The sequence below is a fragment of the Enhydra lutris genome, unplaced genomic scaffold, assembly GCF_002288905.1.
Source record: "Enhydra lutris kenyoni isolate GAN:26980312 unplaced genomic scaffold, ASM228890v2 scaffoldscaffold6, whole genome shotgun sequence".
Lineage (NCBI taxonomy): Eukaryota > Metazoa > Chordata > Mammalia > Carnivora > Mustelidae > Enhydra > Enhydra lutris.
The window spans coordinates 30,133,843-30,204,775 of record NW_019154090.1 but is presented as its reverse complement, the minus strand read 5'-3'; the positions used below and the strand labels follow the sequence as shown (position 1 = coordinate 30,204,775).

The 70,933-nt window shown below is 50.5% G+C and overlaps 1 protein-coding gene across 4 annotated transcripts; it reads right to left on the bottom strand.

Annotated features, from left to right (window-relative positions):
• Positions 1 to 18,014: 18,014 nt before the first annotated feature.
• LOC111141466 (spermine oxidase) lies at positions 18,015 to 63,515 on the bottom strand. 4 transcript variants are annotated; one of them, XM_022494043.1, is made up of 9 exons: positions 63,407 to 63,515; positions 59,046 to 59,159; positions 30,814 to 31,047; positions 26,920 to 27,146; positions 22,699 to 22,872; positions 21,779 to 22,538; positions 20,926 to 21,086; positions 18,942 to 19,031; positions 18,033 to 18,491 (listed from the first exon to the last, which is right to left on the bottom strand). In XM_022494043.1, exons 3-9 carry the CDS (start codon positions 31,019 to 31,021, stop codon positions 18,354 to 18,356), a joined length of 1,758 nt encoding a protein of 585 aa, XP_022349751.1. In that variant the 5' UTR covers positions 31,022 to 31,047; positions 59,046 to 59,159; positions 63,407 to 63,515; the 3' UTR covers positions 18,033 to 18,353. The 4 variants fall into 4 exon arrangements, with proteins under 4 accessions (XP_022349753.1, XP_022349752.1, XP_022349751.1 ...); XM_022494044.1 differs by lacking the exon at positions 18,942 to 19,031 and having other exon boundaries at positions 18,027 to 18,491; XM_022494046.1 differs by lacking the exons at positions 59,046 to 59,159; positions 63,407 to 63,515 and adding an exon at positions 48,712 to 48,891 and having other exon boundaries at positions 18,055 to 18,491; positions 18,942 to 19,027; positions 20,998 to 21,086.
• Between the last annotated feature and the right edge of the window lie 7,418 nt (positions 63,516 to 70,933).

Genomic DNA, 70,933 nt, shown 5'->3' with positions numbered 1-70,933 from the left:
AGGGTGTCTGGAGTAGGAAAGTTCTAAAACTGCAAGAGCCAGTTGCTGGGGCCAACATGGACCAGTATTTTGAACCAGAAGTTTCCATCCTGTACTGAGGAAGTCATCTGTTTGGACGGTCACCACAATTTTAGACCTCTCATCCCATTTTATAAGGTAAAAAGATAGCCAAGAGCAGACATTTCCTACTGTGGGTCTGCAACAGGTTCTAGACTTTCAGGAATTGCATCCCCCCAAGGCACAGGAAGGGCAGTTTAAGGCAGGTGCTGGGAATATAATGCACACCCCCAAAAGGGCCCACTTTATAGCACATTGGCCACCCTAAAGCTGGGGACACTGAGGGACAGTCCTTGCTATCTTCTCACAGAGGTGGGGGCCATCCCTCAAATCAGGGATCAGCAAAGAAGCTCACCCCCTTGTCGGAGAATTGAACATTGGGCTGCTGGGCAGGGGTTCCAGTAGCAAGGGAGGGTCTCTGAGCAGGTGACTGTGGGCTCCCACATGCCAGGGCAGTTGAGCCCACAGGAAGTCAACAGTGCAGACAAAGGAGCAGGTTGGGGAGGGAACATTCATAAGGGGGACTTTAGGGGGTCCTCCTTGCCCTGGATAACCCTGGTGTGCAGGCAGGTGGAACCAGCAGCTTGCCCAGTACGTCCAGTTGGCACAAGGATTAATCTGCAAAATGTATCTGATGTTCAAGCCTCAGCCCCCATCTCCTGGGCACAGGGGCCCTCTGCACACAGCTGTCTCCTCCTGTACCCCTACACCAAGCCTCCAGGAGATCAGAGAGAGCTACAGAGCCCCCAGAGAAGCTGTGCCACAGGGACCCTCCAGGGACCCAGTTCTAATCATCAATAAAGCACTGAGTTGCTGACCATGGTGTCAGGACACGCCAAAGTGTCGTAGAGTGGCCCAGAGCAAAGCAGGGAAAGCAAGAGCCCTTCTGGAGGAGGAATCCTCTTACAAGTGATTTGGGGACATCTGGAAGAAGTACATTCTCCACACTATCTCCTGAGTCCTCGGGCGCCCCAGTCCACACATCTGATTAGAGATACTGCCTCTGAGGTACACACAGAAAATGAAGTTGTTGTCTCCAGGAAGTCCTATGAAATGTCAGGCTGACTGGGAGAGTGGGAAGACTCTCTCAGCACTCATCAAAATGGGAATAATTGTTCCTTTACAATCTTCAAGGAATGGGGTGAGGCCTTGAGGGAGTTTGTGAGTGGGAAGGGGATGGCCCCGTGAGATGGGACAGGGACAGAATGAGCCTCCAACTACACTGGCATTTGCCTAAGCCCTTTGCCCCTCACCATCCTTAGAAAGCCTCCTTCCTGCTTCCCGCTCCAGGCCCTAGCCCAGTCTGCCCGCCCTCGTCTTGAGCTGGGCTCTTGCCACCCATCTTGCCTTGCTTCCCACACTCTTTCAGGGACCTCTGTCCCCAGCAGCCCCCAGAGCTGCTTTTGCAAGTCACCTGGGACATCTCATTTCCTCGATCTCCTCCCCTCGGTCTCTGCCACAGTCCACGCTGGTGGCTGCAATGTTCTTCTCCCTGCCCGAGCCACGCCCCTGGGATCTCTTCTGGTCCCCGACCACTCTCTCTCTCTCTCTCTGCCCTTATATGTCCCCCAAGGTTTTCCTCTCCATTTCCTCAACTGTCCACACAATCTTATCCACTCCAAATCATCTCAATGACCACTTGTACATAAATGGCTCCCTAGGGTTTGTCTGTAACTCCAGATGTGTGTTCACCCTCCCCTTGGATGCTTCCCAAGCCCACTGGCCTCCTGCAAGGCCGTCTTCTCGACTCCATGTGGGCACGACAAGGCCACTGGTGCTGAGGCCGTAAGCTCCTGGAATCTCTGAGCCTGCCACCTTCTCCCTTCCTTCATCTTCCCAAGATCTCCCCAGATCCCCTGCTCAAAAACAAGCCCCAGGTGTCCCTTGGCCTCACTAGTAGCTCACACAAGATCATCCCGGTCTAGAGGCCACTGATAGAATTCCTACCTCTGTATGGGGAGAGGGCTCCCTGTCCCCAGAGCTGCTCAGGGCTGGGTGTGAGTGCTCATTAAATCCTGGATTGATGGAGTTGGCCCACTGACCCTTCCCTGGGACACTGCCCCACTGCCCACCCAATGCTCAACATCACTATCTTTGCAAGACCCTCACCCCCAATGGTGCCACCAGCCCTCACAAGGCTAGAGCCTATGCCCTCCCCCAGCCAGAGAGCCAGCTGTGCCCAGGACTTCTATGGAACACCTGCTCTTTGTGCCTTCCAGCCCACCCAACCCTCCACCTGGAGCCCCAGCCCAACCCTTAGTCCCTCCTGCTCCAGGCGCTGACAGGTCCCGGCAAAAGTTTTGAGACCTCAGTCGCCCTCCCCTCGGTGACCTGTCAGAGCCCCAGCTCCTCAGTGCCCTCCTGACCCTGTTTCTATTTCCATCCTGTTACAGCCCCAGGGACTTACATGTTCACCGGCCACTTGGGAAGAATTTCCTTTTTTTTTTTTTCTCGACTTCTTGTGGCTCCAGAGAAGCACAAAACCAGATGCTCGTCAAGGCTAAACCGGTCCCGCAGGCTCTGCTCAGAGTTGCTCTCTGGGGAGCCCTGCCGACCCAGGTGGTGCCGGAGGTGGGGCCTTCCGGCAGGGGGGCTGCCCTGGACTCTCCCACCATTTGGAGCTGGCTCTCTGCCCTTCCCCCAGCCACCCCTTAGCAAGAGCAGGGAAACAAAAGGAATGCTGCGCCCCCAACCCCAGCCTACATTCTCAAATTACTCTGGTCGGGAAGAACAAAGCAAGAATCGCTGGAGGCATTTAGAATCAAGGAGAAATCCAGGAACTGGGGCCACAGCAGCCTGAGCTCAAAGAGCAGGGGGCCAGAGGGAGACCATTCCATGTGTGTTTAGCTCTTTCTGTGCTGCCCAGAACTGAAGAAGGGGTCCCCATTCCCAATCCTGAGAGTGACCCAGACTGGCCCCACTTATCTCTTGAGCCAAGCTACATGGGTCACTGGTCAGCCTATGGACTGGCTAATTAGGAGGCCAAGCCCGATCAGTTGGGCAGGCAGATGGAGGTGAGTCAGATCACATGGTACAAAACACACCAGCTTGGGGACCAGTGTCCACAGCTGGGAGTGATGCTCCCAGTTCGGGCAGGGGCAGACAGCCATGGACAACTCCAGCATGCTGTAAGGGTTCAGAATGCAACTACAAGGAATACAGATGCTGATGGACCGCTGCTTAAACCCAGGTCATTATTTTTCTCACTTGATAAGTTACAAGGTGGGAGGTTGCTAGCATTTTCCCTTTCAGGCCTTTGCATTCTAATCTCTGGTGTGTTGACCTGTATACTCTTTGCTGCCTAATGCATGATCAATGTTTCCATAATCTACATTCTTATTCAAAATGATGAGGGAGAGGGGTGAAGGAGAAAGGTCTGCTTTCATCAAGGTAAGAAAAGCTTTCCCAGAACCCCTCCCTCAGCACACCTTCACTGGGTCTTGTGGGCCAGACCTACCAGGGACACTGCTAACCTCCAAGGCCGGGTGTTCAACCCACCACCTGATTTTGTACAACCCACAAACTAAGAATGAATTTTACATTTTTAAATGGTTGGGGTAGGTTCGGGGTGGGCGGGGAGGAAATCCAAAGAATATGTCATGATGGGAAAATTACATGGAGGTTTCCTCTTGGTTCACAAAGCCCAGATTTTACTGTCTTGCCCTCTATAGGAAAAGTTTGTCAATCCTTGCTTTAGGGCAATAAGGATCACTGCCTTTCATTGGGCACACTGCTATCCTGAACAAAATCGGGATTCTGGCAGTAGGAAGAAAGAAGGAATGGCTATGGAGCGGGCAGCTCGCAGTGCCTACTCCCTATGCCAGGCAACACATTTCCAGCCTGTATCCTGTTACCTAATCTGCAAGAGCAGAAATGAAGAGTTCCCCCTCTAACTAGGAACCTGACACAAAGGGCTTTTTCTGGAAGCCCTCAGCCCTGAGGACATCTTCCCAGACTGACCAAATGTGTAGGATTTTGAAAGAGACCTATGAAAAGGAAAGGGGGGTAGCAGGAAATATCACCACCGGCTGTGTCTCAGAAGGCTCAAGGAGATATTATTTGCTCTATGAACTTGTGCCCAGCCAAGGTGTGCAGTCCTTGATAGTACAAGTCTAGAAAATGGGTCTGGTCAGAATTCCACAGTGACCAGTCTCCTATAAGCAGACAAAGACAGCCTAACTCACTAGATGTCAGGCACAGAAGCCCATGACCAATGTACTAATTTTTTAATTTTTATTTATTTATTTGACAGAGATCACAAGTAGACATATAGGCAGACAGAGAGAGAGGGGGAAGCAGACTCCCCGCTGAGCAGAGAGCCCGATGCGGGGCTCGATCCCAAGACCCTGGGATGATGACCTGAGCTGAAGGCAGAGGATTTTAACCCACTGAGCCACCCAGGCACCCCAATGTACTAATTTTTAATGGAAATACAGCCTAACTATATATACAAGCCAATAACTTCATGATGACAAATGAACTTGATGGGAAGCCAAACTGCGGTCTGAAAGTCCCTTAGTGAGTTCAGAGGCTGAATAGAGACGTTAATAGGAAGAGGTGTTGATTGAGACCACCGGCATAGGGCTCCATCCCTAGTCCACATCTTCACCTCCTTGCACATCCTACCTCTGTTCCCATGATATGTCCACTCATCTAAATGACTCAGACTCCAGTCCCAGTCTTCTGTCATTCTCTACACCTTTAAGTTCACTTTACTTGTCTCCAATCTCATCTGTTATGGACCCATTTCAGACTGGAACCCTCAGAAACCAATCTTGAGAGCTTTTATGTCTCAGCTCTCAGGGAACAACTTAGAGTCATCCTAAGGCAAGCCTATAAGCATCAAATGCCTGGACCTCTTGCAGATTAGGCAGCTGGTGTTCCTCCAGCCCCAGAGGTGAACTGCACAGGTGGGGCCCAGGTGCCCTCTGATGCCTTTCAACCAGCTAGTCCCCACCAGCCAATAACAAATAATGGTCGCTGAGCAGTGCATGTGTTTGATAATATTTACTGAGCATCTACTTATGTGCTCGGCAGATGGGGAGGCATCAGTGTACAAAAGAAAAAAATCTCTACCTCCACAGAGTCCTCATTTCAGAAGAGACAGGAGTGATGGGTGGTAAACAACATAAAAAAAATAGTAGATGGTGGCAAGCCAAGGAAACATAACAGGGAAAGGGAACAGAAGTGTTGGGGGTGGGGAGGAGAATGCACTTCGAGGTCAAGTACCCAGGGAGGTCCTCAGGGAGAAGGTGATGTAGGACAAAGCCCTGAAGATGGTAAAGGGGTGAGCCGTGCAGATCTCTGGGAGGCAGAGGGAGGAGCAGCTTCCAAAGTCCCAACTGAGGAGGAGACCTGGTGTGTTTGAAGGTTAGCAAGGAGGACCAAGTAGGCAGAGCCTTCAGGCAAAGGAGGGGAGTAGGCACTGAAGACGCCAGCCGCAGGAGGTGATGGGGGCCCAAGTACACAGGGCAGTGTACATCACCCCAGGAACCTGGCTTTCCAGGTGGGACAAAGGGAGTCAGGTGGGGCCTTCAGCAGGCTGGAGCAAAGAAGAGACAGGATCAGACTTAGGGTGAACAGGGTCACTCTGGCTGTGTGTTGGGCTAATAAAGAGAAAGAGGGACTAGAGCAGAAGCAGGAGGCTAGTTAGAGAAGAGGGGTGACTGCAGCCGTCCAGGCGAGAGATGGTGGCGTTTGGGCCACTGGCCACGGGGAGGGAGAGGAGTGGTGAGAAGAGGTAGAGTCCAGGAGTTTCTGCGGATGGCGTTTCCACATGCCATCCCCACACTCAGCATTCCCAGGCTACCATCTAGACCTGCCTGTCTTGTTAGGAGCCCCTAACAACTCAGGAAAGCTTTTTCTTTTCCCTGTCCCTCTTCCATCTCCCCGTATATACAGACACGTCCTAAAGTTCTATTCTTATTTTTTTTTCCTTTTCTTGTCGCCATCCATGGGAATGCCCATATCCCAAAGCCACATTTCCAACCCCAGCACTACCTCCATACACAAATTCTGTGGTCATCCATGCACAAATTTTCTCCTCACTTTACTACTGAAACTCATACACACAGTTGGTGTAAGAAAGAATTTTTAAATCAAGAACAGACTTCCGACTTAAAATGCCATCCTGTCAAGCCCTTTATAAGACCGCTTCCCCCTTAAAACACCACCAAAGACCTAAAAAGAGGACATAAATTCAAAACAGGTCTGAAAAATAAGGGTATCAGCCAACCACTTCGAAACAGTCGGAACTCCAGGGCTGAGGAAATTCAGTGGAGGAAAAGAGACTCTGGGGCCCTTTCCAGAGATTTCCCTTCTGCAACAGAGGCACCACTGGCTGGTAAGAAAAAGCTCTACCTTCTTCACTGCATATGTCCCTGCTCCCCACTCATAACCCCAAGAAGAGCCCACCCAATTATCTAACCTCCAGTCCCTGCTCCATGGCCCAAGGACTGCTCTCTGAGTAGCTGAGGACACAGTAATGATGTCCCATCCTCCTGATTCCTGCAGGAACTTTCTACCCTCAGCAAAGACTTCATGTGCACTGGACTGTCCAGGCTCATGGGTCTGGGAGCAGAAGAGACCTGAGAGCAGAATAGGATGGTATAGTTTCTCAGATGTTCCCTTTGATGGAAAAAGAGTGGCCAGTAGCTCTGAATTTTTAGAACAAAGTTCTTCCTCTTTAGCTGAGAACTGGGCAGTTGGGGGTAGATCTTTCCTCAGACTGGTAAAACAGAACTAAAAGAATGCCCATTGGCTTCTGTTGTCATGCCATGTAATGTCTCCTCCAGGGAACTGAACCCCTTGGCCCATTCCTGCCAGGCCCCTTGGCAGGACTGAACCTCCCTTGGACCCTGGGTGGCTTCCCCATCTATGGCCCTATTGCTCTTCCTATCGCCGGTGCCTAGAAATATCCCTCATGGGGGCTGAGTGACTCCCCCAAAGAGAGACATATCAGTCAGCTATTGCCACGATAAGGTTGCAAAACAAGCCAGCCCTAAATTCACAGGTTTTGAGAGCCAAGTGTTTGTTTTTCTTGCTTGTGTGTCTGTCCACACGTCCTAGGTTCGGTTCCAGGCTTCCATGGGCTCCTCCATAACCTCCGGGAAACATCAGCTATCGGGGGCGCGTTCTTCTCATGACAAATGGCAAACACACAAGAAGCAAAACACAGCTGTACAAGCATATTTCAAACTTCTGCTCATATCACATCATGTCTGTTCACATTCCATTGACCAAAACAAGTCAGAGGGCCAAGCCTAACATGACTGGGGCAGGAAACAAAACTGCTCCTTGAGGGAAAGGAGAGTGATCGAATATTTGCTGATTAATCTTCCAATCCATTGCACGTAGTTGGGTTAGGACATCAACCTATGAATGTACGGGGGACCCAATCCAGCCCACAGTAACCTATTCTGTGGCAGGAGATGCAAGGTCATCTAGAAAAGCCACGGGTCACAGGGAGAAGGGAAGAACCAAGATCACTTTCGTCATCATCTACCACAAGTGGCAACACCAATCTGGTTCTTGACCTGAGCTAGAACAAAGGCTGATCCAGACTGGAACACCCCCTCCTCTGGCCTAGAACAGGGACCCCACCCCACCATCCCTAGCCCTGGGTTTCCTGGTCCGTCACTGGGGCCCAGCTCACAGTTTTTGGTGAGCTGCAAATGATACCCTGTTGTACATGGGCTTTGAAGAACAGAGAGAGTGATAAAGAGAGACCATGATTTTCTAACCTAAATAGGGTATCATTCAGGCCTAAACGCAAGAGGCAGATACTTTCAAGCTTCTTTGAAAACAGTACCTTTTGAAAAAGCCCAGTCAACGTAAACACAATGAAAAAGAACACATCTGAAACAAAGTGGGGCTGAGGGGGTATGACTAAAGTCACAGAGAACACTGTGAACAGTTTTTAAGCAGTAAATGTTTAAACCATCATGAAAAGGCCAATTTTCTAAGAAACTATAAATTGCCAAAATTGCATCTCCCCTCAAAAAGTAGAAAATGTTCACGGAAAGTCGACCATAGAAGAAATCAAAACATCAGTCAAAAATCTACTTCAAAAAAAAAAACCAAGTCCAACCAGTTTTGCAAGTAAGCTCTTTAAAACTCCAGGAAACAGGTAATTAATATTCTATACAGACTTTTGCAATGGCTATAGTAAAAAGATGCAAAGCTACCCAAATTATTTTAAAAGCCCAAGAGAGGAAGAAGGAAAAAGAGCCCGGGAAAGCCCAAGACAAAAAAATCTTAGGTCACTTGTGAACATAGATACAAAAGCCTAAATAAATATTTGCATGTGAAATCCAGCAACAAATTAAGGTAATACTATATCATGACCAGTGCGATAGATTGTATTATAATTATGAAAACATCCGCTGCCCCAACTTGCTGGGCACTTTTCCACAGGATTATATACCTAGTCACTGGCATCAAGCTTAGTCACTGATGGGATTGGACCAAGGAAAAGTGAATAGAAGTAATATATGTCACTCTTGAGTAGAAATGTTAAGATGCTCCAGTATCTGTCTTTTCCATCTACCATGAGATGCTCCATCAACGTGGGTCCTAGAATTAAGAAGACATGAAATCAATCCTTAGTGCTCACATGACATGAGCAATAAATAAACTTCTGTTGTAATTCACTAAGATTTAGGGATTGTTTGTTACCAGAGCAGAATTTAGCTTAAGCTGACTGGTACAACAAGGTAAAGACTGTCCCCAAGATACAAGGAAAATATCAGAATATTAATGTTATTAACACATTAACAGGTAAAAGGATAAAAACCCTATGATAATCTCCAATAGATACAGAAAAGGCATTTGATAAAATTCAATTTTCATTTATAATAAGACAGTTACGAACTAGATAAAGAAGGAAATTTCTTTGACCTGATGAAAGGTACCCATCAGAAAACAAAAGCAAATAGCATACTTATTAGAAACTTCAGAAGCATTCCCATTAAAGTCAGAAACAAGGCTATGATCCTCCTATCACTCCTTTACTCAACATTATATCGGTAGCTCTACTAATACAGTAAGAAAAGAGAAAAAGAAACAACAGGTACATTGACAGTAAAGAAACAGGACTATCTAATTTTGCAAGTAATATGATCTTCTACCCACAACATCCAAGAAAAGTAACTGATAAATAATTGAAACGAATAAAAGAGTTTGCAGTGTAGCCAAGCATAAACCAATATTCAAAAACAAATAGCCCTCCTATTCCCCAACAACAATCATTTGATGACATTTCACATCAGTGGGGAAAGGGTGACTCATGCAACAGGTGATATTGGGATAACCAGCCGACAATGAGAAACCAGCACGAAGCCACACCCCTGCCTCATACCACAAGTCCACTGAAGATCTAAAGATATAAAAGCTTAAGAATTATTTTAAAAACACAGAATACTAGCTTTATGGCTTGGGATAGAAATGCATATTCTTAAAAAGGTTATAAAAAGCACAAAATCGTTGGGGCATTTGGGCGGCTCAGTCAGTTAAGCATCCGACTCTTGGTTTCAGCTCAGGTCATGTCACAGACATGGGATCCAGCCCCAGGTCAGGCTGTGTGTGGAGTTGTGGAGCCTGCTTGAGATTCTCTCTCTCTCCTCTCCCTCTGCCCTTCCCCCTCCCACTCGCACTCTTTCTGTCTCTCTAAAAACAAAACAAAAAAAGATTGATAAGTTCGTTCTTTTGTGAATGCAAAGCTTCTGTATGTGAAAAGATCCCATAAACAATACAGCTGTCTAGAAGAAAATATTTGCAATCCATATCATGGACAAAAAGACTATTATCCTAAATATATTTTTATAAACTCCAATAAATCGCTAAGAAAAAGACAATACCAGAAATGTGGGCTAAAGGACAAGACAGACAACACACGGGGGGAAAAAAACCCCAAATGTCTAATAATCATAAGAAAAAATATCACTAATTGGGAAATACAATTAAAGCAAAAAAATAAGACACCTGGTTTTACCTAGCTGATGACAAAAAAATAACAAACATGGATTTTTCAGTACACTAAATGATGGCAAAATGGCATAAATACAAGTATTCTCATATCCCATTTGTGGGAGTGTAAATTTGGTAAACCTCTTTTCAGGATAATTTGGCAGTGTCTTCCAAAACTGAAAATACTATTCCCTATGACCCAGGGACTTTTACACATGTGCACACAGGGGCATTGTCTCTTGTTATTGCAGCATTGTTTATAATAACGAACAACTAGAAACAACAAAATGTCCATTCTTGACAAAGTGAAGTATGAAGTATGGTCATACAACGGAAGGCTATCTATCAGCTAAAAGGAATACATGAGATACATAATTTAAGCAGAGAGTTCTTTTGTCGTGTGAACAAAAGAGCAAATTGAAAGAGAGTATGTACAGGGCAACTCCATTTATCTAAAAATACACGGACATACAAAATACAATATAATTTACATTCACATATTATGGATGTAGAAACAGATTCTTATATTTTGGTAGGACGAACACCAAATCCTTAAGGGGGCAGGGGGTGCTCAGAATTAAGGAAATGATCACAGGCAACTCTAGCTTTATCTGTAAAGTTCCTTTACTTTTTAGGAGAATATCTTCACAACTATTTATATCACTAAAAATTAATTTTTAAAAGCCAGAGGATTTTACACCAATTCTATTATTACCTTCACCAGTCAATAAACTTTTTTTTTGCACCCTTATTAAATACTTGGATGCTAATACTTAAATACTTGGGAATACAAGGATGTAATAATCTCTGTGAACCACCTAAGACACATGGTCACGTTATTAGCAAACAAGACAAGTACAGTGAAGAAGCACAGTAAAGAAGCAAACTGCAGTGCTGGGGGAATTCAGAAGACAGAAATTGACCAGAAGGGGCAGGAGTTATAGACAAGACAGTAACATCACCAGAAAGCTCCATTAAAGGGGATTACCTGGATACTGAGTCTGAAGGCTTTGGCGACTTGGGAGAAAATCTGGAGAGAAGCAAGAGAGAAATGACACCTTCTTCTAGGGGAACACAGTTCTAAAGACAGCAGATTACTCATCAGAATCACAGAAGCCAGACGAAAAGCACAGCATTTAAGGGCTCTAAGAACAGAGCTGCCCATCAAAACCCTCCATCCAGTGAAAATACCCTTCGGGAATGAAGGGGATGGGAGGCGGCTAGAATGATGCCTGTGGTGAGGAAGGGATCCCTAAGAATCCACACTTAATATAGACACAAACAGTTACGTATTAAAATACCCATAGATATGTATATGCACATGGTTAGTGTATACATAGCTGTCAGCTGAGAGAGCCTAGAAACAGAGACATCTCCATGGCAACAAGCACACCGAATACCCAAACCTTGGTTTCTAACACCATCCTCTATCAAAAGGAGCTAGGGTTCCTTAGAGAAGTGGCTGTTTCTATGACTGGGGCAGGGACATAGGCCAGCTGAGCCTGGAATATCATGTAGAGCTAAAAAGTAAATAAGTGTTCAAAAGATGAAACACACACACACATTGATAGGGGTACGTCAAAGAGACAGAGGAGCCAACTGAAAGAGTTCCCGATGCTCAAAGCTGGAACAACTTAATAATGAAATTAAGTAGTACTGGATAATCCAAAGCATAAAATAAATCTCCGTGAGTCCACTCTGATACATAGAAATGACTTACTGAATAAATTAATAGGAGGCTGGGGGAGAGGGGAAAGAATTCTTCTGTGCAGAAGAATTCCAACAGATTAAAGGAGAGGAACGTAACTCCTTACCTGTGGCTGCCCATAGTGACTTCCTTCCAAAGACTGGAGCATGGGAAGTGGGGGAAAGAATAACTTCACAGTGCAGAAACCTGACCAACAGTCAAACAAGCAAGGTCAAGTGAGAAAGGTCAATATCAACAGTCATAGATCATATTGGTGGTGGGTACCCTTGATATGATGAGATGCAACGGCCTTTGACTTCTGTGGTCTTCCTCCCCAAAGCACATAACCCCCATCTGGCCATGAGAAAAACATCAGACAAATTCCAGTAGAGGGCATCCTACCTAACCGCACTCAAGACGGGTAACACCATCCAAAACAGGGAGAGTCTGAGAAACTGTCACAAACAAGAGGAACCTAAGGAAACACGACAGCTAAATGGAACTTGGTATCCTGGGTGGAATTCTGGGACAGACAAAAGACATTAGGTAAAAACGAAAAAAAAAATCTGAATCAACTACAGACTTTGGCAAACGATGACGCACCATCGTTGGTTCTATTAGTTGTAACAAACATACAATAACGATGTAAGATATTAATAATAGGGAAAATAGTTGGAGGCAAAGGACTTTATATATTTACCTTTTCTTAAGTCTAAAACTGTTCTAAAATAGTTTATTGACACTACAAAAAAACCTGCTAGAACTGAAAGGATAAATAAATCCATAACCATTGTTAGATACTTCAACACTATTCTCTTAACCATTGCTAGAACTAGACAGAAAATCTGCAAGGATATAGAAGAAACCAATAATACCATCCACCAACAGGATCTAATCAACATCCATAGAACTTCCACCCAACAATAGCAGAATACACATCCTTCGCAAGCCCCATAGATCATGTACCAAGATAGACCATATCCTGGACCATAAAACAAACTCAACAAATTTAAAAGAATTCAAATAATACAGCCCAACTTTTGTTTGTTTGGGAAACAAATAGGTTCAATGTTTTATCTATTTTTTTTTTTAGTGAATGTATTTATTAAAGCGTAATTAATTCTTTTTGAAGCTGGCATACAAAAGGAAAGCGCTGAAAGTCTGGTAGAGAAAGGGAAGGGAAGGGAGAAAGGGAAAGAGGGAGGAAGGAATGAAAGGAGGAAGGGAGGGAGGAGGGAAGGAAAGAAAGAGGAGGAAAGAAAAAATTTTACCTTGGGGCCACCAAGGTCTCTTTTTACTGTTAAGAATGAAAAATGGGGCGCCTGGGTGGCTCAGTGGGTTAAAGCGTCTGCCTTCGGCTCAGGTCATGATCTCATGATCCTGGGATCGAGCCCTGCATCAGGCTCTCTGCTTGGCAGGGAGCCTGCTTCCTCCTCTCTCTCTGCCTGCCTCTCTGCCTAGTTGTGATCTCTCTCTGTCAAATAAATAAATAAAATCTTTTTTTAAAAATGAAAAATAAATGCTACTCTAGAATAAGTTACAATTACAATCTTATTTTATTCACTTATTTGATGTAAATTGAAGATACTTATTTGTTGGGTGGTGGTCTTGGTGTTGAATTCAGAAAAGCCCCCAGAGAAGAATCCAGCACAGACCTGTTCTCCCTGCCGCAAGAGGGCTGTAGTCCCATATGGCCAGCAGATGGCGCCAGAGGACCGTTTCAGACCACGACTTTGCCCTTATTTCCAGATACCAGGATTCCAGGAATCAGCCGCAGATCCTCCCCCACCTCTCCTAGCCTTGGTGAGAAGGGGAGGCAGCACGGCCCTTCCGGCGCCTCTCTCTGCAACCTAAGGATCCCCACCGACAACCGCTAGAGTAAGGATAGTGAGATGCAGAAAGACCAAGTGTAGAAAATGCTAGCATGAAGCTTGGCTGAAAGGAAGGCAAAGGAAGGTGGTAGCAAGAGGATGGGGTGATGGGAAAGACAAGGGCGTCTTGAAATGTGGGCAGAAAAGATGGAGTGGAGAGAAGGGGGAGAGGGAAGAATGGGGGAAGGTCCCTGAGTTTGGGCAGGAGACACACAGGAGTCATGTATTTCCTTTGTGTCGGGAGGAATGGGAGCGGTCCCTATCAGTATGGGTGTGAAGATGAGCTCTTCGTAGATTTGGCAAGAAAGTTGCCTCCAGTGGCTTCTCTTGAGACTATGAAGCAGGAGACATTGTTGTCAGTTGACAGTAAGGAGACAGGGGCTTCAGAGGATGAAGGGGGAGAGCTGACAGGGGAAACCCGGGGTGGGGGCGGGTTGTCTTAAAATTGCTCAAATACTGAGCTTACTGAAATAAAATATGTCTGGCACTTTGCATCTTCTAACAGAAAGCCAGGTTTTGAAAATCAGTGCCTACAAAAAATCAGTGTTCAACAACCACTTCCAGGCTCATGAAAGGCAAGACCAGCTTTTGTATCCACATCTCCAGTTAGTATGAAGCAGGGCTTGTGACCAGCCCCTTCCCTTCTTCTATCATGTGTCCTCCATGAGCTTAGATGTCCCGGAGGCCACCTTAGTAGGGCCACAGTGCCTCCCATCCGTTGAGATTTGATTACCCTACACAAATCAGGAGTAGCTCCAACAAACAGCCTAGCCAGTCATTATAAGACAGCACGGCCTCCTGTAACTCTACCATTATGTTCGGCAGACCATTAATTAAGCAGGCGGTTTTCTAGAACTGAACCAGCAGCCCACCTCGCTCTGTACCTTGGGGTTACCCTCAGGCTCATCTCAACAGGCCCAAGTAAATGTAGGGTGACTCAAACCAGAAATGCTTCTCTCCCACACTTGTTTGTGGGCAGCACAGACTTTCCAGCGGCTCCCATGAAGCAGGAGCTAACTGCTAACCCGTCCCATACCAGCCAAGGTGGGAAGACACAGTACCTGCCAAGTAACCCCTGGGCCCCTGAAAGGAACATTTCTGAGGCTTCCACAAGACCACAACTGAACACCTGGCTCACGGCCTCACCGATGCCCCCAGCACAAGACAGCACCGCAACCATCCTACTAGAATCTTGGGCCAGAGACATCTGCTCTCAAGTGCTTTCTGTGGGGGATAGGAATTGTTGAACAGGCATTGACGTGGGTGGTGGCCTGTGCATGCCACATGTGCCACCCCTGAGAGAGGCCTCTGAGTGTCCCTCAGTGCCAAGGCTGCCTCAGAGACCTAGTCACAGCAAGGAACTCAGCCTCTGTTCCCGGTGCGTCTAGTCTGTCTTGTTTCTGAATGGCCCTTGCTTTTATCTGCTTCACATCTGTGAACCATAAATGCTCCCCACATTACGTGATTGTTCGATGCAGAGGTGGCGCCTCGGAAGGCTGTGGTCAACTCTCCAGAGCCACCCCTCCCGCACCTGTCCCCACCTTCCTCCCAGGGTGGCTCACTCCCCCTCAGATGGCATGGGATCCAGGCTGCGTGGCCTTGAACAGTCCCAAACTGTTCTGAGAACCCAGATCTCCTCTGCTGTGAGACAATCCCTGCCTCCCTCACCCAGCTGTTGATGCCCAGATAAGGGGAGCTAAGCCAGGGGTCTGATAAAGGGTAACATGCTAGTAAGCACAAGGCCAGTCCTTATCACCAGGCAGCCAGGGAGACTTAAGTAGGTCCTTCCTCCCTTTATCTGCTCTCAGCATGTGTCCTCTCCGCTGCAAGGACGAAATTCACTGGGTCAACACAAACGTGTATTTTGGGATGGGACGGTGGGGGGGATGGGTGTCCTCAGACTCTTCTTTAAACTTCTTAAATTGAGTTATATCATACACACAAAGATGTCTAGTTTTCAGTGTATAACCCAGTGCATTTTTACGAATGTATGTACCCACTCCACCGCCATCCAGGTCAAGATACAGAACATTTCTGCAACCCAGAAAGCACCCCTACCCATACTTCTTCCCAGGCACTACCTGTCCTCTCATATCTCACATTATAGTTAGTTTTGTTGGTTCTTGAACCTCATATTTAAAAAATCATACAGTATATATAGGCTTGTGTCTGGCCTCTTTCACTCAACCTCACGTTTTAGAGATGAACTGATGTTGAAAATAACGTCTTGGTTTTTTTCTGTTGGTACATAGTATTCCATTGTATGGACATACCACAGCTGGTTCTATTGACGGAATCTGACACACAGTTTCCCAGTATGGCATACCCATGGCCAATCTCTCCAGCAACGGCCTCAGATTCCCACCCCACCCCCTCCCCGCCGCACCGGCCTCTTCTTTTCAGTGCAGTAAATAGGAAGAGCCTGCAATGGGAGTCAGACCTCAGTGACCTTGGGGGCCATTACTTAACTCTTACAGGCTTTGTCTCCCCATGGGGATAAGTCCCGCTCCCCAGCCTGAGCTGGCCTCCGTATCAAATTAAGAGGCCCGTGTGCCCAGCGTTCACAACGGACGCCCTGCCTGGCAGATGGCTGGCTCTAAGTGAATGTTCCCTCCCTCCCCCTTGCCCACACCTGAAGCTACCCAACATGCAATCATGGAATAAACACTTAGGACACTTTCACCTCACAGAGCCCTTTAAAGTTCCTCTGCCGATGATCCGGGGTATCCACTTATTACTTTCTTCCCCCATCCTTATGTCCCAGGCCACTTCTATCCACCCCACCTCAGCCAGTGGGGAAAACCGAAGACACGGGAGGGTGCACATTGGGTCAGGGCCTCCCGAGGTGAAGTCCACAGACGGCGCTTCCTACAAAGTGACTGTGGGCCGGGGAAGGAGACACCTCCCCCTGGACCACAGCAAAGTCCAAATGTACATCGTCTGCATAAAAGCGCCGCTATGAAAGATCTCCAAGATATATTACATTAACGAAAACAAGCAAAATGCGGGACGGGATGAATACTTGGTCACTTTTGTGTAAAAAGGGAGCAAGAAGGGCCCCTATTTACATGGACACTGGAAATGGAGCCTCTAAGAACATGGGCCGTGGGGAGCAGCCAGACCCCTAGGGACAGGTGTGGGAGGGGACGTTCCTAGGCGCCATTTCATGACCTTTGGGCTTGTACCACGTCAATGGAACCTCTTCTCAAAAAATGTCTCTACGCTTACAGTTTTCTAAGTTACGTGCCAGGTGATGACGAGTCCCCGACGTGAGCTCCAGGAGGACCCACCTGGGCAAAGCAAGGGTGCCTGGGAGCGGAGTGCACGTGCTGGGGGTGTGTGCGGGGGTGTGTGTGTCAGCGAACGCAGGCAGGCCACGGTGTAGGTGTGCCCACAGCAGGGACAGCTCCATCATCACTGGAGGCAACAGGGGAGGGGACGTGGGGTCACAACAGGAGCCGGGCCCTCCGCTTCTGAGAAGGGGGCCCAACCTAAGTTCACAGAGTTCAACCACGCGGGCCCAGCTGGAGGTTCACAACGTCCTCCCCCACCCAAATCCCTTACTTCTAGACGATTCGAACTCTGTCATTAGCAGTCTGGAGGAAGAACATGACTAAATGTTCTTGAAGGCTCTTTGCATGTGCATGTACATGAGGTTGTGTGTTAGTGAAAGGGTGCAGGCTGGTGTATCGTGTGGGAGTGTGTGTAGATGTGCATCTGTGCTCACACACATATGTGCATGCATGTGTGCACATGCGCACAGGTGAGTGTGTCTGCACGTGTGCGCACGCATGCCGGTGGGAGGGATGTGTATGTGTGTGTGCGTGTGTCTGTGTGTGTGTTTTCATTCAGCAAAAAAAGCCGTAAAGACCAACACCCCCAATAAGTGATAGGCCCTTGGAATACAGCAGGTGGGCCACAATTCAGAACATTCCCCCCAAAATGGCCAGACTCTCCTCCTTCCCAGAAGTCAAAAGCAGCCACCCCAAAGGCCAGACCTAAGGCCCCAAGGCCAGGTGACACTCACTACTAATTAATACCCCTGAGCTGGCATGGAGCCACAGCCGATGTCCCCTCCCATGAACTCACCTTCACTCCATGTGGCCATGCCACCCAGTAGGGCTCTGAGAGGTCCAGCAAAGGGCCAGTGGACAGACACAGGCCCATCCGGAAGGAGCTGAGCTGAGTAGTGAGGAGCCCTGAGCCCTGAGGGGTATCGCCAGCAGGAAGGCGAACAACCACAAACAGACTGAGGTAAGGGGATACTCCTTCCAGTAAAGGCAGATACTTTACCTTCTGGGGGCACAGCCAGGTCACAGCCCTCCCACCATCCCCTCACTCAAAAAGGATGGGCTAAAAAACAAAACAACAACAACAACAAAAAAAAACAACTAGAGACACACATACACATGAAGAGGCTGAGGTAAACGGAAGAAGAGAGAAGCTGAGGAGCACGGGAAGGGCAAGCCTCTTTTATTATCCCAAAATGCAAAGTGTTGAAGGCACTTACAATAACAAGGCAAGGGGGAGGGGAGGGGCGGTCAGAGCACAGAGGTAAGTCAACGGGCCCCACCCTGGTCCCCAACTGGCATGGAGAAAAGGAAGAGCTACAGGACCAGATCTGAAGCCAGTCAGGGTGTCTACCTCTACCAAAGATACAAATCCAGTCTACAGCGGATTAGAAAATGAGGAGCACACAGCAGTGAGGGGCAGGGCTGGCAGTCACGAGTTAGTGGCTCTGTAAGGAACACGCTGGGCAGTGAAGAGGGCCCTCAGGTCCCCTGCTGGAAGAGGTCCTGGTACATCTCGATGAGACGGGCGGCCTCGCGCTGGCCAGAGAGCAGAGCACCATGGGTAGTGGAGTAGTACTTGCGGTGAGTGGCCTCACCCGAGAACAGCACCTGCATGGGCTGGGCCAGGGGACGGGGAAGTAAGCGTGGAGGAGCGAGAAAGGCCGGCAGGCTACCTGTCTGCCCCGGGAACCCCCCATCCACACCACAGATCAGACAGCCGCACCTGAGATGCAGGTACTGCTGTTTCCACGGGATGAGAAATTGCCCATTCCACCTGGCCACCTACCCCTGCTTCTTCCCCCAGACATCCAGGCCCTAGTTCTTTCCACTCAGGCCCTATTAGGAGTCCTGGTTCTGCAAGCTCAAAGGCTCACTGTGCCTCTTGCTAGTGAACTCAGGGGAAGGGGTTTAACCTCCCTAAGCCTTGGTTTTTGTCACCTGCCACTTGGGTTCAGACCACCTGCTTCTGAGGGTGGATGTAAGGATTAATGGAAATAGTGTATCTAAAGCACTTAGAACCTAGAAGAACATAAGCACTTGATAAAGTTAGGCGGTAATTTAACAAACCTTTATGGAGCCCCTATTAGGGTCCAGGGACTGTTCTGAGCACTTGGAAGATAAAAGGTGACCGGGCTGCTGCTTTGAGGAGTTTCCTTGCTGGTGGGGAAGCCAGACACGAAACCCAATTACTAAACGGCGTCACTTGGGACATGATGGGTGTTTGGACAAGGTGCTGAGAGCCCAGAAAAGAGGCCCACTGTAAGGGGGACCACACAAAGCTTCCCAGAGGACAGGATCTTTGGGCTGCTTCTCAGAAGATGCTAGGTAAACAAACAGGCAAAGGACATTTCAGGAAGAAGGGGGAAATGGGGGCAAAAATGCACTAGAGCAAGGGACAGTGAGAACTTTGGTACGGCTGGGGCTCAACCTTGAGAAAGCAGAAGCTGTCTAGGTGGGGTCCAGGTAAAGAACGAGTGCTTGCCTTCCAAGCCTGAGTTGGGACTTTTTCCCACTGTGTCTCAATCTGAATGTGCAAAGGCACCCACAGGGGACCCTGGTACCCTGTTGTTGCTTATTCATCAGGTCCAGGGGGTTGAGAGCCTTCATTTCTAAGACTCTCCCCCATGATGCTGGTGCTGCTGGTCCACGGACCACTCACTTTGAGTAGGGAAGCTTTAACCCACCAACAAGGAAGAACCTGCAGAGGCAGTTAGGCTGGAGGTCCTCATTCTCCTCCATCACAAAGCCCTGATCTTTAACTGGGTGCATTGCCATCCAGAATAAAAAATGATCAATCCCAACCCCTTTTGCAGCTACTCTAGGCAGGTGACTTAGTTCTGGCCAATCAGCTTCAAGTGCACTGTCTTCTTAGAGGAACTGACTCACCCCCAAGGGGACTCTGCCTGTCCCAGACCTGAGTGGCAGCCTCGCAGCCCTCTAGAACCACAAAGTGGCCTTGAAGATGGTGCCGGGTGCCAGTGACACTGGGTCCTGATACCTACCTCTGGGTTTCCCCTTATATGACAGAAGGAGACTCTGTAGGGGGTAAGCCCCAGTTATTTTCATGTTGCTTTGTGCTGTAGGCGCTAGTCCTAACTGATGCAGGTGACAAGAGAAGGTCTGGTTTTCAGGAGGGAGGCTGTGGCAGCAGCAAGGGCCTGCTGCTCCTCTCTCCTGCTGAGCCCAACCAGGGCATGCACAATACATGCTGGGAGTCTTCTTCATCCCTCACTAAAGAATTGTTCCCAGTATAATTCTGCTGGGGTTGTAACATGTATTTAACAAGTGTATACTTGTTGGGGGAAACTCGAAATCCACTTTATAAGACCAGAAATATATACAATTGTATATACAAATATATATAATACATATATACAATTATATATACAAATATAAAAATAATTATATATATAAACAAAAATAATTATATATACAAATATATATAATTGTTTCTCTCAGATTTATTCTTTTTCTCTATGATTTATTATATAGTTGATATAATTTGGGGGAGGGTCAGTATTCTCAAATTTCTTTTCTGAAAAATATTAGGGAAAAGAAGTAAATAAAACATATTGGGGTAACTTACTTCTATGCAATCAGTGTTGTCCGAGAGAAGTTTCCGTGGCGATAGAAATGCCCCATTAGCTACACAATCCAACACCGCAGCCACTAGGCACGCATAACTATAAAACTTCAAAAGTGGCCAGTGCAACCAAGGAACTAAATATTTAATACATAGATTTCAATTTTAATTAATTTCAATGAAATGTGGCCAATGGCTACCATATGGGACGGCAGAGCGTGAAATGGCTCAGCTTCTACCACCTCAGTAAAGTGTTTAACATCTCAATTTTGATCCCATCTTTTCTTCCAGATGTTAAGTGTACGTGTCCTTGTTTCCTCCAACACCAGAGCTACTCCTCGTGTCTCCCCCTGGCACCCCTCAGTGAGCACCACCTGCCCTCTCCCCACCAACCAAACCTGCATCCAAAGTACCTGCCCCCAGCCCCCCAGCCCCACTCTGGCCCTCCTCCCCTGCACCCACGCTCACCGCCGTCTTGGAGCTCTCGGTGTAAGGCAGGGGCTTGGCCAGCTTCTCCACGTCTGCGCCACTAGAGCCCACCTGCGTGTATGAATAGGAGCCTCGGAAGTAGGGGTTGCTGCCCCAGGCCGAGCGCAGGATTCGCCGAGGTTTTGGAATGTTGGGGTTCCCTGTTGGGGAGTTGGAAGAGCCAAGGGGAAGGAAGATAAGAAATGGCTGCACACGGAAGACGCCCCTGAACAAGCAACTGACAGTCCTCCAGCAGGGCTGCAAGAAGGCCAGACCCCCACAGGAAGGCATGGAAGACCCAGGAGGAGGTAGCTGGGCTGGGGGCTCCAGCCGATTACCCTCCCCCCACCCCGCAGCGCCTCCTTGTGGCCACTCCCAGCAAAACAGCTCATGGGGGAGGGGGGCTAATTTTCCTGTACGAAAAAATATTCCAGATCATCACGTATCCCCTTCCCACTTCAGGGGTAGTGGATGAAAAAATGTTCAACTAAAAGAATCAGACAGTGAAACGCAAATCCATCTCTGAGCAGGACAGTATGGGTAGGAAATGGACAATCTGAGGTTTGCGGGTGATACCTGAGTTTTTTACCATCAGCCCTTAGAAGAAACACAGCACCCGAGGTTCTGAGTGTTTCAAGTTCCAAAGGGGGGCTGCAGGGAGGAGCCCGCCATCTGGGAGCCCAGGTGCCCTGCGGCAGCTCTCCCGTTGGACACAGCGATCCAGGGCTGCGGAGAGCTACAGCAGGTGCAGGAGAGGCAGAGGGCCGAGTAGAGGGCTGCGCGGGGGGGGGGGGGGGGGGGGGGGGGGGGGGGGGGGGCGGTGGACAGGGAGGCCGGAGGCGAGGGGACATACCTGTGAACTGCCGCAGCATCTCCGTGCAGATCTCGGCCACTGCCTCGTCGTCACACTTCTCCATGACGAGGGCCTCCTCCCCGCAGATCCAGCCGCTCAGCACGTGGCCGTAGCGCTCAGGCGGGTAGAGGACGTCGAAGCCGCAGATCTTGCGGTACCAGAGCTCAGGCAGGTAGGTAAGGGTGCGGCTCTCCGCCTCGTCCTCCCACACAAACTGTAGGCTGTTGCACTCAGGGCCCCAGAAAGGCTCCTCGAATTCCAAAAATATCTTGTCGGTGGTGCCGATGCCCAGGCGGTGGATGGCAGCCACCTTCTCGGCGGGCAGGCCTGGCCGGAAGAAGCTGGTGTACTGCCTCTTGAGCACGCCCAGCGACACGGTCACGATCACGTGGTCCGCCGGGATCACCTCGCAGTCCTCACACTCCACCAGCACCGGCCACTGCTTGTCCTCATCCCGCCCATCCCCCTGGGGCTCCTCTCCCCCCTGGCCGCCCTCCCCGGAGTCATGGTTGTGGTCACCTTCGCCCCGAGGCTCAATCTCCGGGCCCCGGGGGCGAGCCGAGGCCTGGTCCCAGTGCACACAACGGACAGGTTTCCCCAGTTGGATGACGTGGGCGGGGATGCCCTTGGCCAGCAGCTCCACAACCCGCATGAAGCCGGAGGGGATGATGTGGTGGGCCCCGGGGATCTCTGTCCACTCCCCGAAGGCGCTCAGAGACACCTCGTCCATGCTGTGGGAGCCACTCTCACAGCTCTCCACCTGCGGGAAGAGCCATAGAGGAGCCGGGTGACCACCAGGGCAGGGCAGAGGTGGGAAGAGTACCTCAAAGCAGCGCCACCCTCCTTGGACCCAGACTCCCCAGAATGGGTCTTCCTCCCACCACCCTGTATTCAACAAAACTCTGGGCAGACAAGGATACCTTCAGGTACTGCTGGATCATGGCAAGCTTCAGGCGCTTGGTGGCCTCCGGGTCCTCAGGGTCATCCCTGATGCGGTTGCGCACCTCCTCCCGGGTGAACACCCCTACGCTGTTCTGACTTTCAGCATTGACTGGTTTACCATGCCGGAAGAACTCCTGGGTCAAGTTATAGACCTGCCAGAGAGACCCCCAGGACTCTGAAAACACACTCCCTCCTCCCAACCTCCGTCTCAGACCAAAGAACCCCAACTCAGAAGTCCCCACCTTCTAGGTATTTCTGGACATGCTGAGCCCACAGCGCCTCTTCCTTGGTGAATCTGTGTAGCCCTGGGTGCCGTACTTGGGCTGCACCAATAGGGCCAAGGTTCAGGCTGACAAGTTGCCCTGGGCAGCCAGCCTCCTTGCTTCCAGACTGCCCTCTAAGACCCACTGGGTCTGTTGGGAGCAGGAGGGAGCCCTGGAGGCTCTCTTGCTGGCCCCTTGCTGAAAACAAAGCAAAATGTTTGCTGGCTGGTGGGAAAGGAACCGCCCCCTCCCACCAAGGGTGATCTGTGGCCAAGCCGACCAACCACCAGACAACCCAGGTCTGCACACATATCCTTTTTCCCAGAACCAAATGCCCAAACCCTCTCCCCATGACTCCTGGCCAAGTGTATCTGCTTCACCCTCTCCCAGAAGGGCAGTCTGAACTGGCCTGTCCGGTGTTCTCGGGGGAGAGGGAGCAGAAGGAGCCCTGAAAGCTGACCTCCCAGGAGACGCTCCCTGGCGCTTCCCGGGTCCACACGAAGTGCTTTTTACTGTGGAACCCAGATTTGTTTAAGCAAGATGGCCATGCTGGGGCAAGACATGTGGTGGGGAGAGAGACCCCAGGGTGCCGAGGAATGAAAATACATTTCACAGGCATATTTTGGCAAGAACTCCAACCCACACCTTATCAACAGAAAGCAACAAACTGTCCCTTGGAGGATGGTCCTATTGCCTCCCCTCCCTGCCTGGCACATAACTCCCACCAAACACTGGACTCGTCTCCCTGGCGAAAAGGAAGCTAGTCCTGGGTCAGGCATGGCATCCCCAGCAGGCAAGGTCTGAGACCCAGCATTCACTCAACGAACAGATACTGGGCTGTGCCAAACACAGAACATAATCATGAGCAAGAAGAACGTTCCCCTGCCCTAGCTCGGAGTGGGGAGATATCATAACTGGGCTGTTTCTACATGAGGCATTGTAACAGGGAAGAACCCAGGGGTTGTGGGATCGACCCAGATGACCTCGGACAGCTGGCAGTGAGAAAGAGAGGAAAGGATGAGGAAGGTGAGAGGCCCTGAGAGAACATAAGTAGCTCAGTCTTGCCCAAGTAGGCAGCGAAGAAAGAGAAAGTTACAAGATGACTTTGAAAAGGCAGGCAGGGGCAGGGCACGAGGGACTAAGAATCATGTCAAGGTCTCTGGACCCTGGTGTCACTGAAGGGTGGCCCACTCTCCCTCCCAGGACACCGGCAACTGTGGGCTCCTTAGTCAAACATCTGGGACTGGTGTCAATTAGTGGTGTGTTCCCCGTCCTAAAGTGAGTTTGAATTTGGTCAATATGCGTTCATGGGAATGGGTGTTTGCCCTGTACCCCAGCCCCGGTACAGGGCCCTGTGGCTACACCCTAGCAGAAGGAAGGTGGCGTTGCCCATTGCCCACCATCCCACTCAAGGGAAAAGCCTCCCCATGAGCTAGAAATATGAATTAAACATGTCTCTGAAGTATACAGTATGAAGAAGAAAATGAGCTAAATTGTTTGCTTTTCTTCCCTCCAGTCACAAGATGCTGGACATTTGGCCTTAACTGGAATCCTCAGCAAATTCCTCACCCAGCACCACTGCCAAGGAGTCAGGCTTTCGGCTGGCCTCCTCCTCCCTGGCTTTTTTTTTTTTTTTTTTCCTTGAGGCAATAAGCAACATGGTAGCCAGTCTTAGCTTATGTTGACTAAAGGTTGAAATGTGCAGCTGGGAGTGATAAATTTAGTACATCTACATGATTCTTTGTGTCAACCACCAACTGAACAGCCTTCACTGAACATGGGTTTGGCATAGGGGTACAGTCGCCTGTCCTGAATTAAATTACGTCTTCCCAATGTGACCTAGGGAAATGGCACTGTACCAGCTGATAATCCTCACCCTGATTCTCAGTGAGCACTTTTCATCAGGATCTCATTTAATCCTCATGACCCTCTGAAGTAGGTTTAACTGTGTCCATTTTATAGATGAGGAAAGTAAGGGTCAGAGAGCCTCAACAGCTTGCTCAAGATCATATAGCTCATAAGTGGCAGAACTAATATTTGAATGAAGGTAGTCTTTCTCCAGGGACTAAGTTCTATATGATACTAGAGCATGAACTCATTTATTTGTTAACAAGCAGAATAGATTCGAATGAGCGGCCCTTCAAAGTCGTCATCACCTTTGGAGGAAGGTTGCATATTTCTTATGAAGCCACCCTCAGGCAGGGCTTCCCAGGTTTAGAGCAAGTCTCTTCAGAATGGCCTCCAGCTCTGGTTAAGAGCCACACAAGGAAATCTCTCTTTCCTCATGGTTAACACCTCCTCCTTCTGACCCAAATTTTCACTCCAACTGATAACCCACCTTCACCATCCTGCTTTCCATAGCTCACACTCGTAGCTTTAAAAAATCAAACCCACAAGCAGAAGCTGACAATGATCTACTTTTAAGCACATTTAAGAGAACAAGCAGGTCATAGACCCTGAAAGTCCTTCTCAAGAGGCAGCCATGTTTAAAGCACTCACTACAACCTGGAAATCAGGATGTGACTAATTCCCAGTAGACCCGAAAGGTCTACTTTGGAGAATACCAGTTCTTATCTGCTCGTTAACAATTCAGTCTCTTTGTACGTGAGTGAAAACACACAATATACCTTGTGGGTGCACACAGAGAAGTCATGGTGTGCCTACCTTCCATTCAGCAAGGACCATCCCCAAAGCGAGAGTTGTTTCTCCTCCCCCACACCCAAAAGACAGAAAATGTGCAATAGGTGCTTGTTGGCCAACTTGCTGACCTGGGGTGAAGGTTCATTACACTATAAATGAGAAGCTATCAGAAGGCAAGGCCCCCATGCTACCTTGGTTGTTAAGTGCAATTCACAGCAACACTGAAAGATACTAAAAACATGAACACTTTTTTAAAAACCTGAATTAGACAAGGATGTGTGCCATTGCCACTTCTACCCAACACTATACAGGAGACACTAGCCAGTGCAATATGGCAAGAAAAAAAATAAGTTGTCTCAGGCTGTGCTGTCCGATACAATAGCCACCAAACACCTGTGGCAATTTAAAATTAATTAAATTAAATATTTAGTTCCTCAGTGTTACTAGATACATTTCAAGAGTTCTAGAGCCACACGTAGCTAGTGATTACCCTACTGGATAATGCAGGTCTAAAACATCTCCATTGTTGTAGAAAGTTCTATTGCATAATGCACGTCTGAGGATTAGAAAGAAGGAAAAAAGTTGCCCTTTTTTGGTATAGTATGTACATAAAATTCCAAAGCATTATTAGAATATAAATTAAGGTTAATGGATATAATATTAGCATTAAAATAATACTTTACCAAAGTAGCTAAATCAATATGTAATAATCAGTTATAGTTCTACACACTGGAAAAAAGTAGAAAGTAAACTTTTAAAAATTACCACTTACAAGAGTATCCAAAAGCAGTAACAACAATCACCACCAAAGCACCTACTAATAAAGTCTAATAGAAGATTTTTTAAAGATTTATTTATTTATTTGAGAGAGAGAAAGAGAGCAGGGGTTGGGGCAGAGGGAGAGGGAGAGAAATCTTCAAGCAGTCTTCCTGCTGAGTGCAGGGCCCAATGCAGCTGATCCCAGGACCCTGAGATCATGACCTGAGCCAAAATTAAGAGTCAGACACTCAACCAAATGAGCTACCCAGACGCCCCCTAATAAAAGATGTTTAAGGTCTTTCTGAAGAAATATTTAATCAACTGTATCGATGGTCTCTTACCTAGTACTTCCCCACTCATCATCTTCATTCTGTCCTCAAATTGTCCTGATTTTCCAAATACAGGGCCCAGAGAGGATGCAAAAACATGACCAGAATCACAGAAGACCCCACAGGTCACCCAACTCCTTCCCCCATATTACCAGGCTGCTCCCTGCCTCCCACACCCATGTGCCCAACTGCCCTGCTAACACCTCACCTCGTTGTATAAATCGCTGAATTCCTCAACCACGTCCTTGGGGATCCTGCGGCCACGGTTGGTGAGGTAGCAGGCCACGCCATTCTTGGAGTAGAGACTGATACGTCCCACGCTGCGTTCCCCATCAGTTGTCTCTTCCAGGAGGCCATTGGCTTCTGCTAGATGATAGATGGGATTCCCATGGGAGCCATGGATCCAGGTGGCTCCCAACTCAAAGGTGGCGTGTCCTGATGGTGACAACAACAGGCCCTTAGAGGGGGGCTTCTTCGGAGAGGGCCAAAACACTGCCTCACCCTTCTCCCTTCAAGAGCCTCCTTCCATGCCCATAACAGGGCAGAAAGGGAGTTGGGTCCCATGTGGCAACCAAAGTCTTCAGTGAAAAGTTCCCAGCGGAAACTACATGTGGCATGAAATGGATTCCACCATTCAGCTGAGATAATGGCCACCCTAAATGACTCTGTGATTTGTCCCAGGGTCACTTCACTGGATAGTTGGAAGGCTCTCCTTTTGCATCCCACCTTTGTCTAACACAGCACCAGATACTGGCCCCTCCATCCTCATTGCTGACTCTCCCTCAGGAGACATTCTGTGGGCACCTGAGGGTACGGTGGTCCCAGTGAGGGAAGGGAGGTCATCCATAATACCCGATAAGGAGACCCAGGGGGAGGGCCTCTGACTCAAGGTCCTCACCTGACTCCAGTTCCTCCACATCTCCAATGGTCTAAACCCTTGTCCCAGATGGAAAGTGGCCCCCCTCCCAACTCAGTCCGGAGCAGAGGAGAACAAACATTACAGTCTGGAAGACTCCTCCCCAAGGCAGTCTAAAATAGACTTCCAGAGAAAACTAAGTTCTCTCATCCTAAGGCAGAAGAACAGAAGCGGGGCAGAACCCTGGGAGTCTGACTAGGGAAGGGGCAACTTCCAGACCCAAGCTGAGGCAGGACCAGGCCTGGGGCTGGCTCCACCATCCCACCCACAGCCCCGGTACCAGATACTCTGAGGCATCTGTGCCTGGGCCTCAGTTTCCTCTTCTGATGCTGCAGGGACTGTGGCACATTGCCTCCTTCTTTGCCTAGCTCCCAAGGATGTTGAAACAATGGAAGAAGAGAGAGGAATATTTTTTGTGTGTTGTGTTTTGTTTTGGAGGACTGATTCAAGATATCATGTGCAGCTAAGTTTTTTGCCAAGATGATCACAATAAGTCCTCCTATCCTTGTACACATGGCCTTTTACATGACCTTGCCAATCCTCCCATCAAGAGGTGGGGTCTGTCTCCCCACCTCCTTGAATCTGGGCTGACCTCATGACTTGCTTTGATTAAGGGAATGCAGTGAAAGCAATGTCCGTGGCTTCGGAGCCAAGGCCTCAAGAGATCTCATGGCTTCCACATTCACCCTCTTCGAATCTGACCACCCTGAAGAGGCTTATCCTGCCAGAGATATGTGGCCCAGCCAAAAAGCCAGTGCCAACCAGCAGACAGACAAATGGGTAAGGCTGTCTTAGACAAACCAGCCCCCAAGCCAGCAGATGACTGCTGCTGAGTGGGAGATCCCAGGCAAGATCAGCAAAAGAACCACCTAGCTGAGTCCAGCCCAAATTCCCGACCCACAGAATTTAAGCAAATAAAACGGTGCTGCCTTCAGCTGCTACATTTGGGGGTGATTTGTTAGGCAGCAATCACTCTCTGAATACGCCGTAATAGACAACAGTATCACCCCTCACCCCACAAACTGGACATTCTTTTTTTGCGTGCCCTCCTTCTCTTGGGTTGTTTCTAATTAAATCACCAGTTGCTAACAATAGCCCTGTATATACCATGTACCAAACACAGAGCAAGAGAAAAAGCATCCCACAGCCCATGGCCTTGTGCCACAGCCTCATGCCACAGCCAGTGAGACAGAATTTCCTTGTGTCTGCGGAGGAGGAGGCAGGAATGTGTATGTCCTTTTGTTCAGGAAAAATGGACAAGGAGGAAAAAAAAAAAAAAAAAAAAAAAAAAAAAAAAAAACAGTGCCCTGCCTCCAGGCTTGGAGTTCCCCAAGGTGTCTTGCCTAGTTTGAGCTCCCAAGAGAAGAAGGGGGCCAGCACCTCAGGGAGGAGCCTGGGCCCTCCTCTGGGCATGCCAGGGAGCTCCAAATCCCACTTCCACTGGGTAGGGACATCCAGGCACGGGCCACCCTTCCTGGCTCAACACATGGCAAAAGCAGGTTTGAGGTCAGCCTGAGGTCAGCCGCAAGGTTGGCATCCCACCCCTACTGGTCAGGCTCTGCAAGGAAGTGGGGTGAGCAGGCCCCAGTGTGAAGATATCTCCCACCCTCTCCCATCTGCTCCTCGGCCGCCATGATCCTTGACACCCCTGCATCCAAGGGCACCAACCCCATCTCCTCACCTGTCCCATGGTGTCCCTGGAGCCTCTGGCCCTCAACACCTTTTCAACGTCACTGAGACTCACAGCTAGCGTCTCACACTGACACAGGTCCAACTGTAGCCTGGGAGTTCCACCCTGCAAGTCTGCACACATGACAGGGGCAAGTTTGCCCTTCCCTGGGTGTGCTGTCTGCTCTCCTGGCAAGGTCTGCCTCGATCTTCTTCGCATACATCACTCCACGCATATGGCTCCCTCCTTCTTCTCCCTCCCCTCACCTCCACCTAGCACCAAGCTCCCCCAGCTCAGGAAGACTTCTGCCACCAACAGATGGCTAGAGGGTGCCTCCCCTCAGCTTCCTGCAGCATGCATGGCATGTCTCCGTGGTCAGCAACCCATGAGACGGGGCCACGGGTCCTCTCATCTTCTGCTTCTATGTGGCACACTGAATGTCTTATCAAGACTCAAGAATCCTGACAGGAGCTGCCCCTTTCCAAAGAGTCCCAGGGCTTCCCTGCTGGCCGTCCCCAGGTTTACGAGCACCTTGGATGGCACTTTCATCCTCACTGCCAACATACACTCCTGTGTGTGCCAGCCGGAGATGGATGCAACCTCATATATGCCTTCGAGGAAATGCTCTAGAAGACTAGAAGACTCTCAATACATCAAAGTTTCTGAAAGAGGAAAGGGCCCCACGTGCGTCCTCAATCTCTGCTCGTTCTAAGCCTGACCACCTCCGTCTCTGAGCCAGGCTCCGCATCCATCAAATGTGGGCATCCTAACTGCGTGGCCCTGTTGCCCCGTGTAGGAATGGACCCAGATACAAAATCCTCTGGAGGGTCAACGTAGCACATGCCTTGGGATTTCAGGCGTGGTCCCTGCCCACTTGGCCTCTCATTGATAGATCCCCTGGCTGGGAAGCGCTGACTTCCAGCTGTCATTTCAGGCAAGTTCCCCACCCGTTAGGACCCCTGGAAAAATCTGCCCACCCCTGGGGTAAGTCTCTTTCCTGGCTCCTTTCTCTAGGGTCTTCACTACTCTGCGACCCAGACAGATCCTCTTCCCAGATGATCCTAAGATCTGCCCATCACCCACAAATCCCATCCACCTCTACTTCCCTGAGCTCCTTCCTACTGAGTACTTCCTACTACTTCCCTAGCCCCAGGACTAGCTCTCGGTCATGATATATTAATTCACACTCAAGAGTTAATGACTCATAAGGACTTACAGAATTCCTCTTCTTGAGAAGTAGAAACTGGTCCACCCACTGCCAAGACAGTTTGGTCTGGGTGTCCTCTCCTTCCTAAACACTGTGTACTCCAGGTCATATGCCAAAAGCGAAGACCAGGGCCCTTCGGGTTGCTCAAAGGGCAAAGGAAGCTTCTGCCAAACGCCCAGGCAGCGTGCGTGATGGAACATGTACCACGGGGGGGGGGAAAGGCAAAATAATAAGATTCCAGGCAGGGCCAGAGCACTGAAGGACAAAAGATGACCTTGGCCTAGGAGTCGGGGTGAGGGGGCCCACTCACCGAGTTTCACGCTCTGCACACGGCCTCCGATGCAGCTGGAAGCCTCAAGCACAGTGACATCCGTGAAGCCTTGCTCCAAAAGTGCTTTGGCTGCGGCCAGGCCGGCCAGGCCAGCGCCGATCACCACCACACGAGGCTGTCCCCTTCTCCGTAGGCCACGACTGAGAGGGTCATCCGCACTGTCGCCACTGGATTCACAACTTTGCATACCGTCCGCACTGGCCTCCTAGGAACCTGCGGGGAGAGGGGGGCAGGGGCGTCATGGCTTACCTGCTCTGCCTTCGCTTCCCACCTGCCCTAAGGGACACTTTTGAGCTCTGTTCTCAGGGGGGTAACCTCAAGTCCTTGTGCGCCTCCTGAGCCGTGGACAAAAGGAACCATCTCCTAAGGACATGGGAGGGAGAAGGACAGACAGAGGGAAGGAGAAAGGTGGGGCAGAGGCACCGTTGGGCCCCGCAAGCAAGCAGGGCTGCCGGGAGCCTGCCCCAAGCCCCTGAAACCCATCAATCTCATCCCAAACCTGCTCAGCAAACCTGAGACAAGAGCCGGCCAGGAAGGGGATGAGAAAAAGGCCAAAGTCAGGAGAAGCTGTTGACCCTGCTGACCCTGAACCAGCTTGTCCCAGCCCAGCTGCTGTGGTCCAGCCCACACCAAAACCGGATGCTCATACAGACCTTAGGATGCTCACATGGACTCCGGGATGCTCACAAGGACCCCAAGATGCTCACACAGACCTCAGGACTCTTGCACACACAGCGCTGGAGCCCCTACTTTCCCTCCCTTGCGTGGTTCTCCCCTGGCACTCTTTCTCCTTTACCCCTTCTCTTGTCCTCTTGCTTTCTGTTAGTCTTTCACAGGCTGAACGAAGTGGCAATTTGGTGGGCAGGACATAGTCCCGCCCGCCCCCCAGAAAGTGCCACGAGGCCGGTATCAGACAAGCCTCTGCTATTCCGGGTAGGTCTCTGGTTGTTTTCCTCAGCCATTCAGCCCCTCAGTCACCGCAAAGCAGCAAGGAGCCCAGGAAACGGTGGACTGTGAGGACCCATGGCACCAGAGGCCAGACATCAAATTGACAGTTACACTAAGCCAGCTTGTTCAGAGACGCCAGGCTAGGGAGCTGATGGCGGGGCAGCCAAGGGTGGGGGGGTGGTCCCTGAATCGCCCCAGTGCTGGGAGAAGCTACCCTTCTATTCCCATAGTGACCACGAGGGTTTGAAGTTGTCTGGGGGCCATCCCGAGGGGCCACTCAGCTCTAATCCCATCCCTGTTCCCTCCCTGACCCAAGCAACTTCTATTTCAATTATCTTTGCTGAAGTTTCAGCGGCAGAAGCTCCAGACTCTAATAGTATCCGGGACCTTACAACAGAGGAGGAAGGGTGGGCGGAAGGTGGCTGCTGGGCAGTGGAGTGGACGGGGGACACAAAAAATAAAAAAACTGTCTCCCACACCTAATAAAGCTCAGCATAACCCTTCCAGTGACGAAGCAGCTGCACCCCCAAGAATAAGCCCAAGAGAAGCAGGGCACATTCCACCAAATAGACATGCCAAACAACACTCATAGCAGCTTTATTTATTTATTTATTTATTTAAGAGTTTATTTATTTATTTGACAGACAGAGATCACAAGTAGGCAGAGAGGCAGGCAGAGAGAGAGGAAGGGAAGCAGGCTCCCTGCTGAGCAGAGAGCCCGATGTGGGGCTCCATCCCAGGACCCTGAGATCATGACCTGAGCTGAAGGCAGAGGCTTTAACCCACTGAGCCACCCAGGCGCCCAGCAGCTTTATTTATAAAAGCCAAAAAACAGAAGCAGCCCAAAGGCCCAGCCATGGGAAAATGGGTAAATAAATTGTGCTATGTGTAGCATTTTCGTACAAGGGAATATTCTTCAGCAATAAACAGAACCAAAGTACTGATACCCTCAAACATTACACTGAACAAAAGAAGCTAGAGACCAAAGAGTACGTGTTGTATGACTCCACTTACGTGAAGCTCATGAGGAGGTAAAATGAACCTGTGAGGAGAGAAAAGAGACTGGGAGGAAGGGAATGACTGAAAAGCCTCAGGAGGGAACTCTCTGGGGCAGAAGGGATATGTACCTTGATCTGAATGGTGGCTACACAGTGTATATATAAAGGTCCACTGACTTGGGGAATTCAGGATTTGTGCCATTTGTTGTATGTATGTGCATGCGCCTCAGTAACTATTCGCATATCCATTCCTGCCCAGGAAGGTGGGGGATGGCTGGGATGGGGTGGTTTGGGGGGCGGGGGGAAGCTTCGCACTTGCTTCCTTCTCTCATCTCCTGGTCTGACCACTGAGGCTTCGGTCCCAGCTTGAACCGCGCCCTCTAACATCTCTTTATGATAGGATTAGCAAAGGGGTCTTTTTCTAAATACGCTGAGGCTGAGAAGCTGTTCCTCACGCCTCCACCACCCACTCCGCCTGCCGAGGCCACTCCTGGGCACCTGGCCTAGGACGGCGGGGTCCCCGGACTCCCACCCACAAACTCCCCTCAAGCCCCTCAGACCCAGGCCGGCCGCCTCGGCGCACCCCTGGGTCGCTCGCCAGCCGGAAGGTGGCGCCCGCGGGCCCCTCCGAGGCCGAGTCTCCGCCGGAGGCCGGGGCTCCCCGCCCCCTTCCAGGGGAGCCGGGTCTGGCACAGCCTTTCCTTCCTCCTTCGGTCCCCGCCAGCTCCCTGGAGCTAGGTGCTGTGGGCCGCTGGGAGCACGGGGTCCGGTGGGCCGCGTCCTCCCCTCCCACCCTGCCCTCGCCCAGGTTCTCCTTCCGGTGGACTCAATTTAGAGGCGAGGGTGTGGCTGCCTGCACGCGGGGCCCGGGCGGCCGGGGTAGGAAGGGTCGGCGAGGCGACGCGGGCTGGTGTCAGGTTGGTAAACACACAGGGTGCTCAGAGCGGCCGCGGACGCCACCTGCCCCAACCCCGCAATGCGACCTGGAGCTGCCGCCGCCCCGCCCGCATGCCTCAGTCCCCAGAACTGGGGGGTGGGGGTGGGGGCGGGGAGGCCTCCATCCTGCTCTGCCGGCTCCATCTGCAACCCACCCCCCACCCGCCGCCGGGGGCCACCCTCCAGAACCGCCCCGCTCCTACAATAAAGGAGGGGATTGCCGCAGGGGTCTCACACCTGACTGGTGACAACCCCTTTTTGAAAAGTTCCTGTGGGGCCCCGTGTGTGACTGGGATGAAATGGTGGTGGTGAGGGGGTCCCCACTCCCCTGTGAAATCTCTTCACAGAACCCCAATCTCTGTGGGCCACCGCGTCTGAAAACCCGGCGTCTAGTTAAGCTGGAAGCTGATACAGGGAAAGCATACCTGGGGCATAGCGCCTGCCCAGCCAGCTACATGAACTTCCTGGCTAGCCTCAGGCAGGGCCGTCTTGTCCTCACTACATTGCTATAGTCAAATAAGGCCCTTGTGTGGATGTCACAGATTGACAATACTCATAAGAGCCTCAAGAGTGACAATCACCTGTAAGTTTCTGTAACTAAATTATAAGCAGAGGGCCGTCGGGGGAGGGTTCAGAAATGCACAGCAGGAAATGGCAGGTGGGCAGTTTGCCTTTAAGAGGAACACAGAAAGAACCCCGAGTTCCCAATGTATCAGGGACCTTAAATTCAAACAGCACAGGGGTGGAAATAGGCAAGCAAGGGCCATGTGGGTCACCCGCACCTCTGATCTTCACAAGGAATCCCACAGTCCAATTCCTTCTGGAAGGAGCCAGAGAAGCCCTACACACAGAGAGAGGAGGAGTCCCCCCTATGGCCCTCCACATCAACCCATGGATCCAGTACACCACAGGGTCCAAACGGAAAGGGACAGAGAAAACCTCAGGCAGGAACACCTACTGTGTGCCAGGCCCTCAGCTAAACCCTGAAATGGACCTTCCAGTGCTCTGTGATCTCCCGCCAGGGTAGAGGAGGGGGTGAGAAGCCACTTATTTTCTGTTGGCTTGTGGCATCTTTTCCTTTCAGGTTTTTTGTTGTTGTTTTTTTTTAATTTTATGAGAAAATGGCTTATTGAGGAAGAAGACTCACACTTAATTTCCACCCCCCCACACCCCGTTGCCTGCCTGTTCTTCTCTCGCCTTTGGGAAATAAATAAATAAATAACATCCGCTCCTTGATCTGTATGCACAGGAGAAACAGAACACCCTGTACTTCTCATGCAGATAAAGGAGAGAAGAAAAAGTGCTGGCTCAGCCAGGCAGGGAGGAGGAGGAGGGGTGGGGGAGGAGGGAGGCCCAGGGCAACAGACACTTGTCTTCTTGATCCTACTTCCATGGCAAAATGAGGGTGGGAGCCTGGAGCTCCCATGTCCCCAGACAGGCCAAGCCTGGTAGCTTTGAGAAATCAGGTCCAGGCATGGTGTGAGCATTCCACCCTCATTCTGAATGCCCCACTGCCTGACCCCTGCTCTGGCCTGCCAGCCAACCACTCCCCCTGCGGCCCAAAGCCAACACTGCCCCAACTGAACCCGCCCAAGAAGCCAGTCTGGAAGGAAGGCAGCAGCAGGGGAAGGAGAGAGGAACAGAGGGAAGAAAGGCCCTGTTCCTGTGGCAGGCGCCCCAAGAAAGAGAATGAAGACGAGGAGGCCAGTGTGTGTCCACTTTCCCTCCCCACCATACCTTCTCTCAGCATGCCCATCAGTTTCATTGCATCCCCCTCCAATTTACCCTCCAAGAAGTGCCTCCTAATCTCCAAATACCAGAAACATGCTTTAGTCCTGGGCTCCTCCAGAGCCCCTCTTGCAAATGCCCAGGACTGAGCTGGGGGCAGCTCCGTATCTCCCTGTGCTTCTGCATCATGGTTAACAACGCTGGACCGCCCACCCATCCCCAGGCTCAACGCTGAACGTGTCCCTAAGGGAAGACTGCCCTTCTCCATCAGGTCAAGCCATGTCCAGCCTGCAGTCAGAATCACTGTGGCCTCTACCCTCTGTTTCCCGACGTACTTCCCTGCCTCCTCCCTCTGAACTGTACCCCTAGGGAATTGCTGGGCCTGCCTCAAGTGTCGCCCAGGCCTCCCACTGACCAGGAACATAACCCTGGAACATAACATAACAATATTCACTGAGCACTAACCATGTACCAGGAATGGGTAAGGCCTCGACATGTCAGCCCTTTACCCGCTGAACCCAGCTGACCCTTCTGGCTTCAGTTCTTGCTCAGACGCCACCAAACATACATACATACCCCAGCTTCGCTGAGGTCCTGGGATCCCCCGTGCTGCCCTCCTGAAGGCGTAGAGGAGACACCCGGCCCTCACACATGTCAGAGAAGCTGGCTCCGTCTTCTCTTAACATGCACACCCTTGTGCAGGGCACTGGGGCTGGGGGGCTCCATGCCTGGCTGAACCCACCCACAAGGCCTGCTCTACTGATGTTTCCTGAAGCAACAGACACCCTGGAAATGGGAGTTCCTGGCACTAGTTGGGCTCTGCGATCACCCCCCCCACCCCACCCCCATCGCTCTTCAATTCCCAAAGCATGGACATCTCACCCCAGCAAAAACTATGCAATGATTTGGTAATGAGGCTGCAGCCCCCCAGCCACTAAGCAGGGTGTGGCCCCAGGCTATGCAGGAGACCCCCTCCCCAAGCCGCAGGAGTGAACCACAAGGAGGGTCAGTGGCCCGGCTCTGTGCAGGGCACCCCTTCCTCCTGGGGACTGGAGTCCACTTCTGCTCACCTAGCAATCAGCAGGTCACTTCCCTCCCCCCACAGTGGCCACTGCCACCAAGGGCCAGCATCCCAGGTGCCCCCACGCCCTTCCAAAGTCTCCCCTCACGAGAAACAAAAAAAACCTTACTCTCCTTGGCTCCCCTCTAAACACAGGCTACTCCCAAACGTGTCTGCCTCACTTTCCTTTTCTCAAGGTCACCTCATTATGAATGACCCATTTCCCAGAGGAGAAGAGAATGGCCGAGGCAGTTAGCGCACCTGGCTCACCTGACCTCACCGTTAAGAGTCCAGACACCACCCGCGGAAACACGCCAAGTGGGCCCACCACTTCCAATCCTTCTCCATTCCTATATGGCCCATGTTTGTTCCTGCAGGGCTCTGGGGGGCCCCTGGACCCTCCCCTAACCAACCCTGGGGACTTGTGAGTCTCTCCTCCTAACAGATACTCAGGGGTAGCAGCCCTACCTCAGTTTCCCTGGAGGGACCGACCCCTCTCTGCTTCAGGTTTCTAACAGAAGGGAGGGAGGGGAAGGGAAGCTGGGGGGCTGGTCCAGGGGAATCTCTTCAGACTGCCTGACAGGTCTGGGAGGTATTTGGATTCTCCTGGGCCCCCCAGACAATGCAATTATTCTTCAAATGTAAAAAACGCCCAGAAATCCCAGACCAGCTGCTTTGCACAGCGACCCAGACAAAGGGGCTCTGTCTGCAAGCGAGGCCCCTCCCACCCCTCAACCCCAGGGAGGGGCTGGGCCCAAACTCCTCCCAGCCAGACCCTCCCCAGGCCTCCTCACCCAGGCCAGGCAGCCAGGAAGTGAAAGAGGCAGGGTCAGGCCAGGCCAGCCACAGGGGCATGAGGGTGGGCAGTGAGACAGAGTAAGCATGGGGACAGGGCAGAGGCAGCCTGGGAGCCCAGTCTTTCCCTTATCAGGTAACCCTAGACTAGGGTCATCCCTTCTCCAGGTCCCACCTGGCCAATACCTCTGAAGTTACCCCAGGGACACAGCATCTGTACCCCACCTCCTGGACACATTGGTTTAAGCCCCATCACTTGCTTAACTGCCTCGGTTAGTCTTCCAGCTTTCCCATCTGTAAAATGGGCATCAGTACCGCTGTGTGGTAGGACAGCTGGGAGGATTAAATGAGACAGCACAGGCAAAAGGCATGGCCCCCTGCCAGGGCCATCTCTGAGAGAGCACAGAGGGAGGAAGACCCCTGAAGAGCCCAGGACAGAAATGGGAGACCCGGGAGCTTCTCCTGGGGCCCAGGGCTCCATCTCACTTATGGAAGAACACCAGTCAGTGTCTGAGCTCAGACCCAAACCTCAGCCTTGGCCCCAGCCCTAGTATCAGACGAGACCTTGACCCTGATATCAATCAGAGTACACCACAGCCTGTGTTTCACTGACCCCCATCTCTGAGTCAGCCCACATTCTACCCAGTTCTGGAGGGTCGGGCATCAGAGACAATGGTCACCAGCTAACCCCAAGTTCATAAAAGGGGCAAGGGGTGGGAGCCTCATTCCACAGAGCCCACCCACCAGCAGTGTCCTCTGGCTCTCACAGGCCAACATGGGGCAAGAGCTCCGGAGGCCCCATCTTCCTTCCTGGCCCTTAGACTTCTCTCCCAACACAATGCCTTTGTTACCCATCTCTCTTCCTCACGGCCAGATGTGTAAAATCCCTGAAAGCACAGCTTTAAAAATATTTGTAAGCCTTTTCAGGGGAAGCAGGGAGCCTACACTGCATGGAGAGAGGCAGCCGCAGACCTGGTATATAGAAGGACAAAGCCAATGGCGTGGCCCACACAGGTAATGGTGGGCAGGAGGGGGAGGCATTCCTAGAGAGGTAAGCACTATGGTCTCTTCTCCACTTCTCTGCAGGTTCTGCAAGACAGGAGAGACCCAGGAGGATCATTCCAGGACCCCAGCTTATAGCCGCTTACAGAGACAGACTGTGGAGATGACCCAGCCCAGGCTGGAAGCCTAGTTGGAGGTGGAGGAGGGGAAGCAAGGCTGGAAAGAAGCCAGAGAACGGGGAGAGTCCGTCTGATGGGCCTGAAGCTCAGCTGGTAGCCTCAGTGACCGTGCAGCCAGAGAGAAACAGAGATAGAGATGGGCCAGGGCAGAACCCAGGACGGCCTTCCTGCCCCCACAGCCGCACTCAAACAGCTCTGGCCCACACTCCACCCTCGACATCCCACCCCAAGCAAAAATAAGTGGGTCATACTCTGACCGGAGAGCAGATCAGGGCTGGTCAGGGCCGGCTTCTGAACCATCAGTGATGGGCCTTTCCAACTCCAGGCCAGCCTGCTTCAATCTCCTACCCACGCTCCCCAGAGCCTGTGCCTTGGGTCCCCATCTCTGTGGCTGACTGCATCACACAGCCTCTCTGGTCAGGCAGGCTGCCACCTTTCCCTTTCTGCAAGCAGGGCCCATGTCCTTGCCCTCAGATCCCAGAGCTTCCAGATGCAAGCAAACCCCAGGCCCCCTTGGCCCAAAGACAGGTCAGGGGGCTGAGATGATGCCTGCCACTCCTGGATGCTCCTGGAGAAGATGAAATTCCCCCAGAGAGCAACCTCTGCCCCAACCAGGGAGGCCCTGGGAGAGTCTGTGAGCCATTGAGCCTCAGTTTCCCCATCTGTAAAATGGAATAAGAAAATGGCAATAATCCCTATGAGCCAGCCTCCAGTGTCCCCCAGCAAAGTCCTAAGGGCACAGGTCTCACTGTGACTCCCTCAGCAGCCCTTAGGATAAGATCCAATGGCCTAGATTTCCTCCCTCTGAGCAGGACCTCACACCAAACTCTGAATCCTCCTCCAGGAAGTCATCAACCATAGAAGTGTAAGAGACCACAGAACCAATCACTGGCCTAGTGACCACACTGCTGTGGGACTGCCCTTGGTGACAGGAGACCCAGACTGTGGGCACAAGAGAGCTGAAGGAGATGGCACTTGCGGAGACTCACTCCTCCGGGAGGAAGTTCTCCTGAAAGGGTGAACTTGAGAGAAAATTAGCCTCAAGCCCATGTTGCCAGCCCTGTTTTGAGGCAGCCAAGTCACTGGCCCTTGGGAAACCCCAGAAAGAGACACTTATATCCCTCCCTCCTCTCCTCTCTCTCTCTCTCTCTCTCTCTCTCTCACATACATACAATCACAAAAATATACTTCCTTATGGTTCACTTGATGATCTAGCTTGATAAAGAGTCCCCTCCTTTGAGGACATGCTAAAGCACCACGGCTTTCATACAGGTCCTCCCTGGGATCAGATCACTTGCTTTTTAATAGCAATGGTTTGAATCTTCACCACGAATGAGATGAGTGACCTGAGCCTCAGTACCTCCTCAATAGAGTGGGGGAGAAGGAATGCCTGCCTCACAGGCCTGAGTGCAACAATGCAAAATACTTAGCCCAGAGCCAGGCAGGTAGCAGCAATAGTTCTTATGTTTGTTTTCCTACGGGCCCAAGTGCATGCTAGTCAGGGTCACGGGCGGCGGGGGACGGGGCAGGGGGATGGCCTGGGCCAGGAGACCAAATGTGGTGGGGATGGGGGGTGGTTATGCCAGTAGAGAAGTCACAGACCCTCCTGCAAGATAACTGCAGAGCAAGACCTCCAGAGACGACCACCCCACCCCACAGTGATACCACCCCAGCCGACAACAGGGGAGGAACAGAGCACTAGGAGAGAAGGGCCACCCCACTTACTGGGGATGCTTGGGCCTCCCAGGCTGAGAGGCCAAAAGCGCAACAAAAGGGCAATCCTTGTGGTCACCAGCCTCCAAAATGGCCCTCAGTGACCCTTGTCTCCTAATACTTGTGCCCTAATGCAGTCTCCTCCCATACTGACCTGTGTGACTAAGAGGATGTCCTAGAGATGACAGAGCATGACTTCTGAAACTGGGTCAGAAAACACACTGTGGCTTCAACCTCACTCTCTCGGGCTGCTTACCAGAGGAGAACCCAGTCACCACCTTGAGAGGCCACTCCAGAAATCCTACCGAGAGGCCCGTGTTGCAACAGCCTGAGTCCTACCAATAGTCAACCCATCTTGCCAAGCTGTGAGTGAACCACCAGGAAGCAGATCCCCCAGCTCTGGTCAAGCCGCTGGTGTGTGCAGCCCCAGCTGACATCTTGACTCAACCTGCCCAGAGACCCCAGCCAGGAACACCCACCGAGACTGCTCCCAAACGCCTGACCCACAGAAACTCTGAGGACAATACACAGCTGCTTTAAGCTACTGTAGGGTGATGTCATTCATTACACAGCAATCGGTAACTAACACAGTCAGCAATTCTGTCTCCCCAGTCACCCCCAAGGTAAAGACCCCCAGGCAGACTCCCCATTCTACTCGGGATCCCAGTTCCTTTTTTTTCCCCCCATGAAATTCAGGGCTGTATTGGAACGAGAGACAGTCTGACCCAGGCCCTACAACCTACAAGCCCAGGAGACAGGAACAGTCAGTAGGCTCACCTAGAGATTTTTATAAATGACCAACATGACACCCAGCCCCCATGCTGCGTCACTTAAATCAGACTCTTGGGGTGGGACTGAACATTATAAGGGCCCTATATGAGGCTCACTTGGAGCGGAGACTGAGAATCACCGCTCTGGGGCAGACTCCCAGTGTAGACTCCAGGCCAGCCTGGAACATCCAGGATCCGCCCATGCAGGACAAGGAGGCAGAAAGAACAGCAAGGCCTGGCAAGGCCTGAGATCCTCTCCCTCCCCCAGCTTGGGCTGATGGTTTCCCTTTCCCTCCCCTCCCCTGCTTCCCTGCTATGTGGGCTCCAGGGCTCTCCTGCACCTCCCACCAGACAAGTCCAACCTCTGCCCAGGAGGACTGCTCCCTTCGAGAAGATCCCACATGCAGGACAGGGTTTAGCTCTCAGTGATCCTCAGTGATCTCTATTTCCTCGCCTATCAGTGGTGATTGCCATCATATCTGCTCTGCTCTCTCAGTATCTGCTCTGCTCTCTCATGGGTCCGAGGCTCCCCCTCAGCTGTCTACAGAGAGATCTATATGTTTTGCCTCTCCTGAGACACAGCAATGGGTTAAAGAGAGAAGGTAGGATAGGGCTGTGATAACAGCTGTGACGGTGATGGTGGGAGAAGATGGGACAGGCACCTAATGGGAGCAGGGAGAGGAGTCAGAGATTTCCAGGAGAGTCCTGAAAAAGGAGCTCCAGTGGGGGAAGGGCAAAGGCTCCAGTGGCACCCTTCCAAGATCAATGCTCAACAGCACTCTTCCCCCACTCCAGGACTCATCCGCCCAATTCCAGGCCAGGGAGCCCCTGGCCCCATGTGGCTGCCCTCACATGACCTTCCTCTGCTGCCGCAGCGGCCCCCACCTGAGCTGCTCTGCAGGCCTGCGAGGCACCCCTCAGCTTCCCTAGGTCACTCAGCCACATACATAAGCTTGCACCCCCCCCACCGCCAGGGGCACCCAGGAAAAGGGGCAGGATGGCCCTGGCTCCCCAGAGGGCTGCAATTTCTCTCAGACAGCACCCCAGCCCTCCAGAGAAGGGGGCAGGATGGTCACACTATCCCTCAGCAAACAACACAGGCACCGCAAACTCTCAGTAGAGCAGGGTGAAGAGTGGGGAGAACTCTGGGTGAGCACAGGACCTGGGGTGAGGGGTGCAGTGAGGAGGGCAGGATGTCTCAGCTGCCTCTTGAAGCCTGGTGGCATGTTCCAGGCCAAGGGTGTCGCCAGCGGAGAAGCCACAGAGATGAACACCAACAAGATAAGAGAGAAAATGAGGCCTGAGGGGAGAGGGGTGAAAATGGGGGCAGGAGGAAGCAGGGGACAGATTTTCACTCGTTCACGCAAAAATATTTTGTCCTCACACCCATTAGGATGGCTACTACGAGGCTGGGTGAGGATGTGAAGAAAGGGGAGCCCTTGCACGCTGTTAGTAGAAATGTAAAATGGCAGAGCTGCCGTGGGAGGCAGGGTGGAGGGGCTTTTTAAAAATTAAATACAGGGGCGCCTGGATGGCTCGGCCAGTTGAGAGGCTGACTGTTCGATGTTGGTCCTGAGACGGAGCCTGGCATCAGGCTCCAAGCTCAGTGCACAGAGTCTGCTTGGGATCCTCTCCCTCTCTCTCTGCCCCTCCCCCCCCCATAAATAAATAAATAAATGTAAGATCTAAATCTGAAGTTCCCGTATGATCCAGCAATTCCACTCCTGGGTGTGTATGTGAAAGAATTGAAAGCAGGGTCTTAAAGACATAGGTAGACATCCACGTCTGTAGAAGCATTATCCAAAATAGCCAGAAGCTGGGAGCCAGCTAAGTGTCCGTCAGCGGATGGAGCAATAGGATGCGGTCGGCATACCCAATGGAATATTATTCAGCCTTAAGAAGGACGGACATTCTGGCACCGCTACAACATGCATGCACCTTGAGGACATCATGCAAAGTGAAATAAGCCAGTCACAAAAGGACAATTACTGTGTGATCCCACTGCTATTAGGGACCAAGAGTGGTGGAATCCATAGACACAGAAAGTAGAGTGGTGAGTGCGGGGGGCTGGTACAAGGGGGAGTTGGGGGAGCTCGTGTTTAATGGGAATAGTTCCAGTTTTGAAAGATGAAGGAAAGTTCTAAAGATGGATGGTGAGGAGGGAGCGCAGAAGCAACGTGAATGTCCTTAATACCACTGAACTGTATACTTAAAAATGGGTGAGATGGTAAATTTAATGTAATGTATCTTTTACCACAATAGAAACAGTAAGAACAAACACAGAAACAAAAATGTTCCGTGAGTGCTACTCTGTGGCAGGTAGTTAGGATGCAGCGACAGCCAGAAACCTCCACTACCAACCCCCCCAGAGGGTCCAATGGGCCCGGGGTGACAAGTGCCACCACACAAAAGCAGGGTGAGGGGAGAGGCTGCTGCTCTGTATGGGGAGGTCAGGGAAGTCTGGCCCACGTGGTGACACTGGAGCAGAGGAAGTGACAGGCAGGAGAGAAGCAGAGGATGAGAGTGCTGTGGTGACCCTCTGGGGACCGGCTGAATGACAGGATGTGGGGGTGAGAGCGAGGGCAGGATCAGGATGACTTGGGTAACCAGTCATGACACCATCAAACTCTGACAAGTTCTACGTGAACTGGCCAACCCCTCACCCTTCACCACAAGCGTGTGAGGAGGGAGGAAGAGAACTGAGGCCAGAGAACTTGGTGCAGGATCCTTGAGCAGGAGGGCCCCCCCCGGGGGGGCTATCCCAGCTCCCCGCAGCCTCAGACCCGGGTGAGCCGCCAGCACCCGGAGATCCACCCATTCTGCGGATGGCGCCCTCAAAGCCTGGGAGGCGGAGCTGGTGGATGAGGAGGTGGCTGCTTCCCTGCGGGGCTTCTCCCCTCTCCCTGCCAGGAGCCGCAGCAGCCTCAGTTCTGGGGTGAAGGAGGACAGCCCAGTCAGCACTTTCCACTGACTCTTTCAAAACCACTGACAAGAACCGAGGCTGGGAGACAAATTCAGCCTGGGCACGGTTCCCCCCCCCACCACCCCCCCTACTCCCCCACTCCCGCCGCCGCCAGCAGGCCCCTCGTGACTGCACAAAGCCCATCTGTGCTTGGCCTCCAAGCCCCGGGAGGAGGGAGGTCTCCTGCAAGCCCATCCTCTCTCCTGAGCCACAGGGTCCCCATGCTGCCTGGCCAGGGACACCCTGCCCCCAAAGAGGCACCCTGCCCCAAGGGCAGAGCTGGGCTGCCCACACAGTGTTTGTGGGGACCTGAAGGCTTAGCAGGACTCTGTCCCCCTTCCTGTAGTAAACTCTTTCTGGGCAAAGCTCCTTCTCCTATGACCCCACTCACCAGAGTTTATCACAGGGCAAAGGTGGCATGCAGGGTCCCAAAATGAAGAAAAGAAAAGGAAAACAGCCTCAAAACACCCAGCCACCAGATACACTCCATAGCAAACTTGTATATAGGGAGACCTTTGTGTGCCAGGTCCCATGCTGGGGACTCACCTCTCCAGTCACTGAATCTTTTAATCTTTTAATACGACATCCTGCTGCCCATTTTACAGATGACAAAACAGGCTCAGAAAGATTCCCAGATGGGGATAGAGTGAGGGGCAGAGCGGGGCTTGACAGTCCTGAGCTCATCTCTCTCTGCCCCACGCTCGCTGGGTTCTCAGGCTCCCACTCAGCCTCCCCAGGCAGCAGGCCTGAGGACTGCCCTCTGCTTGGCACATCTCCTGTCTTACCCTCCCCACAGACTGACACTGAACACATTGTGCCAGGCACTCGGGGGCTGGCAGGAGGCATCCCCGGGGCCTGGCTGCTCAGCCCAGCTGCACTGCCAAAACCTGGGGCTGCCACTGGGAGGCCACCTGCCTCCCAGCCAAGGCCCTGGTGGGGCGTGCTGCACGCCCCCCTAGCTACCCTACCCCATGAGGGCTGGCTTAGGGTTTGCCAGGCACGACGCTGTGCCAGGCCACAGCCCTTTGCCCTCAGTTTTGTCCTCTATAACCAAGAACAGAAACGGAGGTCTGATCGCTTTGCCTACACAAAAGAAAATTCTAAGAGCAACTCACTCATACTTCCCTCTAGACAGTCACCTCCTTTCTCACTGGCCCAAGACATTCCCCCTCCTGGTAACTTCAGAGCAGTTTAGCTGTGCTGTCCTAACGAGTCCTAACACTGGATCACCCAATAAAACGCTTTCCATAAAGTTCAACCCTGAAGCAGAAACCCCCACCCCCACCCCAGGAAGAGCTGGAACTAGGTCTGGAAAGCCAATGGTATTCATTTCAAAATGCATATGTGGGCCCTGAGCCCATGATTTAATCCATAAAACACCTACAGAGTTAAGACGCTGGGCTTGGACAATAAACATATTCTTTAAGTCCTTTTGTTGAGTTCAAAGACAGACTTAATAACTCACCAGCTTTTGAAATCAAGAAACGTCTGTTCTTATAAATTCTGTTATTATCGTTAGGACTACTTTTGCTGAGCACATGTGAGGTACGGAGCCCAGCGCTGAGCATTTCCTGTGGAATATATCAGCTGATGCTTGCATCAATATCCCCATTCCACAGAAGGGGAAAACTGAGGCTCAGAGAGCTTCCATAATCTGCCATCTGGCATAATGCACTCCAGAATTCACTTAGTAAGATCTTAACGCTCCAGCTCTACTCTTTTGTAAAACCAAGGAATGAGTCAAGTTCATTGTCTTTTCTTGAGTTACCTTTTCAGATTTACTCAAAAGTTAACTGCACACATTGTGTATGATTTTTTTAATTTCCTAAAATAAAAGAGAGAGAGAGAGTAAAAGGGATCTCTGCGTTTAACATTTAAAAGGCTCATTTATAAAAATCTTTCCTAAGGATGTCTGCGCATTGTTGATCCTGAGTGTATCCTGCTTGAATCACCTTAAAATCTAGCGGACTTAAGGTCTCATTTTTTTGGCCAGTCCAAAAGAAGGACCTGCCAGCCCCTCCTCCCTGGGGTCTAGACTTTGGGCTGGCTTGGGCAGGAAGTCTGGTTGTGGGTAAGGAGGCATGGTTGCAGGTTTGGGGACAGGCTCTGGGGATACTATGCGGGAAAGAAGGCGCATCAGACCAGATGTCCAAGAATCTGGCTGTGAGACCCAGTCATGCCATTTGCTGGCACTGCCTGTGTCTCCATCTGTGAAATGGGGTAACAGCTCATGCCAGGTGGGGCCGTGTGGCCAGGACAGGCACTATGGGTCTGCCAGGGCCTGGCACCAAATTGACAGAGGGTGGATAGGTTCTTTCTTCTTTTTCCTAATAAATTACACATCATTTCCAAGTGCTTCTTCCCCTGGTCTTAAATCATACCTTCTTTAACATTCTTCCCCCAAGAAGCAGCTAGAGGATAAAGGAATCTGGACTGAGCAGCCAGGGTCCTCCACTCCCCCCAGAGCCAGGCCACGCCACTCTGGCCGAACCTAAATGCTTTTCTTCATCTTTCGTCCTCTCAGTCTCTGATGTAGAGAGAGCAGGAAGGGCCCTGGTGCCCGCCTGTTTGAGGAGGAAGGAGCCTGGGCAGAGGAGGACAGGAGCCTGGTGCTGGGCTAGGTGAAGACGCTCACTGGGCATCCTCTGCCAGGGCCTCCCGAGCTCCTTCGTCACTGCGTCCAACGCACCATTCCGGCAACTTCTCCTGGGTCACTGCTGGAGCCGCCACACCCCACCTCCTCCACCTGAGCTGCTGAACAAAGAGCCCTCACACCTCAGAGGAAATGAGGTGTGGCAAGGGGTGAAGCAGGGTGGCCTCCCTGACTGTCCCACCCAGCCACGGGGCAGCAGAAAGGGAGAGGCAGGGAGCAGGAGCCCTGGGACTCTCCCCCTCCCCCTCCTGCACTGGCAACACCCCTTCCTGGAAGGCGACAAGGGGAGATTCTTAACCTTTTGGGAAAATGACTCAGAGCTCTGAGACTCTGAGCAGAAGGGTCATATAAGCAACCTGCTCCCTCCCCGTGCTCAGGGACACAGCTCTTCTGTGTGGAAGCCCAATGTGTGTACTTGAAGGGCCTGCCCGCCACCCCACCATCCCTGCACACCCGTGCCATGCTTCGCACTAAAGCATCATTCTGATCAAACCACTACCTTGCTCAAAGACCTCTGATGGCTCCCCAAGGCAGGCCCCTGCCACCTTCCACCTGCGCTCGGCACCCCATCTCCTAAGTGCACTCAGGGAACCTTCTGACTCCTACAACCAGGCTAAGCTTGTAACATCTCAATCTGTTAGAATCTCCCCACCCTGCAGGCCACACCTCTAAGCAGCAGGTCCGGGCTACCCTCGCCGTCCCTCTTCCTTCCCCTTTACAGAAGATGACTCCTTGGGTCTCATCAGGACCCCACTTTAAGCCTCACCGTGCTCTCTGCTGGCCTTTGTACCTCTTCATGTCCCTGACAACTGTCCTCTTTCCTGGGTCCCCACCAGAGACACTGCCTACAGCCATGTCAATCACACGGAGAACAGCCAACCAGTATCTGAGTGTCACAATGGCCCTACAAGGGAAGTCACATCATCCACACAGTCCAAATGAAGAAACTGAGGCACACAGCAGTTTCACTTCTTGGCCAGAGATCACAACCCCGCTCTCTGAGATGAAAGGCTGGGAGACCTTATAGAACAAGGAGATGGCAGGGGAGGGGTGGGGAGAGGCCATCCCAAAATCACAGAGACCCAGGCCTAGCTACGACAAGGGTCCTCCCAGGTGCCTTTCTCAGCCACCCGGTGCAGTGGAGCAGAGCTGTTGCCACAAGAAGGGAGGGCTGGGTCTGGGCCCAGATCCCCTTCAGACCAACTCTCCCTCTACAGTGCCCTTTTCTTCCACTTATGGTCCAAACTGTACCCACCCCACCAAGCCCACCTCCTCCAGGAAACTAGCATCATCCTTCTTTCCCTACCTCGTACTTCCAGCCCCACCCATCACCCTTGTTTGTGGTTTCTTGTGGAGCAGCATCTTTCCACAACAGCCCTTCCCACTGGGTGCTTTCCTGGTCAGTGGGACATATTATTAGGCAGTCTTCCCCAACAAAGATTTTCATGGTCAAATCAGTTTAGGAAATAACAAAAGATTTTTTTCTGCAGGACTTATCAGAACCTTTAATTCTCTTAAATGCATTCTGAATCTCCCACAGGCTGGAGGAACGAATTTCCCAGCTTCTACCCTTACCTGTCCCAGAACCCCTGGGGTTTCTCAAAACAGTCTTTAAGAAATGCTGCCCCTCCCACCCCTACAGAACAGCCTGGCACAGCAGAGGGCAGACAGGCAGGGATCACAGGTGGGTATCCTTTTAGGACATATAGGGGACATTTGACGAACTCAGCCTGAGAGTCCCTCTTGGTGCTGCCCTCAGTTTCTGTCCTTTCCACCTTCCTCTGGGTTAAGTGACTGCCTCCCCTCCTGCCAGCGTCTAGAAGGGACCTCATCTGACTGGGGCCCTCAGATACCACCCTCCTCCCACAGCACCAGGCCATGTAGGGCCCAGACAGCAAGCAGCCTGGGAAATCCCCAGAGCAAGCTGGACACTGCTTATTTCTACTCCATCATTAGCCTTGAATTTTGATATTAAACCAAAATTAAAACAGATGAAGCTGCTGTTCTGAGATGCCGTGCCCCACCCAGCAAACCCTGTAACCCTTCCCCCCTACCCTGCCCTACTTCCCAGGGAGGGAATGGACTCCTTCAATTTACAGAAAACTAGGGCCTCAGAGGGGAGCAGACACTTGCCTGTGGCAGCCCGGTCAGGGGCAGGGCAGAGAGAAGCATCCAGGCCTCCTCACTTCCAGGTACAGGGGTGGAGGGGAGGTCACCAGGTGGGATAAGACCCCAACAGCAGCTCAGGTAACCATCAGTGCCAGCTGCCAGGACTCACACAGGCCAGAGTGAGGGACAATGCACACCCTGGGGGTGACAGCTCAGAGGCTGGGATGACTTTGGGGACTTTTAGGAGAGGATGGCATGTCTGGGGCTGTTTCCCCAATCTTCTTGGCCCCACCCTGGCTGGAGGAAGAGTGCTCACCCCAGATTGGCTACCCACAGGGCCAGGCTCAGCTGTCAGCAAAGATAAGGTCCCCTTTACGCTGGCCCTGTGTCACCCTGCCTTGGGGAAGTCGCCTGAGACACCCTCTCGTGGTCTCGAGAGTTCCTCACAGTCAGGTAACTGGGAAAATCAGGCCTATGTTGACCGTCTGAGACCCAGACTCCAAGCACCCCCTCTCAGCAGAGTGGTCCGTGCATTCCACACCCTCTATGTACTCCCCACCCTCAGCCCCCCGCCCCCCACACACACGCAGCTTCTATGCTATACAGTCCATGGGAGCCACGATGGGCCCCTTTACCTGTTTTTGGTCCCACCTGAGCTGCACCTGTCACTGTACCTGTCTGCCTGGGCCCTGAGTCCCCAGTCTCAACCCTCCCCACACAAACACGGCCTGAATCGGCAGGTTTTCACCATCTGGGAGCATGTGCGAGATACAGAGGCTCAAGCCCCAGCCTAGACCCACTGAATCAGAGCCTACATTTTAACAAGATGCCCAGGTGATCTGCGTGTTAGAGTTTGAGAAGCACTTTTATAGATCACTGGTCTGATCAAGTCATCGCACCTGAGGCCTATAACCTTCGATGGCTCCCCAGGGCCTAGGGAATCAACTCTAGACTCAGCACCCAGTGAAGACCTTCCCTGACCTGGCTTCAACCCAGTTCTCCAAGCTTGACTCCCCCTTCATCTTGGGAATGCCATCTCCTCCTCTGTTGGCTAACACTGCTCAGAACTTCAGGGCCCTCTAAGGCATCACCTCCTCCAGGAAGCAGGCTGAACTACACCTTCTTATATCACATCTGGCATGCCATTTCCTACTCACTCATTTCCTACAGAGTGGAGCTCTCATGTTCCCAGTGGCTCTGAGCACCAGACAGGAGCATAGGTGCTGACCACAGGTAACAAGGTCCAGCTGAGGAGACGTCCACCCTTGGCTCCAGCCTGCCAGCCTCAGGCTCTGCCACCGTCTTCACCTCAACCCAGCAGACAAGGACTCAGTATGGACAAGTGTCCCTGCCCGAGAAAGGGCACTCCCAAGAACCATGGGCCTGGTGAGCTTCTGCCAGTGATGTGTTTACTCTGTGCCTCAGTTTCCCAAAGTGAAAAGAATGCCACCAACTCTTCCTCCCTCTTTTCCTGGGGATCTGGCAGGATTTGCAGAGATAGAGGAGCAGATCTCTGAATCTGGGGCTCAGAATTTGGAGCAAAGACTCCATACCTATATGGTCAGCATCCTTTGTTCAGCTAGCCAGCCAGGCCCTGAGGAAGCCAAGTCACCTGCCCAGAGGCATCATCATGACCAAACAGGAAAGCCTCGAAGGACAGGGCTGCCACACCCTCCACCCGCCTCCCTCCTTCCTGGCCCAGTTCCTGGGGCTGGCACCTCGTGGGAAGTCCTCACTCCCTTATGCCGGGTTTGCAAGAAGGCACTGAAGCATGTAACCTCGAGGAGTTCCCAGCTTCCACAACCTCTGGAGGGCAAGGATAAAGTTTCTCCCATTCCATTTTACAGACAGACAGACAAAAAGAGGTAAGGACAGGATGAGTAGTGATGTGGATTAAGCTCTATTCAAGTATCATTTCTCTGTGTCCCCAGCTCTGCTCAAACCCAAGGCCAAGTCTGAAGCTCCACCTGGCAACATTCTAGAAGTAATCCAAAGCAGGTTATCTGCAGAGCCCCTACCTGACCTCCTGAGTTCTCCAAAGGCAGATGATGAGGCCAATGGGCAATGCTAAACCCAGAGAGGTGACATTCTTTTTTTAATTATTTTTATTAACACATAATGTATTATTTGCCCCAGGGGTACAGGTCTGTGAATCATCAGGCTTACACATTTCACAACACTCATCATAGCACATACCCTGCCCAGTGTCCATAACCCAACCACCCTCTCCCTACCCCCCAACCCCCAGCAAGCCTCAGTTTGTTTGTGAGATTAAGAGTGAGAGGTGACATTCTAATGGCATCCCAAGCAGGGAGCTGGTTTTTGGTTTGTTTTTTTTTTTTTTTTTTTTTAGGGAGCTGTTTATGCACTTGACCTCCCCAGCACCCCAAAATCACAGTCTCCGTGACACCCAACTACTTGGCCTGGGCCTGGAGACCCTCCTGGAAAAAAATGGGGCATGAAGCAGAGAACCTCAGCTGCCCACTCTGAGTGAGGACCACTTCTACCTTAGACGGTATGACTACTTGCCTACCTCCCCGCCTCAAGGCCAGGAACCTCTGGGAGTCAGAAAAAGCCCTTGTTTGTTAAGAAGCCTTCAGCTGGTGCGGATCTGAGAGGCATGGAAGAAGTGGCAGAGTGGAGTGGCTTAAGGCATGGATTCTGGAGCCAGGTTCCCTGAGTTCAAATCCTCATTCTATCTCTACTGAGTTATATGACTGTGCCTCGGTCTTCCCATCTATAAAATGGGAATATGACCCACCTTATAGAGCTGTTAAGAGAATGAAGGGGTTAATATTTGCAAAGTGTTTAGACGATTGCCTGGCACCCAATGAGTATACCAGGGCCCTGGGCCAGCCTCCTGTGCTCTGCTTGATTTCTCCCAACAGGATACTCCCCTTGTTCCAGCTTCTTCCTAGGCATGTCAGCCCGACCCTAGGTCTGAACCCCCAGCCCCTAGTTCCAGCGCTCCCCTCACAGCATCCCACTGGTCCATCACCAGTCCCTCTATCCAGGGCCCTCCCAGAGCTCAGGTCCCCTGGTTCTCAGCTCTCCATTCTGAGAGCACCAGTCACACAATTTGATTCTCAGCTGGCTCCTTTGTACAAAGAAGAGAGCTGTGGGTGCAGAGACAAGGGTCTATAGAAAGACCCCAAGCCCCAGACTCTTCCTCCCCTTCAACTCCCTGCCCCCAGGGTTGGGCACCCAGCAGGTACCCAAGGGATAGGCCTGAAATAAATCTCTGGCTGCCCAGACCGCCCCCATCTCCTGAGTTAGATCACACACACACAGAGCTCTCTGCTGACCCAGCCTGGATTTCCACCAAAGAGAGCAATTGAAATCATTGATGCCCCACCCACCACAATCCACATCAACTCCATATGCCCCAAACCTACCCAATCCCCCTCTAGGCATACAGGCCTGGCTTTGGAGCTTGCCTGGACCTTTCCCACTTCCTGTTTCACATCCTACTGGCCCTGTCCGATCTTATAGCAATTTGTACAACTTCTTTTGTGGACAGAAAATAAAAATCCTCAGGGTCACTTAAGGTTTAAAGAGGGGGCTCGTCCACTGACTGCAATACCTATGTCTTTCTGCCTAACCCAGCCCTGACCTTCCCACCTGGCTCAAGACTTCCCAAGAGTCAGCTACATGCCAGGAACTCTGCTAGATGCTCCAGGTTCAGTCGTAGGCCATTCAGTCAAGGTCCAGCCCTTGAGAAGCTGGACAAAGTAAACAGACAACTGCAACAAACAGTTATGGACTGTGATAAATATAAGGAAGAAAGGAAACGAGGTGCTATGATGCATTACAGGGAAGTGGGGAGGGCACCTCTACGAAGACTGGGAAGGCACCTTTAAGTTGAGAGCCAACCCAGTAGAAAACCCTAGAAGAACATTCCAGGCAGAGAAAATGGCACAAGCAAAGGCCCAGGGCAGGAAAGAGCTAGTGTTCAGGGAGCAGAAGTGATTCAGACCTGGTTATCAGGAAGAATGCAAAGGGGACGTGGTCAGGATAAGGCGGGAGGAAGTCAATGGTGTCCAGATCATGGAGGGTCTGATCAGTAAGCTTTAAAATTTTATTCCTAGTGCAATAGGGAACTATCAAGGGTTTTAGAGGAATGTGATTTTCTAATCACTATTTTTCTAAATCATTCTTGCTGCTCAATTACAATAGATTAGAGGTGGGCAAGTGGGAATTTGGAGAAAGCAGAGAGCAGCTACTACAGCACTGGGGCAAGACATAAAAGGTGGTTTGGCCTGGGGCAGTAGCCTGGGGTCACAGCAGTGGAGTCAGAGCATGAAGAACAGGCCTGAGATAGATCTTGCAGAAAAAGCCAAAAGAACGTGATGTTGGGCTAGATATGGGGACGGAGGCAAAGGGAGGAGCTGGTGTCACCTGTTCCTGTCTTTAAAGGTGTATGGGTTATGGGCTGTTTAGAGAGATGGGAAGGCCCATAGAGGGTCACCTTTGGAGAGTGCAGTCAGGGTTTTGTGTCATCCATATGAAGTTTTCATACCTATGAGACATCCAGGACACCCCAAATCAAGAGATGGGCAGCTAGATAGAGAAGCTGGAGCCGGTGACAAAATTTGCTACTTAAAATCCTGAGAAGGAAAATGATATACACTTAAGATCAGCGTGTTTGTAAACTACTTCTTGATTTTAAAAATCCTAAGAAAGAATGAGAGCTGGGAGGATAGGTAAATAGTAGGGAGTCAGGACAGAGGAGGGGCTGAGGACAAAGCCCTGGGACCTTCCAACATTTAGAGTTGAGTGAAGGAGTTGTCCCCAAAGATCCCTAAAGAAGGCATAGCCAGGGAAGGAGAAGGAAAACCAGAAGTCAAGAGAGGATATGATTCTAAAGGAGAAAAAATCAATAAAACCAAGGGGGGTCAAGGAAGACCTGCTTGTGGGGGCGTGGAAATCCCTGGAAACCTTGACTGGGGCAATTTCAGTGAAGTGCTAGGACAGAAGCAGAGGAATGTGCTCCAGCAGGTGCAGACAGCTCTTCGGAGAAGTTCTGCTATGAAGAGAGGTGGAGAAGTAGGTGTGTAAGGGAGGAAAAATGAAGGATGAAGGGGGAAAAAAAAAAGGAGGGGCTATAACTGGGGGAAGGAGGGTGTCAAGAAGTGTTCTTATCCAGGAAAAAAGAAGACACTTCTAACACTGGAGAGAAGGGAAGTAATCCAAGAGTGAGGGACAGGGAGCAGACCACCTTGGAGCCCAAGTGGCGGCCTGGGTCTGTGGCAGGAACTGAGATGCTTCCTTCCCCCCCCTACAAGAAGGAAGGGGGGCAGAAGTGCCAGATTACAAACCCTGGGCCTTCCCCGCACACACTTTCAGACGCATGCCTACCTAACCCTCTATTCATGTCCACTCCAACGACCCCTGGAGCACCTGCTGAACATCAAGGTTGCGTCTCACAGACGGCAGGGGATATGTCACCACCAGCAGGTTCGGCAAACTACCTGTGGGTACATCTCACCATTGGTGCCTGCCACTGCACTTACCTCATCGGGGCTGTGCCTCTTCCTAGTGCTAGCTCTGAGGGGGTACACGCGCCCCTCACCTGCCCTACCAGAGCCCCAGCCCCAAGACAGCCGCCTCTCTCAGCCCCTCCCCCCAAAGTGAGCGCTCAGTACAGCCTACCCCTTTTCCAGCCTGGCTCCCTAGTTGGCCCTTCGGAAAGAGCTGCTCCCCACCCTACCCGCCTCCCCTCCCCTCCCTGAGACCACCCGGACAGCCGGGGGGGGGGGGCGGCCAAGCCTCTCCCCGTGTCCCGGCCGTCGCCCCGGCGTCTTCTCTTCTCTCCCTAGCGCCCACCCCCTGGACAGCCCGAGTCCTCGCCGGGCGCCGGCGCCCGGCTTTGTCTGCGCCCACCGAGCGCGCCCGCCGGGTGCCCCGGGCGCTCCCCTGCCGCACGCAGCTCCGGGGGTCCGGCCTGCCCTCCACCGCCGTGCGCTGGCCTGGCCAGCTCAGCCCCCCCGCCCGGGGATCACCGCACCCGGCCGGACCACCGCTTCCCCGGACGCGAGCGAGGGGGGCGCGGCGCCCACCGCTCTCCGCAAGCCTCCTGCCGGCTGCCGCACACCCCAGCCCTCCCGCCCGAGCGCCGCGCTGGCCGCCGCAGCCCCCGGCCGCCGGAGCCCTCGGGGCCGCTCGGGGCCCCTCACCCTCCCGTGGCGGCCGCAGCCCCTGCCGGCGCGAGCGAAAGCTGGGGGGCTCGGGGCCGAGGGGCCGGTGTCCGGGAGCGGGCGCGCGGTACCTTTCCCTGCTGAGCCGGGGAAGTGAGTCTGCGGTAAGCGGCGCTCCAGCCTCGGCCTCCTCCGCCTCCCCTCCTCCTCCAGCCGCCTGGCTTCCTCCTCCAGCCGCCGCCGGGACCGTAGGGGCCCGAGCCAGCCGCTGCGGCCTGTGTGGAGCCCCGCTCCGCCTCGCGTCCCCGGCCCACCCCGCCGGGTCCGCCCGCGCCCGGCCCCCTCCCAACCCCGCTCCTCCTCGGGGCGGGGACGCGCCGAGCTCCTCCCCGGCCCGGCCCGCCGGCGGCGGGGAAGCTGGGGCCGCCGGAGGCTAAGACCCGCCGGCCCCTGCCTCCCAAGCTTCCGGCCCCCGCCTCCCTAGCGGCCGACCCCGCGCTCAGCACCTGAGCCCGACACCCCCTTCTCTAGCCGGGCGCCAAACGTCCCCACTCAGGCCCAAAAGAACAGCAGCCAGCCCAGCCCAGCCCGGCCCGCCCTGTGCTGGGCGTAACTCGGGCCGAGGCTGCCTGCGAGACGACCCGCAGAGCCAGAGCTCGGGCCTCGGTTTACCCGCGGAGTTCAGAACCCTGCTTTTGGAGGGAAGAGCTGTCCATCTCTCCTGCTGGAGCTGCCTTCACTCGCGCAGACCCGACACTGGATCTCAGTTGGGAACTGAAGGCTCGTCCCCAGGGGCTGCCACCAATCTCATTTTCTCCCCCACACCGATGCCTCCACGGCTCCAGCCGCCTGCCACCATGCCTCTGAGACCTCCATGCCTCAGTCTCCAACTCTAGACAGCCGGGGTTGGGGGGTGGGGGGCAGGTGGCAGGGGGCGCTCACACCGCCACGGCCCATCCCTTTGTAGCCCACGGAGCAGAACTGGCCTTTTGGAGAACAGCCTTCTGTAGTACCCACTGCCTCATCCTCGATTTAATAAAAACCGAAGCAAATAGGTGTGAGGGTCACTTTTTATTTTCTTTTAAAAAATCATAGTTATTTGGAAATTACTTATTCCCTATTTGAGATCCTGCAAGCACTGTTCTGGTCCCTTGTGCAGTTTTTCCTCTGTGCTCTTTTAAGGGGCAAGATCACTTGGTCTAGTACCATTTCATTCTGTTTAACCCTGTGAGCATCTCCAGGGCCTCCTGGAGCCCATAGAGACCAAGTCCAAGGGGTGGAAGTGTTGGGGGGAAGCCAGGCCCTTGCCCTGAACTGTCTTTCAGGCTGAGGAGGGTGCCTCATCTAACCTAGACCCTACAGGGGACCTGCCAGGCCCCACTGCAGAGCATAAGTCCACATGGGTGGAGGCCTGGAGAGCAGAGGTGTCTCTACAGAAGTGGGGTTTAATGTTCCTGGGCAGGAGAAACCCATGTGAGGATAGGCTTCAAGGCAGGGAGATGGAGAATTTTAGGTGAAGTTTCTTCTCAGCAGAAAAGTCCTGGTCAGTGCCCAGGCTAGTCCCTTCACCTAGAAAACCTTTCCGCTCCCTCCCAACCAATCCCTGTGTCCCCTTAGAGTTAAAGATCAGGTTAAATGTCACACCTTCCTCTGTGAATCCTTCCCTGTCACTGTGGAAGAGGAAGGTTTCTGAGTGGCTCTCAGAATTAATTTCCTGGGTTTGAATTTGGCCTCAATGTGGCCTCCCTGTGCTTCAGTTTCCTCACCTGTAAAATGGGATTAATAAATAATAGCTACTCCAAAGAGTCATTGTATTAAATAAAAACGTTAAAATGGATTTGACGAATGATGGAAAACTACTCAGATTGGTTTGGTGTAAGCAAGTAGGACATATGTACGCTCACATAAGAGAAGATGCCCATGGTCTGCCTGATCTGGGTACCAAGAGGCTTTAAAAATACCGTCAAGACTTAGTCTTCCCTTCCCCGTCTCTCTTCTCTGTTCCTTGCTGTGGCAAGATGGCTGCCAGGGGCTCTAAGTTCCACCTTCACAGTTCAGGTCCTCATTTCTTTCAACTGTCCCAGCAAAAAGCCAAGGTTACACCAAGTTGGCTCGGCCTGGATCACATATCATTGTTTGGGCCTGAATCACATGCCCAGCCCTGGAGTCGGTCCATTCCAACCACAGGGATGCGGAGTGAGGAAGGGTGATGTCAGGGCACTGTTTACAATTAGAAGGTGAATGGGTCCAGGGCTGTGTGCCAAGCACACAGAGAGTTCACAAAAATATAGATATACTTGGCCCTTGTGGAGAGCCTTCATCATTTCAGGGGTGCCCAGTAGCTTTTGAACATCCTTCTGAGTTTGGAGAATTTTCCATGTCACGAATCCTGCACCTCCTCCTCCAAAGCCAAAATGCTCTTTCCCACTTTCTGGTGCGGCAGGGGTGCCGGCTTCACCAGGACCCTGCAACCAGACGTACCACTGAAGAGTCTTCTGAGGAAGTGAGCAATGTGAGGAAACAGGCGGTACCCAGAATCCACTGGGGAGGACGGTAGCAAGGATGGCACCCGAGGCATCTGGCTGTAGGGACTACTGTGGCAGGGATGCTAGAAGACTTGCCAAAGTTCCTTTCAGTTGCCTATTGCTGCATAACCAACCACCCTCAAAACTTAGTGGCTTAAAATAACAATTTCTGATTTCTCGACTCTTTGGATTCACTGGGCTCAGCTAGACAGTTCTTCTGCTGTGTGTGCTGTTGGTTAGGGACATCAGCTGGAAGCCTGGCTGGGTCTGGAACAATCCAAATGGTTTCTCTCTCCATGGGACCTCTCCTGTAGAATGGCCTTACAACACCATAGGCTGCTTTCTCTCTGGGGTGAGATGGAAGCAGCCAGACCTCTTAAAGACCTCGACCCAGAAGTACCATTTCATTATTTCTACCTCACTCTATTGGCTAAAGAAAGTCACAAAGCCAGCCCAGATTCAAGGGGGGGATAAATGGACTCCACCTCTTGATAAGAAGAGTGCAGTGTTGTATTAGTTTGCTAGAACTGCTTCAACAAAGTCCCACAAAGTACATGGTTTAATCAACAGAAATTCATGCTCATGGTTCTGGAGGCTGGAAGTTCAAGATCAAGGTGTCAGCAGGGCTGGTTCCCACTGTCTTCTGGTTCTCGGTGTTTTGCTGGCAATCTTTGGTGGTCATTAGCTTATAGATCATCACTCTGATCTCTGTCCTCATCCCCTCATCTTCACACAAGTTCCCCTCTGTGCCTGCCCCTATTCTGTGTCCAAATTTCCCCTCCTTACAAGGGCACCAGTGAATCAGGACCCATCATAATAGCTTCATTTTTACCAGATTACCTCTGTAAAAACACGATCTCCAAATAAGGCCATGTTTTGGGGTACTGGGGGCCAGAACTCCAACATACCTGATATATCTATGGGGGAGACATAATTCAACCCATAACAAATGAGCATACACGAATGGGAGGATTCCTTGGTAACCATCATAAAGATAATCTACCATGAAGCAGAAACCCCATACCTTACCTTCAAGAATGGATTTCTGGAGTACATGGTTTTGATTAGGGCCTGGAATTTTAAATACTCCTTACAAATCATTCCACCACCACCAGCAGCCTTGGGTACAACCTGTTTCTCTATCTCCCCACCCACCAAGGGGTCTTTGGAGCCTGATTTGTGCAAAGTGGACTGGAGCTAAGAAGGTTCCTCATTGTTTCCTCCCAGAACAATGAGGGGAAGGAGGTCAGGTGTAAGGACCTGACCAACCGTGAGGCCCTGAACAAGTTTGGCAATCTCCCTTTTGCCATTCTTAAAATGGGGGTAATGTTAGGCCCCTGTCACTCAAGGTTGTGGTGAGGATTAAAAAGAATAAAGGATATAAAAATTGATGTCCAAGCCATCAGTTCCCCTCCAGATGTCACTGGTTATTAGCATCAGTCTCTGTCACCTCCGTACAGCTGATCTAGGCTCAGCTGTGTGTTGAAACATTAGTAAAGCATTGATCACAGTCAGACTTCACATGTGTGGAGCATTTTCTAGTTTACCAAGTGCTTCCACACCCACCACCACAGGGAGAGACCAGAGTAATGAAGAAGGGCTTTAGGAAATGTATCAGTTGTAAGTAATGCTGGCTCCTATAAGAAATAGACCCAAGAATACAGCAGTTCAAACATAATAGAAATTCATATCTTACCTATGCAATAAAGAGGTATTCCCATTTCATAATGGCTTTCGTCCACATTGTGATTCAGGGATCAAAGCTCATTCCAACACATGCCTCCAGCAACCATCAGGGTCTTGCAGTCATCTGCACAAAGCCAGCAGCAGAAGAGAGCCTTAGCTTGAAAACTGATATCACTTCTACTCACACACCATTGGCTAAAACCAGTCTCATGGTCACACCTAACTACATGGGAGGCTGGGAATTATGTTCAATATGGGAATCCAGGAAGGGTAGGAAAGTGATTTTTGGTGAACAGCCAGCAGTCCCCACTATGAGGGAGCTTTTTAAAGTTCTGGAAGGGATGGGTCATATATCCCCAAGGAAGCATCATTCCAGGTTGGAAGATACAGTGGGTTGACTTACTGGCCACAATTCTTCACTTCCTTGTGTAGTATTTTTGCCTCCATATTCTTGCCACAACTCAGGTGGAGTATATTTTCCCACCCACTGATGTCAGGCTTGAATGAAATCGAGTAGAAGTGGTAATAGGTCTGTTTGGAGCCTCTGTTTGAAGAGTTCCTGCATGGTTCCACCTCCACCTTCGTTAGAAACATTCCCCTGCATAACCACTGCCCTTCAGCCCAGGACTGCAGAATGAACACTCAAGTAGCAGACCAGCACTCAGACTCTCCCAGACTATATCTCGAAGCACCTATCTGATCCAAGCCTAGATCAGCAAATGCCCAGCCAACTTGTAGACGCAGGACCTCAGCAGAGTCATCCCAGGCAACACACATACCCATGAGAAATGAATACTAATTGTTGTATGCCACTGAGGTCTCGTGGTTGTTACACAGCACTGTTGCGACAATAGCCAGCCGATAGAGACAAAGAACAATCTCGCCTAACCAGGCTTTTTGAAAGTTACATCAATTCCAACTGACTGAAGAAAGAATTAAACAACAAGAGACTACATGGCTCAAAACCAGACCTACATAACCTTGCAGTACGTGAATACTGCGTCTGAAGTCAAGGCCACACTGTATGCTTCTGCCTGTCCTCTCCACAGATCCTGACTGGTGTCCTTAGGTTTCTCCGCCAGGATAGGAGTCCCTGTTCTTCAGCCAAGAACTTTGGCTACCGTATGGTTGTCCCAATGGAACAAGGATGTATCGATGAAAAGACACGAACAGACCCAGGCAGAGAATACAAGTTCCATCAGTGTGGGTAAGCTTACAACTGTAGACACCCAGGAGCAGGAGACTGTGCAGTGGGCTCTGATGGACAGACTAGCACCAGTGGCCCTCAGGTCCCCCTGAAGAAAGCCAGCTGCTGCTGTGACCACCCCCATCAAGCTGAGGTTCCCAACAGGTGTGGTCCAGCAGGTCTTCTCAGACAGCACAAGCCCCTGGAGACCTCATGAAAATGCAGGTTCTGATTCATCAGGTCTGGGGTGGGGCTTGAGATTTAGCTGGAACTGCTGCCCCCCAGTCCTCAGACCCGACTTTGAGTGGCAGATCTCCAGAGCAATGGTAGGAGTCTCAACACACACTGGGATATCTTGGGAAACTTTTGAAAGCACTGATGCCCAGGTCCTCCCCGGCCTCCACCCCCCACCCCCACTGAAAGGCTCTGAAGTAAGGGGTCTGGGGAGAACCTGGGCACCCTAGCCATCCCAGTATGTAGCCACTGCTCTAAAAGCACCCCTCACTGTTCTCAGGGGACGTGTACTGTCTTGCCTCCTCTCCACTTTTCTAGAGGCTCTGGCTCTCTGCTTGCCCACCCTTTATCCTACCATGTAAGGGAATCAAATGTTTTTAACTAAAGTGATTCCCATGTTGTGAAAGACATCTTGAAAAGGCAGCATAGGGAGGCAAAAAATGGAGTCCTTTAAATTGGACAAATCCCCTTTTGAAAATCTCACTCTCCTGCCCTTCTTTTCCTCACTCACCATTGCCGAGGGCAGACGGTCCCCAATGCTCCTTCCTCCACTGGAAAGCCGACTGATAGGCTGAGCAGGACCTTAACTAACCCAAAATCCAGTGTGAGTACATGGGAGAGGTTTGCTTTTTAACTAGGATAATTTAATAGCTGTTTTAGAGCAAAACAAGGGTAGAAACACACAGGTGGGCTTAAACTTTATGTGAATTTTTGAGGTGCAATCCCAGACTTCAGAATATTGCAGAGTTTGCTACTGATGGCCTCTAGGTAGGAGTTGAGGGTGGGGACCAACGTTTGGAGGGCTTAGAAGGGTTGGCAGATTTAGCAAAGAAAAATACAGGGCACTCAGTTCAGTCTGAATCTCAGACAAACAAGGAATCATTTGTTCCCAGAAGCGTGGGCCCCAGTCACACACCCTGAGAGTGAGTGGCACTGCTGAGCCCCCCACCCTCCCCTAAGCCCAGGTCTGTCTAGTAGGTGTACAGTGTACAGTCAGGCCATGAGGCAGACCCTGGTGAGCTCCAGATGACCTCAGGAATTCCGAGAATCCTCTGGAAGCATCAAAGGGCATCCGCCTAGACTCTTGGCTTATGTGGATTTTGTTTGTTCCTTGGTTTTTTGTTTGACAATCTTTGCGTGCTTGGGCCCTATGCTCAGAGTTTAGAAGTCAGGTCCTGGGCCAGCACCTTGAAAACAGGGGGCATCATCTTCTGAGCCTTGGGTCTTCCAGACCTCGATTTAAATGCCCATCACTACCACCCCCTCTCTCCCCACAGGTCTGGCCTGACCCCTGCTGCTCTCCCCGCTCACACCACAAACCCCAGGAAACCTCATCAATCTCCAGTCTAACCCTGACCAGTGCCACTGCACTGGATTTGGGGAAACCAAGAAAAACAAACTTAAGTGTGGGTCTCAAGTCACATGAATTAGGAAGGAGGGGCCCAAGCGGGAGAGGGGAGCAGAAGGAATGCAGTAAATGGTGACCCAATCCACAATTCCTTTACCTTCTCTGCTCCTAATTCCTTCGTGTAGAAATGAGCACGCTAAGCAAGCTGCCTTTTGACGTTATTTCTCTGGGCACTGTCCTTCTCACTTCTAAGACCCCTACACCCCACAAAACCCCTGAGGAACTGTGCTCTGGGCACTCAGCTGCAGTCAGGAGATCGTTCCTGAGCCCTGAGTTTGGGCCAAGCATGCTGGCCATGGAGCTCAGCAGCGGGGGGAGATGACCTTGGCCCAGCTAACTGCCCACAGCATCCCAGACATCGGAGCAGAACAGACCAGGACCTCCTGGCTCTGGTGAAGCCAATTGACCTGGTCATGGCTGAGTGTGTGTGCCTGTGTGTGTGTGTGTATGTGTCAACATCCTGGTCCCCACCCCACCCTGGGGGGCTGTGGACAGCCTCACTGACCACAACGCACTGTGTCAGTGACAAGTAAACAGGATGGATTGATTGCTGACTCCATAAACAGATAGATGCCAGTCACCATCTAAACAGGAAAGAAAACACAGAACCCGTGGGAATAGGAGGCTTCACTATTCTCTGTGACATAGGAGAGAAGGGGGAGGAGACAGAGAGAGAGACACTGATGGACACAGGGGTGAAGGAGAAGAGTCACAGACCCAGCAACACAGGCACCACCAAACCCACAGTTTGGGGATTGCTGTGTTTCTATCAGCTGCTCTGTGCCCCCCAAGGTGCCCCTACTTGCCAAGCTCCCCTGCCTTGGACTAGTCACTCCACCTCTGACCTCCCGTCCTCCTCCCATGGAGGCCTCCGCACCCTCCTACAGGCCCTGCTCAGATGGTAGCTTGTCCTAAGAAATCCTCAAGGATAAACCATCCCCAGGGCTCCCTCTCTTTTGCACAGAAAAGTTCCAAAGTATGTCTCCAGCCAGATATATTCCAAGAGGCTCATCTTCTCTCTTTTTGGGCCACTACCAAGTCCCATATTGTAGGATGTACGATTTTTCCCATTTTCAAGTAGAAACACTGAGCCCTTGGAGCACCTGGGTGGCTCAGTGGGTTAAGCTTCTGCCTTCAGCTCAGGTCATGATGTCAAGGTCCTGGAATCAAGCCCCGCATCAGGCTCTCTGCTGAGAGGAGCCTGCTTCCCCCTCTCTCTGCCAGCTGCTCTGCCTACTTGTGATCTCTCTCTCTGTCAAATAATAAATAAAATCTTTAAGAAGAAAAGAAAAGAGAAGAAACACTGAGCCCTTTATGGATCCATCCAAGGTCACCCCCAGATGAGAAACAAATTTAGCCTCCTGCATCGTAGCCTTTCAGCTCCCACCCTCTTTCCTGGTCCACTTATGGCTGACCTTTCTTGGCCTGCCCCAACCCCCACCGGGTCTCGCTAGTAATGTGTCTTGATGGAAGCCCTGGGGGGAGGGGGGTGACTGAGGTAGGGGGTGGCTAGGGCTGCCAGCTTCCTGGGAGGAGCACTTACCCATGAAACAGACCATCCTCTGAGTCACTGGGACAACTGGAGATCCTGGAGGTTGGGAGAGGCTGACTCATCCTTGTCTCTATTTCGTCAGGAAAGGAAGAGGCCTCACACATAGGGGAATGGCCAATGTTTTCCCCACAGAACTGAAAACTGCAATGGAGCCATGTGGAAAGATGGAGCAGGCCCCAAGAAGGTTCTGGAGAGAGAGAGTCCGGGGTCCTTTCAAACAACCGTGGACAGGAAACTCAATATTCAAATTTAGGCTCTAAAAAAAGTACACTTGAAAGATGTTTGTCTTGCAAAATAATCATTCATTAGAAAGCCCAGAGTTCCTTTAAAGGGCCTTCCAGTCCTGTCAGTCTCCAGGGCTTGCTTCCAGATCCATGAGGGAGCTCACAGCACTAGAAACATCTGATTGCCTTCACCTCCAAGTGGCAGGTCATCCCCAGGTCCCCTTGGCTCCTTTATGCTAGTTCTGAGCTTCTCGAACTCTCAGAATCACCTGGAGAGCTTGTGAAAAACACAGGTGGGTACAAAGGTGGGTAGGGCCCCACCCCGTGTGTCTGATTCAGTGCGGTTGGGTTGGTCATTTGCATTTGGGGATGGGTCAGGTCATTTGCATTTTAACAGGTTCCCAGGTGATGCTCCTGCTGCTGGTCCAGGAGTTTGTGAGGCCCACCTGCCTGAGCTCCCTGCCAGGGAAAGTCACTCCACTTCCTTGTCACTGGTTTCCACTGATGTCCTCAGGGCTCCACAGGGCACTCTGCCTAGCCGGGTAGACCCATGGCACTTCCTGAGGGAGGGTGTTGCCTTTCCTACCTCTGCCACAACTTGTTCACAAGTTCTCTGTGCCCAGACTTCTAGCAGCCCCGCGTGGGCCCAGCTCAGCTCAGAAAGCTGACCCCATCGCCTTCCCACCACCAAACTTCAGCCCCACCGCCCACTCTCTCACCCATGCTCCTCAGGAATGGAGTGTCTGCTCCCACCTCAGGCCATTCACGCCGCCCGTGTCCCTCCTCCTTCGGTTCTCTCTCCTCTCCTATACCTTTCCTCGCCCCCTCTAATGGGAAGAGTGGATCATTCCCATAAGCATACAAACATTTTCTGGAATCTCTCATCTATTAAAAACGGGGGCTCGGGGGGCACCTGGGTGGCTCAGTGGGTTAAGCCTCTGCCTTTGGCCCGGGTCATGATCCCGGGGTCCTGGGATCGAGCCCCGCGTCTGGCTCTCTGTTCAGCGGGGAGCCTGCTTCCCTTCCTCTCTCTCTGCCTGCCTCTCTGCCTACTTGTGATTTCTGTCTGTCAAATAAATGAATAAAATCTTTAAAAAAAAAAAAAAAAAACGGGGGCTCAGGGTGGTGGGTGAGGGGCACCTGGGTGGCTCAGTGGGTTGAACGTCCAACTCTTGGTTTTGGCTCTGGTCGTGATCTCAGTGTCATCAGATCAAGTCCCATGTCAGGCTCCATACTTAGCAGAGTCAGCTTGAGATTCTCTCCCTCTCCCTCTGCCCCTCCCCCTTATCTCACTCTCTCTGTCTAAAATAAATACAATTTTTTTTAAAACAGGGGGTGAGCTACCCTAGGCCACCTCATCTGCCTCTAGCTAGCCCCACCTTCCTCCCCTAATATTCACAGCAAAATTTCTTCAAAATATTGGGGATAGTTCCCATTACCACTTTCTCCTTCCTGACCCACTTGAGTCTCTCTCCCTTACTTAGTACTTAATACTTAGTACTTAGTACTCCACTGGAACACAGCACTCCCACATTGCCAAATTTCAGGTCTCACCTCAGTCAGTCTCTCAGAAACCTTTGAGACCACTGACTGCTGCCTCTTACTGGGAAGACCTTCTGCTCATGGCTTCTTTGGCCCCACTCCTTGGAGGGTTGGAGGGCCCTGGTCTCCCCTCCCCTTTCTCTAGCCTTGTGGCTTCAACATGCTGTCTGCTGAGTCTATGTCTACAGCTCATGATCACTCCCTCCACTGAGCTTGGATTTTATCCAACTACCTTTAGCATCTCAAACCCAACATGCCCAAACAAAACTCTTGTTTTCCCCTACCCAGGTTGGGGGAGGGGGTATATAGCAGAAAATTCACCATCTTTAAGTGTACCATTTGGTGGTTTTAAGTACGTTCCCAGTGTTGTGCAACCACCACTATTCATTTCCAGAACTTTTCCATCATTCCAAACTGCAACTCTGTACCCATTAAATAATATTATTTAATATTACTCCCCCACCATGCTCAGCCAGTGGTAACCACTATTCTTCTTTCTGTCTCTATGAATTTGACTATGGTAGGTACCTCATATAAGTGGAATATTTGTCTTTTGGTGTCTGCCTGCTGACAATTTCTTCCCTCCGTTTCTGCCATCCCCCAATGCCCCGAGAAAACTCCCCAACAAATACATTGGCGATTGGCCTGCTCTGAGAAGGTTTCTGAGGTGTTCTTTGATTTTTTTTCAGCTATTTGCTTTGCTGTATAAAATTTTTAAATATATAAAATAAAATAGCCGAAAAAGACATAACGCCATGCTCCTAGTTCTCAGATTTATCTTGGTTAACATTTCATGTCAGTTGCTTTGTCATTTTCAAATACAAGAAATAAAGCACTAGAATTCAAATTGTAATCTCCTTTTAACGCCCACCATCAGAGGCAACAATAGATAAATTAAATATACATCATCTAGCCGATTTTTATAGTGCTCACTTAATCTATATCTCATCTAACCTGAGACACCATCTGTTGTAAGACGCACTATTATTTTAAGCCCCACTTAAAAAGAAAAACACTGACAATTAGACTATGATGCAACACTTTCTAATCTTAGATTTTTATTTCCCCTAATCTATTTTTATTATTTTTTTAGTTATTCGTCACTTACATATAACACCCATTGCTCATAACAAGTACCCTCCTTAACATCCATCGCCCATAGAGCCCATCACCCACCCACCTCCCTCCATCAACCCTCAGTTTGTTCTCTATCCTTAAGAGTCTCTTATAGGGGCATCAGGGTGGCTCAGTCCATCAAGCATTGGACTCTTGATTTTGGCTCAGTTGTGATCTCAGGATTGTGGGATTCAGCCCCATATCAGACTCCAAGCTAAAAGTGGAGTCTGCTAAGATTCTCTCTCTCCCTCTCCCTCTGCCCCTCCCCGACTTGTGCGCTCTCTGTCTCTCTCTAATGGCTTATTTCCCTCTCTTTTTTTTCCTTTCCCCTATATTCATCTGTTTTGTTTCCTAAATTCCACATACAAGTGAAATCATATAATATTTGTCTTTCTCCGACTGACTTATTTCACTTAGCATCATACACTCTAGCTCCATCCATATCACTGCAAATGGCAAGATTTCATCTTTTGGATGGCTGAGTAATACAGATATAGATATAGATCACATCTTCTTTATCCATTCATCAGTCAATAGACACTGGGGATCTTTCCATAACTTGGCTATTATTGATAAGGCTGCTATAAACTTCAGGGTGCATATACGACTTCCAATCTGTATTTTCGTATCCTTTGGGTGAGTACCTAGTAGTGCAATTGCTAGATTGTAGGACAGCTCTATTTTTAACTTTTTGGGGAATCTCTGTACTATTCTCCAGAGTGGCTGCACCAGTTTGCATTTTCACCAATGGTGTAAGAGACTTCCTCTTTCTCCACATCCTCACCAACATCTGTTGTTTCCTGTGTTTATTTTAGCCATTCTGACAGGTATGAGGTGGTATCTCATCATGGTTTTGATTTGTATTTCCCAAGACGTTGAGCATTAAATTTTTATTTAATGCTTATTAAAAGGCCTCCTTCAGACCTCTTTAAATGTATATTTTGTCATACCATATTTCCTGGAATTTAAGATATCATCAATTTTAAGATGCAACCTGATTCAGAGACTTTTTTAAACTATCTTGGGGTCAACGGATTATGGCTTATGATTCTTGTGCATAAATAAGAAGGACATATCAAGGAACATAAAATTGGTTAAGTATTCCTAAATTTTCACAAATAAAGTTCACTCTCCTGCATCACTTTTTAAAAAATTAGTGGAGGGGTGCCTGGGTGGCTCAGTGGGTTAAAGCCTCTGCCTTCGGCTCAGGTCATGATCCCAGGGTCCTGGGATCGAGCCCCACATCGGGCTCTCTGCTCGGCAGGGAGCCTGCTTCCTCCTCTGTCTCTGCCTGCCTCTCTGCCTACTTGTGATCTCGGTCTGTCAAACAAATGAATAAATAAATCTTTAAAAAAATAAATAAAAATAAAAAATTAGTGGACTTTTAAACAGTTTTAGATTTAAAGGAAAAACTGAGCAAAACATACAGTTTTCATATACCTTTTCACCCTTCCTCCCAATTTTTCCCAAAATTGTCCCAATTTTGAACATTTTGCATTATTGTGGTACATTTGTTTTCATTGTCTTCAATGTGGTACATTTGTTTTCATTGATGAGCCAATATTGATGCATTACTATTAACTAAATCTATAGTTTACATTAAGATTCACTCTTGGCGTTGTACATTTTATGGTTTGACAAATGTATAATGACACGTATCCACCATTGTGGTATCATACAGAATAACAGTCTCACTGTCCTAAAAATTCCCTATGCTCCAACTTCTTCCCCTCTCTTTTCCCACAAGCCCCTGGCAACCACTGATCTTTTTACTGTCTCTATAGTTTTGCCTTTTTTAGAATGTCATATAGTGGGAATCATACAGCATATAGATCGTATTAGTATACAATTAGTATACAATAGTATAGTATTAAGATTGGCTTCTTTCACTCAACCTAAATGGTTAATTGGTCTTCAAACCATCTCAAAACAAAAAGGGGTGTCAGTGTCTGGTCATACCACCAAATCACTTTACTCTTTGGTGAGATTATTCTATTTTTTGGTAAGTTTATCCTTTCTTTCTTTCTTTCTTTCTTTCTTTCTTTCTTTCTTTCTTTTTTTTAGTAGGCTCCATGCCCAACATGGAGCCTAGTGCAGGGCTTGAACTCATGACCCTGAGATCATGACTGGAGCTGAGATCAAGAGTCCAATGCTTAACCAACTGAGACACATTGGTGCCCCTATTACTTGTTAATAATTTGAAAATTACTTTCCATACTAGAATGCAAATGCCCTGAGATGTTTAGAGGCTGTTTGTTTCATCATATGAATAAGGAGAGAACATTTGAGGAGGAGGAGAGAAAGGTCAGATGTATTCACCTAATCCAGTCCTTCTTGGTAAAGTAGGTGGAAAAGTCATCTGCCAAAAAGGAGAGAGAAGGCTGGGGAAATGGTTCTGGAAACTTGACATGACAACAACCAATGTTTTTGGTGTGTGTTGGGGGTGGGGGATTGCACAAAAGTGTGTAATGAGCGCATCTACTTCCACGTCAAAGGAAATGAGATTGTCAAATACCCTGAGGATGTCTCAATTTTTTTCTTTTGTTTTTTTTTTTTTTTTTTTAAGGTATAAAATACATCCAGGAAGGCTTATCCTTGTTAGGATACAGTTCTGCAAGTTTTGAGAAACACATATGTAAGTTATGTTATTGGCACCACAGTTGATATATAAAACAGTTCTATTGCCCCAAAATATTCCCTCATGTCCCTTGATAGTTAATCCCTCCCCCTTCTCCAGCCTCTAAAAAAACCATTTGTTTGTTTTCTGTCCCCACAATTTTGCCTCTTCTGGAATAAATGGAATCACACAGTATGTAGCCTTTTGAGTCTGGCTACTTTCACTTAGCCTAATGCATCTGAAATTCATCTATGTTGTGTATATTAGTACTTCATTCCTTTTTATTGCTAAGTAGTATTCCATTATATGGATATACCAGATTTTATTGTTCACTAGTTGAAGGACATATGGGTTATTACTTATTGGGAGACTATGAATAAAACTGCTATAAACATTTGCATATAGATTTATGTGTGGACATAAGTTTTTATTTCATTTGGATAAATACTTAGAAGTTGGATCACTGGATCATATGACTGTAGCGTCATAACATCTCAATAGTAGTTTTAATCTACTTTTCCACAATAGCTAATGATGTTGAGCATCTTGTCATGTGCTTTTTTGTCACCTGTATATCTTCTTTTGTGAAGCGTCTGTTCAAATCCTTGCCCATTTTTTATTGGGTTGTTTTATCATTGAATTGAGACTTCTCTTCATATTCCACTTTTTGATCAGGAGAAGAGCCTTGAAATGATCCCATCATGTGTTTCCTTTAAGCTGTATTTTTCTCTCGTGGCTTCCATCACATATTTCAAAATAAAGGTAGTCATGGTCTTTCTAATGGTACCAAATACTCTGGCATTGAAATTACTTTTTCTCAACCTCCTAAAGCATTTGGTATCAGGGCTTTATTTTCCACTCAGAAGCTCTTGAGAATTGGGCAAGTGGTGGAGCCATGAAAAGGGAATGTGTCTGGTGCTGGGAAGTGAATATTGTGGAAAAATACATAAACTTGTTTACTTTTCTTTCTTTCTTTCTTTCTTTCTTTCTTTCTTTTTCTTTCTTTTGCTCTTTGCCTATTTTTTGCTTCTCAGCCCTTTCATCTGAGTTCATTTTCCTTCTACCTAAAGCACTTACTGAACAATTGTTAGTAAAGTTTGGCTGGGGATAAACTCAGAATTTAGACTTTACGTTTAATGGAAATGCCTTTATTTCACCTTTCTTAAAAGATGTTTTAGCTGGGTATAGAATTACATGGATTTTTTTTTCCCCCAACACAGTGAAAATACTGTTTCACTTTCTTCTCATTTCCATTACCAGTTAACTAAAATTTATGTCCTTTTCTGCCCTCTTTGGCTGCTCTTTAGATTTTTCTCTGTGTCTTTGGCCCTCTGTAGCTAAGTGTAGATTTCTTTTCATATAAAGTCTAGAATTTATCTTCTTGAATCTGTGGGTTGGTATCTTTCAATTGTTTCAGAAGTTTTTCAGCTATTATCTCTTCTAGCATTGCCTCTGTCCTTGTCTTTCTTGCTCTTCAAATCTGGAACTTTGATTAAATATATATTAGAACTTCTCACTGTGTACTCTCACTCTCTGGCCCTCTCTTTGTATTTTCCCTCTTTTTGTCTCTGGAGCTTATTATCTCACTGTTCAAATAAATGCCCAAAACATGTATCAAGAGTAATGCATTGGGGCACCTGGGTGGCTCAGTCATTAAGCATCTGCCTTTGGCTAGAGTCATGATCTCAGCATCCTGGGGTTAAGCCCCACATCAGAATCTCTGCTTGGTGGGAAGCCTTTTTCTCCCTCTCTCTCTGCTTGTGTTCCCTCTCACACTGTGTCTCTCTCTGTCAAATAAATAAATAAAATCTTTTTTAAAAATTACTTAAAAAAAAAAAAAAGAGTATTGTATTGGGTAGACTGGTTGCCAATGGCTCCTGAGGTCTATTCTAAATGCCTATTAGGTAATCCTCCATTGGTTCAGCCAGAATCTGTCCATTACGGTATGCAGCCACAATAACATCTTTGGGGAAAGTACCACTCTCAGAAATTGCTTTATAATTTAAAAGCAGGGTGACC

Excerpts from the sequence above, each read along its gene's own strand:
- LOC111141466 (XM_022494043.1), bottom strand. The coding sequence starts at position 31,021 with ATGCAAAGTTGTGAATCCAGTGGCGACAGTGCGGATGACCCTCTCAGT. Across the intron at positions 21,087-21,778 it reads GATGCTGCGGCAGTTCACAG|GGAACCCCAACATTCCAAAA; the intron begins GTATGTCCCCTC and ends ACTCCCCAACAG. Across the intron at positions 18,492-18,941 it reads CTAATAGGGGCTCCATAAAG|CCCATGCAGGTGCTGTTCTC; the intron begins GTTTGTTAAATT and ends CCCCTGGCCCAG.